Raw genomic sequence first — 71,001 nt, forward strand, 5'->3', positions numbered from 1 at the left:
CGTGGCGCATATTTAATTGAGACTGTTATTGAAAGAATTGCTCTGTCGAGGACATCGTATAGTGCTCTCTCAAGAGTTCGTACTTCATGGTGGGATTTTTTTGTTCTAAAATTCTCAACATCAGTCTGGTTGAAATCAATAAATTCCTGCCAACTCTGACAAAAGTGCAGAGTTGGGACAGTGTTTAATGTTTTTGAACAATCACACTCAGGCTCTTCCCTGTAGTTGGGAATGACGTGATGAGAAACTTTCCACTACTTTAAATGTTAAGGAATCTCTGAGAGTATTTAAAAACATTCAGCTGCAAATGTTCCATGGTTTGGGTGGTTTCTTGGAGTACAGCATGTTCTTCTTCAGATTTTCATCCAACCTAGATGCTTGTGTCCCAGACTTGTCTCCATGGTTCATTTGTGTCTCTATCATAAAGCACGCGAAGTGAGTGACACACGCATACGAGAGGCAGATCTTTGTGGAGTGTTTCATTTTAGGAGTGATCTGCTAAAGGCAGCTGAACACAAGCTGTTTGTCCATCACAAGACACAGAAAATCAACAGCTCTGCAGGCAGCCTTGATGCAGGAACACGATTTGGGAACAAGCACTTTGAAAATACTTAAGTTGTGTGTATCCAGCTGGGGTCTATGTAAAACTCCAGTATTTTCTTTGTCTCAACAGTATGTATCAACCTAAGTAGCTTTTGGACATTTGCTTAATGTCAGGCTCCTCCACCTCTTCCTAAGTTTTCTGTACGTTTCTGCCTGCTAACTGACAGAAAAGCAGCCTGGCACGTACTGGTATTTTAATTCAAGTGAACATTGCAAGGAGTTGGGGGGAGGGTCTGTGTTCTCTGTTTTGGTCTTGTGAGTCCAATAATTTCTTGTAACTTGGTAGTTCAGCAACATTAAGCGTTTTTTAATTCCGCTCACCGCAGTGCCAATAAAGCAGCGGGAGGTTTCCTGTGGAGGACCATTACTGTCGTCATCACGTAGGCGTCCTCGGCTCCCTTCTGCTGCCAGCATCCCGCGTGCTCAGGCCGGCTCTCAGAGATCCCAATCGCACCCAGACAGCGCGGTTTGCTTTGCAGTTTTATCCTACGTGACTTGGGCAACGTGCTAGGTTCTCACAAACTCCTGCACAGTTATTTCACCTTCAGGAAGCACATCAGGAGTGCTCAGAGGCGATCACTGCGACCTGCCATTTTTTGTTTTTTTCACCCATGACATTTATTATGATTAGGCTGTGTTTTGTGGTGCCCTCTGTGTGTAGACAGACCCTGCCCGTGCCTCGCAGCGCGGTGCTGTGGCGATGCCCACACACACCCTGAATCGGGGCAGGGTCACAGCGCCCCGCTCGGGGGGACCCCGGGGCTCTCTCAGCCCCCCACACCCCCGTGTCAGGCCGTGTGTCGGGGAGCGCCGTCCAAGCGCCCCTTGGCCGTTCTTTGTCCAGACACCGCCGACCCAAACCCGAGGCGTTTGAAGCGGCCGCCCCGCGGGGCCCCTCCCGCGGCGGGCCCGGCCTCCAGCTCCCGGCCTCCAACTCCCGGCAGCCGCCGGCGGCGGAAGCGCGGCCCCGCGGCAGCGCGGGGGATTCGGACTGGGGCCGGGGCAGGGCCGGGCCGGGCCGTGCCGCCATGGAGCTGCCGCTGCCCGAGGCGCCGTGGCCGGCGAGCCTCACCCCGCTGAAGGTGCGTGAGGCGGCGGCGGGGCAGGGCGGGCGGGATGGCGGCGGGCGGGAGGCCTCGGCAGGGCCCGGCCCGGGGCCGGCGGTGCCGTTGGTTGTCAGCGAGCCCTGAGCCCCGCGTCTCTTTTTGCAGGCGGTGGACGAGCTGCTGCGCTGCGGGATCTGCTTCGACTACTTCAGCATCGCCATGATCATCCCGCAGTGCTCGCACAACTGTGAGTACGGCACGGCTGTAAGGATGCAGCCCAGCAGCTGGCGGGAGCGGCCTCGTCCCCTCCGTGTCACCGCGCTGCTGCCTCCTGCCCCGTTACGCACAGAGCAGGGTGGCAGTGACGGGCACAAATCCTGGCGTTCTGACTGCCCTGAAGCTTGGCTTGGTGCTCAGCTGGCAGCTTCGGTCAAACAGGGCCGGCTAGGCACATGGATATGATGGGTGGTGTGGCCTTCATCTCTCCCAGCAGATCCAGGACTGGAGGATGATCCTGTGGGCCTTACGGGCTGGCAAAATGCTCTTGTGCCTTATCCAGATGACAAAAAGCTGTTGAAAAATATCCTCATCAAAATTTCTCTCCTTTAGCATGAAACAGACCGGTCGTCATACAGCTGTTTGTTATTTATGGGTGTGCAGTGCAGATGTTACTGATCCCATATGTCCTTTACAAAACGTGCAGCTCGCCTGCTTGCGGTGTTGCCAGCAAGGATGTTTCCCTTGTGGTATTGCAGAGGGGCAATTTGGGACAAAAGCTGTGAAGAAGCCACCAACTTCTCTACATTGGTTATTGCTGCAGCCGCCTTCTGACAATACAAACACTTCTTGTCTGCATTGATGCACTTAAATGCCACCTTTTCCTAAAGTCCCTCATATAAATATCTTTAATAAGATCATAAGGGCAGAGCAAACACAGAGCCATATGGCAGAGAGCATGAAGTGTTACGTGATAAAATTTCCCGTGCTGCTCTGCCTGCCTCAGGCTGATATCTGCTGGAACATGCTAGTAAAGTGGTGTGCTGCAAGTCAGCTTAGGGAAAGGCACACTGCCTTTTCTCTCATTAAAATAAATACTTATAATTGATTTGTTTGGAAACAGCAGCACTCCCCCTTCCTGATGTCAAGGAGAACAAGGTGGTCAGGCAGCAAAATTTACTTTAGCTTGACAAAGCTCTAGCTGTTGAAAATGGGCTATTTGTGGTGGGGAGCACTGGAAATGCTCTACAGCAACTGGTGTTACACCCTGCCTGTGACGCGGCTTGGTTCAAAGGCCTGTAATTCAAAAGAAAGATGGAAGTGCTCCCTCATTAGTCCTTTGGGGGAGCAGTGCAACGTGCTGCTGGGGACTGGCGAATGCGCCTCGTTTCCCCTTAGCAGTGGCACCAGGCTGAGGTTGTCTTGTCCTGCTTTAATGAAACAAAAATGCACTTCTGCTCTTGCCAGTGGGACTGAGATTACGTGTTGAAAGATGCTTGCATAAAGATCGCCATCTAGCAAACCTGTCCATATTTTATTCTGTGGAAAATGATGTATTTTCAGTATTGCTGTGTTGTGGAATATTCTTGCATATACTGAATAAAAAGGAAAATATAATAGCAAGCATGTGTTGAAAGGAGGCCTGTTTAAAAATGATGTTTTTTCTTTTTCTAGATTGTTCCCTTTGTATACGCAAGTTTTTGTCCTACAAAACTCAGTGTCCAACATGCTGTGTGGTAAGTGTTTTTTTCCTTTTTTGTTGTTGTTTCTTTTTTGACCAATCTTGGGATCTTTTCCCTTTGGACCATGCTAAATAATTAATTGTGGTCATATATTACCACCTTTCCTTTCAGTGAGCAGCTATTTAGGCAAATTGTGGTGCTCTTGTACCTGAAACTCTTCTATTTCAGAGATACATTTACGTCAGCATAGGCAGAAATACATGTAGCATCAAAACTCCAGTTTTGGCTCAGAACTGAGTATAAAATCTGTCACGAAACGTTTAGTATTGCCTCCTGATTTGTTAAAATAAGCCAGCATTTAAAATGTGAGCGCTGAAATTTAAGCACTTGCATTTTCCATGTTTGGGTGTCCTCACTTCCAGTTCCAAGACACCCTTAGAAGTGCCCACAGAGCACCTAGTGACGGAACGCACTGACTGGACGGTGTGGCTTTTTGGGGAGGAGAGAGCTATGTTTCACAGCCAGGATAGGAGGCGTTTTCTATGAAAATTAGGTTAAATGTGAGAAGCGCTAGTGACAGGTTTGGCCTGCTCTGCAGGTAGGTTATTATTACCATCTGACTTGAAGGCCTTTTCTGATTAAGAAGCACAGAATACAATTTATTCTAGGCCTTAATCTAGCTTTTCATCTTAAGCCAACTGGGTTTTATTGAATTCCTAAAAATGATAGGCTGCCTGAAAACAATGAATGGTGCTTCAAGAGTATTGGCAAAATAGAAGTAATTTTCTTTTTTGTTGCTAAAGCATGAAAAGACTAGACTTTTCAAGATTGGAACAGATCTATCTGTAACATTGTCAGTTCTTAAAACAAGTGCAGACTGATGTATTTTTCTGAGAGTACATTTTACCAATGCCTTCTTAAAAATCACAGGGATTGATGTGAGCAAGACTCATAAAATTTTTTTATGACAAAAGAATAGATAAAACCAGAGAGATAAAAATCAGAAATCATTTTAAAAGAATGAATCAAATGCGTAATGCCTCTCATAATTCATATTTTTATTCCATTTTCACTACCGAGATTAGCGTTTTCCTTCATCTGGTTTCATTCCTTGTTGCTGAAGGTTCCTTTCACATTCATGGGATCCCTGTTGTGTTTTCCAAAGTGGTTAGAACTGCACTACGATAAAGCATTGATGGACACTGGGCACACTGGATTTTGTTCTTTTAGCTTCATGCTTTATTTTTGTGTATTGGTGATCATGTTCCAGACTTACAGTGCTCTGGCAGTTATTTTAGAAGTTTTTCAGAAAAAACGTTTATGCTTTATGCATCTTTATTCACATAGCAATTTTGGTGGTTGAAGCATTGATTCACAAAACAAATTATTGGTCACTTGAACACTTTGTGGGTATTGCTGTTTTTACTGTATTTGATTGTTCCTTTTTTCCCCTTTTCTTTCTTTCTTCCTCTTTTTTTTCTTAATAGGCAGTCTCAGAATCTGACCTGAAAAATAACCGGACGTTAGACGAACTAGTAAAGAGCTTTAATTCTGCAAGGTATTGTGTAATTTTATGAATGCTTTTTCTGGTTTGGCAGTTTGAAGGGCAGATGTGACTGAATTTGTTTGTATTAATTCAGATTTTGTGCAATATTCAGTGTCTGCATTTGTGCTAGAAACTGAAATTGTGTTAGCAAAGAAAAGAAAAGATTCTAACATCTATATTCTAATAATAAAGGATTTGGTGAAGATGGCTTATTTTCCAAGACTTGAATGCTACAAGACTGTGTTAACTGTATGAGACACAAAAGATCTGACCATACAATGTGTTTTGAAAACACGTTAATTGTATAAATTGTATAGTGAAAAATCAAGTGAAGTGGTATAAAGATATTATCTTAAGATTTGTTGTCAGATTTTTTTTTTTTTGGTAGATCATCTTTACAATTCAGATTTAAGGCAGGTGACTGTATTTGGCAACTTTATTTATTTTAATTGTCATCCAAAATGATGTAAAGATCTGTGTGATCATCTTTGTGACATACTAACTAACGAAATCCATTCATCCTGATAACCAGCTGTACGCTTAAATTTTATTTTTGGCTTCCTTAGTTCCTTTGCTTAAGGCCAATGCCTCCTGAAATCTCTGGGAACTTTTTGTGGTGTTCTTTATTTTCTTTTTTAATTATAGTTATAGCATTTGCCAGTAAGACCCTTAAGATACATGCCTGAAAGTACTTGGTAGAAGAGTTGCAGCCTTGCAGTGATGGTTCAGATACTTGTAGTGACCTGCCACTTGCCAGTGGAGGTTTCCTGCCTCTCGTCACCAAGGCAGGAGTCCATGTGGGTGAGCAGAGTAAGGAGAAGTGTGAGGAGTGAGCAAAAAAAATCCAGCGTTGGAGAAATGTCAGATGAATGGTTGCACGTCTGGAAAATTCCTGCAGTTTTTCAGCTGAAGGTTACGGTCCTCTCGGGTGATGTGTGGAGTCTGTGTAAGCACATTTCACTTCTGTTTCAGGTTAGTTGCTTTGTTAGTTACAGTCTCTCCTGGCTTGTAGGAAGACAAGCAGATGCTGGGAGTTATCTTCTGTGGTGAAAATAACGGTAATAAAGATTTGCTTGGAAGAGCCTTCCTAAACGTGCATAGGAAATTCTGAACAGAATGATTTTGTCCAGTGATAGTGGTCAGCTTGCGAGGGAATTCTCTTGGTGAAGTCATTGGATAAGAAAAATGTACATGTTGAGGGACAACACGTGGGAATCTTCCTGGATTAGAGAAGTAATGGAATATTGTACTTTCACCGACGTTTCTGTTCATTTAATTTACCTTTGATCTCCTCATCCCTTCAGAAGACATTGACAACAAAATAAGCCTGACTTGGTAAATGCTTTCTGCAGTAGACATGACATTTCTTGTATGATCTTTGTTTTCTTTTGGTTAGGAGCAGCTCTGTGATTTGCTAAGCATTTTGCAGGTATTCCCATGGATATAGGAGACAAATACGCTATCATCTTTTTCTCTGAAATGAACCTGGAGCTTGAAATCAGAGGGATTCTTGGCTTCAGAAGTGATATGAAGCATAATTCATGCTATGGCTTTGTTTCTTAAGAGAGTTGCTATGTGATGAAGAACTAATCTTCTGTATGGCCACTATTAGATTTAATAGATTTTATTTGGAGAATTGAAATTCTGCAGTTCCAGTATTTTAGCTGTAGTGTTTCCTACTGATAAATGGGTTACTGTTATTTGGTAACATCTAATTTTGCAGGGAACGAGTAGTGCTGACTTGGATCCATTATGATAATGAATCTTAAACATTACATTTTTTTGACTGCTTTAATGGATCAGTATAAATCTTACCAGAGTAGTTTAATACCCGTTCCTTCTGTGACTTGGAGTTCAATCAATTTCTCAACATAATATCTGATCAATAAACCTAAAACTGTGACATTCCGTTCCTTATTGGAGTGGGAGGTGAGAGAGCTGAGGCTGGGCTCTTCTGGGTCTCGCTAAGAAAGGCCTAATGGCAAATGGCTAACTAAGGTAACTGCTTTAGCAAGACAGAAGAAGAGGAATATAGGCAGTGAATAAATCTTACATCGCTTCAGATGCTGGATGCTCTGTGTTTTTTCTTCTCTCAGCCTGATGCTGCATTTACTCAGCGAGTGGTCCTGAGCTAGGAGAATGCTCGACCGGACAGTGTTAAGTGATGAGTGTCGTTAAATCACAGGGGCGTTGCTGGTTTCTGCCCTAGAGATGTTGGTAGAAGATGAGCCTTCTGTCTCCCACCCTCTTCTTCCCCACCTTCTTTGTTTCTCTTCAGCCCTCCCCAAAACAAATCCAGACTCCAGGGTCTGATTTTTGAAGCGTGCGAAGCTCTCCAAGTCCATCCTGCCTTGACTTTGAGCCTCAGGTAAATTAGCGTTTATGAAAATCAGGCTTTAAATCTTTTCAGCATTTCAGAAAACGCAAATGCATTTCTGAAGTCAAGCCTGTAGGGAAAGAAAATGTTAATGTTGCTAGTACTTAGCAAAGTAAAAGCTGTGCTCCAAGGTCAGCGCGTGTGTGGGAATGGTAATCATTCTAAATAGACCTGAATGCTGATCCCATTTGTACTTATGCTCAACATTTAGCTTGTGCACGAGTGTTTGCAGAATGAGAGCCCTCACGGTAATTTGTGCTCAGTGAGAGTTGTCTTTGGAGTCCTTCCTGTGCAAGCCCGTGCAAGCTCTGATACTTCCAAGCGGCAGGGAGGGTGTCCGTGGCGTTCCTGGTGGCCCACTGGTGTTGTGTTCGCTGCGAGGTGGAGGAGCTGTTCCGAGCTGGCTTTAATCGGTCAGAACCTCCCGTGTTGTGTTCAGGAACATGTGGAGATACTGAGCAATGAATGTGTTAAGGGAGTGCATCGCTCTGACCAGTATAACCCGTAGGGTGTTCTAGTGGGTGCAGAGCAACCTTCGCTTGGTTTTCTCTCTGCTTGTGCTGTGGTTTGTGGGCAGAATCTGTCTTTGGTCAGGGTGCTGCTACTGGTGCAATCTTCCTTTAGGAACAGTGCTTTTATGTGCTGCACTGAGACCAGTCGCTTCCAAAACAGTAAGTGTAAAGACAAAGGGTTGTTTTAAAATTAATTCCATTGTCCTTTAATAATAAGACTATTCTGATAGAAATTGTCAGTTTCTGTATCACATAATTAGAAAATTTAGAAATTAGAATTATGCTTGCATGAGTAGAAAGCTAGTCATTGCTGGAAGAACAAGCTGTGCTTTTTTCCTACATAGGGAAGAAAAATATGTTTTCACTTTCAAAGTTATAACTTATTTTTTTTATTAGGGTTACTTGCAGCTAGTGAGTGAGAGGAATGAACACACCCACTCTGAATGCGCTTAGAGAGCAGGTACTGTCGGTTCTGAAACACTGATGGATGTCCAGGAGTAATGCAGAAGGAATTTCAAGGGGAGGACAGCCCTAGTGCTACTAAAGGACAATTTCTATGTGAGTTTTTCCTAGGCAGATTTGCAACCCTATCTCTTCCTCTGAATTTATTTGTCTCGAAGCATTGGATGCCCATCTACTTTCTCTGCTTTATAGCTTCTTTGGCAAGGGAGGAGTAAACTGCCCATAAAATGGGAACTGGGATCTTGATGGAAGAGGACGCTGAAAAATTCTGTGTGGGTCTTGCAGACTTGCAGAATAAAATTATCACTCTCTGCCAGGCATGCTTTAGCATGCATGCTAAAATGGGTATGCTTTTACAATTCTGCCTAAATAACAGGAATTCCCTGCTCTAACCCACACCGTCCGTTAAGGAGGATGGATGACAGAGAGGGATTTGTGTTGTGGTTACAACAGTGAATAGGACACACTAACAGCTCGGTTCATATTTCAGTCTTCAGAAGGTACTCATGCTCTTAAACCGAGGCTTGTCAGTTGTGACACATTTACTGATTCTTTGCCAGTACAGTAAAATTGTATCTGCTAAAACCTTCCCGAGCTGATAGCCTGTGTTAAATTCGTAAGAGCATATAGTAGATAATGAGGTAGAAGTAATCAGTAAAAACTGCATGCAGAATGCGAAGCGTTCTAAAAATTGTGTTGTGTTGTCCTGACATTTGCCAACCCAGTCAGTTTCTGGGTGAGCTGCATGATGTGGGGATGGCAGACAGTGGGCTTTGCTGGTAATCTTATGCATTCTCCCGAGTCTCCTGTCCTTTCCTCTGTCATGACAAATGAATCTCCAAATGTAATTGTTCTTGCCAAAGTTATGTGAACAGCACCTGTCAGAATTCATGTGAATAACAAGAAATTTGAGCAGTTCTGCCTTGGTGCTGAGGAAGGGGAGTGGAGGCTGGCAGGGTAAGGCCAGGCAGCCACCTGGGTGCTGGGTGTGCAGAGCCACTAGGTGTCATCCCGCGCCGAGGGACAGCCTCACAGCCAGCCTGCCTGTGGCTTTTCCCTACCATTTTGAATTTAAGGCTGGCATGGTCTGTATTTTCCCACCAGAAGAGGCATAGAGACTTACTGTGTTTTGGCAAATGAGTTATCGCACTCTTGGTGTTCTTTCCATTGATGCTGTACCAAAATCGGATCCCTTCGGAAGATTTCTTTAGGTCTTTATCCTTCACATCAAGGAGTAATTCCGTAAGATTATTCATACAGCAGTGGTGTAATTAAAGCAACCTTTATTATCGACTTATTGCTAGGATAGGTTTTGTGTTTTTTGTGTTGTTTTTCTGTTTCCTCTCTCTCTGTTTTATACCAGGCCACGTTGCATTGAGAGGGCTGCTGCAGACACTGACGTTTGCTTAGGAGATTTCTCAGTTCTGGCTGCCTCCATGCAAGCATTAACTCGCTGCACACGAAGCAAGGTGGTCTTTTACCTGGGTAGCCCATCCTGCAGCTTCCGAGCCGCTCTCCCCGAGTGCTGTCACTCGGCTGGCTCCCGAGCTGCCTGTGAAGCTGATCCTATGACAACAGTAGCTAGACCACTCTGTACTTGTGTCAGCTGGGGAATTAACCTCCCTAAAAGCTTCCAGTCCATATCTAGGCATGGGCAGACAGAACAACATAGTTGTGCTGCCACGCTTAATTGGGCTTGTTTGTACTGCAGAGAGTCAGCGTCTTGGGATGGCTGTGAATTGCTGCTGACAAACGTGGTCATTACATGCAGTAATCCAGGAAACTTCAACTCCAAGTCAGGCTTCTGAGTCCAGCTTGAATGTAACCACTGCAGAACGTTGTGTGCTGAGCTGATTCTGTTCAGTTATCAAAAACCTATCTTAAACTGGTAGAATTGTAGGGACACCCCGTGACTTTGTACCTGCTCAAAACATTTATATATACAGAAAACTATTAATTAGGTATTTTCAGACGTGATAAATCTTTACCTTAAAAGACTTAACAGTTTTCTAAGTAGTTACCTGAGGCTCAAACATCTTCAGCTGTAAAATCTGAAAGCACAGCTGTACTTCAGACTTAGTATGGCTTTTGTGCCATCGTGAAAGTGCAGCGAGAAACAGTGTAATGGCAGTGTGCATTCTGTAGGTGCATCACTCACAGTCTCTTACTTTTTTCTTTTTTTTCTTTTTTTTCCAGAAAATGAATAGTAAGTAGAGTTAGGTCAACTCTTATTTATTCTTTTTGAGTCAAAAACTTTGCAGGCTGAGAATGTAGACTTGTGTGTCTTAGGGGCAATCCCTTCTGTTCTGCAAACATTATGGGAACAGTGTGTTCTCACTGGGCTGCAACGCGCGGTTCGAGCTCCTTTCTCTTCAGCTCATTGCACTGGGTAAGCGTGGGGATGTCCTGAAACAGCTGATACCTGGTCAGGTGTCTCATGCCATATGTGTGGTGGAACAGGAAGGTGATATAGATATATACGGGGAAGTCATATGGTTTGGGGGCTTAGGCGGGGCACAGAAATGAAGCTCAACTCCCACAGCTGTTCCTTTCCAGGGGCTTTGACACCTCAGATGGAGTGAATTGTCAAAATCAAAGCGGTAAGGTCATGGCATTTCATTAGGGAGCAAGTACTATTGCCTCTTTTTTTTTTATTGAAGGACTTCTGATGGTGCAGTGGGCTGGGGCTTGGCGGGTGGTGGTGGTGAGAATGGCAGCAAGGCAGGAGGGAAGCTAGTAATGACCTGGGCAGCTGTGCTTGTGCTCAGCTTTGTGCTGTCTGTGCTTGGAGGCCTTGGCAGGTGCCTTGTGTGCAGGTTGCTGAGGGGGGATTGAGCAGGAAATTAGAGGGGATTAGGTTAACGATCGCACATGTGCTTTTGCTGGCTCTCTTTGGGTGGATGACATGAACTTCTTTGTGACCCTCGGGATGTGGAGGACTTGTCAAAGTGTCGGTGGGTAAGCACAGTGTATGTGGTTCGCATACTGTTGCTGTGGGTAGGGAAAGCCTTCCCTTCACCTGTGGTGATTCAGGAGTGAAAGTGAGCCCTGAGGTATGTGTGCAGTCTAGACGGCTGCAGCGCTATGCAGCCTGCGTGCCAGGAATGCGGGCTCTGGCTTCACTTGGCTTGGATTGATCCGTGTAAAATGCGTGGCAAAATAAACACAACTCTGCAAAAAAACCCGGGGGAAGTAGGAGTAAAAATGCCTTTGAGACCTTTTTCAGTTGTTTGAGTAGGACAACAGACTTTGTAATTCTTTGCATTAGCCCAAAGCTAGGAGCACTGACGAGACAGGCAGAACAAGCCTTCTCCTCCCGTGTTCCTACTGATAAAACTCGAGTGTATTTATTTGAAAAGAATCTTCTGTTTAACTGGCATCTTTACGTTTGCTAGCCCTGAGGAAGGCAGCGAGTGAGGTGGAGGAAAGCCACACATCCAGGAGCAGTCGGCGTGATGCTGGAGATGGAAGCAGGCTGTCTCGGTTCTCCCTGTACTTTAAATGAGAAAAGAGTGGAGACTGTGCCCTTTGGCTGTTCAGCACTGGAGTGTGTAACAAGGACTAGCTGAGGTTACCCAACACTCAGCCTCAAGAGCTGACAGCCGTGTGGTCAGTGGGATTCTGTTGGGCTGGGAGCTCTGCTCCTAGAGAGCATGGGAACACTCCCTGGTAGGCCCCGTGGCTTCAGGAGCCATGGTTAGCTGTGATCTTCAGGAAGGGGGGAAAACTTTGTTCTTTGTTGCAGTCCGTGTGATGTGTTGACACTCGTTTTGTTACGTTTGCAAAACGTTATTTATTTTGTTTGAAAGTAGGGAAAATATTTTTTTATATCCTGCTAAGCGTGGCAGTGCTGAACTGTGGGGCTCCTGGTTTGCGTGGGCGAGATGAGTCCCAAGTGCTGCATGTTAGCAACTGGACAGTGGGGAAGGAATGGAGGAAAACTCCAGCTGTTTTCCTTCTGTTTTCTTCTCAAAGGAGAAGCTAGCAATGCTGTTAGATGTAGCTAACTGCACGTTGTCTTTTGGATACTTCTAGGCAACAGCTGGTCCAGTTGGTCTTGGATACTCCACTGATTTCATCTCCATTGGCCTGTAGCAGGCGTTCAACTGGCAAAAGCCACGCTAGGACTCCTGCGTCTTGGCCAGTTTTAAAAGAAGAGGTGCCAGTGATTGACAGTTTCTTGAGAAAGGAAGATGTTTGCACCCTGACAAAGACAGATGGTCTGGCAGAAACAGATCGGAAGGTTTGCAAAACTGAGAAACAGCATAACCTCTGTAACAGCTCTGCAGAGGCTGGTGGCAAAGACAACGAAGTGGGATCACAAGAGAGTCCTGAATGCACCAAAAACCATGAGAAACCTTCTACGTCAGTGGTAAAAGTAGTCAACAAAGGTGAGGGGATTAATTTTTTTTTTGTTCTGCTCACTTCCCCAAGTCCGTAGCTGCAGCTGGCTGCGTGCATTAAAGTAGCATCAGTCTGTGGCATGCATCTCATTTCTACGTTGTCCTGATCTGCACTTAAAGCACGGGCGTGCTCAGATGCTTCCTGCTTTGCTGGACTGATTCGTTCAGATTACTGCTACACGCATATTCTTGATGAGGGAGTTTGGGCTGATGTCAAGTAATTAAATTGAGTTTGACTCTTATAGATTCCTTTGTATTGTGTAACAACTCTTTTAAAAACAAACAGAAAAGTTGCACAATAGATTTATTGAGTAAAAAGTGAAGTCATTTTCTCTTTTTCTTCAATTTGATGAGCAGGCAGACAACGTTGATAGTTGTTGTTCTCTTATATCCTCTGCAACCATAAGCAAGGTATTTTACAATTTGTTTGTTACTTGAGGGGTACACCCCCAATCAAAATGATCCTGGTTTCAGTTCTGTTAATGTTCCTATCCATACATTTTTCAGATGAAAGTAATCCACTTTATTCTCCTGTAATTGTAGATTAATTTATTGAAGCATGGAAATGTCCATTTATACTAATCAACTGCAGAGAAATGACAGTATCTTCTTAATTTTGACATCACAGCAGGCATCTTAATTAATTAAAAGTCTAATAAGATCATAGAATATCCTGTGTTGGAAGGGACCAGCTTGGAGTTGGTTGGAGTAAAATTTTGAGACTCAATAGTTCATGTTTATATATTCTTCTGTTTAACAATTTATTTGACTGAAGTTTGGGAGTTCATATTTATTCACTAGCTGGGTAGAATGTAATACTGCCAGAAGAGTGGCCATATGAAAATGGTATCAGCCTGGCCAGAAGGTACGTTTTCTGGTTTTATTAATCAGATTTGCTCACATTAGGAATTTCAAACTAATGTGAAATTTTAGCTCTCATTTATTCTTGAGCAACTGAAATTTTCACTTGCTGACCTTTTTATGACCTTATTAAATGCTCAGGTATGCATTACATTGAAATTCCTTCAACAAATGCAAAGTAGTTGGTCACAGAATATAAATGAGTGATTCAAAACGAGGCAGTGCTGAAGTTCTTCTAGTAACTATTAATTGTTGTGTTAAGAATTGAAGTGTAAAATTCCAATACAATACTTACGAGTAGTCTATTATTTTGTTAACTGTGCCAGTTAATTGTTGTAAGTCAGGGACTGTAAAGCAGAGTTACCAGATAGCTCTGAATTCACACATTTCAGTGTTTATACTAGGTTGTGTTTTGCTTCTTTTTAAAAATCCAGATTGATTGTCTTCATACTAATACAGACAATAATGGTTAGAGAATCTGTCTCAGGGTGTTCGTTTAAAGTTACCCTTTCGTTTTTTTTTAAAGAATGTACAGAATGCAATTGCAAAAGACAAATACTTCAAGTCTGTGTTTTGACTGTCATTACAGGTGGCCTTCACAAGTACTTCTTGCAAATATGATGCAAGAAGAATTCGGACATGGGTGGGGTCAGTTACAGGGCAGTTGTGAGTGAGTGAAAGTCACAAAATTGAGTTATAGGCACTTCACAAAGAAAGGGGAGTGGACTATGAAGCGTGGTCGGATCACAGAATTCCTGTGAGGTTAACTAACTCATGTGTTGATGTGAGCTCTGAGACCCACGGATTTGAAATATGGAAACACAATGTTAATATGAACAAATTTTGGCTATACTGCTCTATCAAAATACAACAACCTCTTAAATATAGGAGTGAAATACTGCAAAAATGAAAGGGATTATCACAGAACTAAGCGTATATTTATATTGGCAGTGTTAGGTTAATGATTGGACTTGATCTCAGTGGTCTTTTCCAACCTAAATGATTCTATGATTCTGTATTAGTCCTTAGGGTTCCTTGTAGCATGCATGTTCTAGATTTTTAGTACAGTTTTAATTCCCTTTGATTGCAGGGAGAAAGATGAGATGCATTCTGATATTACATAGAAAGGGGACTAACTTCTTGAGAGTGAAAATGAGTGCTAGAAATGAAGGTTCTGGACAAATGTGCCAAAACTTTTTTCAGAAACCTGGAATTCTGTGCTTGTATTTTACTACATCAACAGTTAGTTTTTCTTATGAAAATACCTGATTTTTGTTGTAATATACATGCTAGTAAAACCATTCTCCCTTGCTTTCAGTGGAGTGTCCTGTTTGTGGGGTTGCTATTCCAGATGAAAATATAAACAAACATCTAGATAGCTGCTTGACCAGAGAAGAGAAGAAGGACCGCCTTAGAAGGTAAGAAACACCTCAGAACTTTTTGTGTGCATATGGCTATTGTTCTGCACTGAAATAAGAAACATTAGTTGATGGGTTGTAATAATATAGTGGATTGTGCTTGTTTCTTGATTACCTGTAGCATATGCCAATGTAAAATCACTCTATTGCTCATCTGAGAGTTGTGTCTTTATTGAGGCCATTTTCATAGAAAGCTGAAAAAATCTCATAATCAACTTTGGGGTTGCAGTTTTAATGCTTTTAAAACTTCCCCAACTAATTTGTGTAGGACATGACAAGTATTTGTCTGGAAAGTCTTTGTGTTTCAGCAGTCTGAATGCAGCACACATCCTTCGGAAACCAGACTGAACATCAGCTTCATCCTAATGAAGATGAGCAATACTGAGTTTGCTGATGTGATTTGAAGCCCTTGCTGTCAATATTAAAAATGGAGCTGCAGTACTTGTTACTTGGGAAGTGGCGTTTGCACAGTTCCCTAAAGGAAATCAGACGAGACCTCTTGCTTTTTGTATGTTTGAAATGTTCTTTGTGCTAGATGAAAAAGTGCTCTGTCTTCCTAGAGCTATTGCTGTTGCATTAGTCAGACGTTGTGTGATGTGCCGTACGTCGCTCATGGCTGAAATCATTCCTTCAGCTATTCCTTACCCAAAGTGGGTGAAATGCCCTGTAAAAATGCAAGTCAGTATTTGTGTTCTTACTAGAAGTATTAATTAAAAAATGTTTGTTTCCTCTTCCTTTTGCAGTTCTACTCAGAAAAGGAAACCTATGCCTAAAGTTGTTTACAACTTGCTCTCTGATCGTGAGTTGAAGAAGAAACTAAAGGAACACGGACTGTCTGCCCATGGGACCCGGCAACAGCTCATTAAAAGACACCAGGAATTTGTGCACATGTATAATGCTCAGTGTGATTCTCTAAATCCCAAATCTGGTAAGTTAGAAATTCTAGGAATGTTTTTATCATCACAAACTTTTTGTATGCGTTTCTCTTTCTTTTAGCTCACAGGGTAGGAATAGGCTGGTTTAAATATTTGGAATGATTATAAGATCCTGATTTTTGAAATCATGAATTAACTTGCCAGCTCTGGGCTTGGCATGTAGGAGCAAGCGTATGAGAAAAGCAACCTTGCAATCAACACTATTTGATTTTTCATTTTGCTCCTCTAAACATTTTAAGAGCTTGAATAAGAACTAAAGAAAGGGCAAGTCTGTAAGTGACTTAGGTGCCAAGCACCACCACTTGGTTTGCACCATGACAATAAATATTGGTGTGTCTAAAAATTGTTTTCCAGGACTTTGGGAAATCTCTGTGATGAGAACCAGCGCATATAGTTAAGATTGCGTTTGATTTCAGCAAGTTTTGGTTTTATATTTAATTTTAGCAAGACTTAGCAGGGATAGGGTCTTAGCAAGTTTATGCCTGCAAGAACAGCACTTGTATCAAATTTCAATGTCAGCGATTTGTGCTGGTCTGGCAGTGCAGCTCAGTCCCCTCAGAGCCCCTTCCCGAGTGCCCCCAGAGGCAGGAGAAGACGAGTGGCTGCAGTAGGTGCTGGAGGTAGGCAGCCCCTGGCAGGCAGGCTGGCAGGAATCGAGCAGCCCTGACGCCAGTGAGGAATGGAACAGACTGCTCGGTGCTGCTGCTGCGGTGCTGGGCTCGGGGTGAAGGAAGGGAGGCACGACCTGGCTCGTGCTGCTGCTCCTGTGCAGCCGGCAGCCACGGGAGGTGGGCGCTGCCCTGGCTGGAGCCTCCTGCCTCTGCTGGAGATCAGCTCTGCCGCACGCCTGGCTCTGGCAGCCTCGTGATGTGCTGGGTGTTGCCCTTCTTGGAGTGATTCTTCACTTGATGCTCACGATGAAGCAGCAGGGAGCCCCTGTCTGTGTAGCTCATCCAAGCTAGCTAAATGAAGTTACACGGTGCGTTGCACTGTGCCTTAGCTAGGATCCGCTAACTAAGGCAAAGCTCTCATTGAGATCTGCCTCCGTACCTATTTATGAAGGGTGAATTATTAAACTAGCACTTAGGATGCAGACATGCATTTTTGATGGTAGCAGTGAACCTAAGGTCACTGTAAAATACAAAGCATAGATGCCAAATTCCTGGATTTTGCTTAAACCAGTTTTGAACAGGTTTTACTCCTTCGCAGCATAATCAGCTTCTTGTTCTCTGCCAGCTTTACTCTCTAGTGGAAGTGTTTGTTTTAATAAGCTGTGTAGCTACCTAGTAGCTCTGTGAAAATGATTAAGTGTAGAAATGTTTGTAAAAGTAAACGTCAAAATAAACCATGCAGACAGTGTTGTGTAATGTTTATATGCTTTTGAGGTGTCTGACCTAATGGTTTGGGTAGGCTGTAATTCATACTTAGTCAATGGGCTTTGAGTATAAGCCTGCAGACAGATTTTTGTTGCCTTGGAAGGTACTCCTTGGAGACAAAAATAAGATAAGCAGTATATTTCATCATTTTCTGCTTAAGGACAGATTATAAAATGGAAGCTTTTTATAAAGATGTGCCTGTATGCCACAGATAGTGTACAGTGTGGTAGAGAAAGATTCAAATATGATTTGAAAAGACTACACTTTGCTGTGACTTTGGTACAGAGGAAACGTGAGCACGAGGGCCGAGGAGCTGCAGGAGGCAGCTGCCAGAAGCGCTGCCCGGCGCTCGGCACTGGCAAATGTCCCGAGTGCTGGTGTGAAACCTGTCGGCTTGTATGTGCTTGGGATCTGAGCCCGAGTTTCACTGTTGGAAAGCTAAGGCGGGTTTGTCTCCGTGATTTAAGTTAACAGTAGTTTCATTTAGTGCTGGGAGCGCTCTAACAGCTCCTGTTTTAACGATCTGTTTCTTGTGTTTTCAAACAGTTGCAGAGATTGCTAAAGAGCTGGAAAAGAATGAGAAGATTCGGGTTCAGCTTGAAGTTAATAAAACTGGTGAAAGTGTAAGCTAATTATCCTCGTTCCCAAGTGGGGGGTGGATAGGAGAAATCGTAGCGTGGGCACTGAGCACGTTTGCCTGTCATGTTACTGTGGCAGCTCCCAGGTTCCCCAACCGTGTTGGACTTTGCATGTACCATCTTCTAATCACGACTTTCTCATATCGGTCTTTTGTCACGGGCAGTTCTTAGTGTACATATGATGTCCCTATGGCCAAACCACTTAAGTAAGACCTTTTTTTTTTTTTTTGATTACAATGAAGATTCTTGAGAAATGTTCCTCTTGGTCATATTGGAAGATTTTGACCCTCCTTGGTAGTGCGGGGAATATTTTGCTTCCTAGAATTCTCTAGGATTTATCTAACAAATTCCTTGTTTCCATATTAGCAATAGTGCCTGTTCTTTTCCCATGACATATGATACTTTTGTGACTTTTGGTGCACATTTATTGCACAGTATTAGGAAGTACTTTTTGGCCCACACACGCTGGATGTTACGTGGGGCAGTTTGGCTTCGTCTCGTTGTCTTTGTGAAAGCAAAGCAAGACAGCATGTATACGTACTTTAAATATATAGTACTTTATATATTTATATATTTGTATATTACTTTATATTACATCACTGCAGATGAGGTAGTAAGAACTAGTGGGCGGGGGAATGAATGGCTGAGCCTTCGTCCACTTAAGTCTGTAGTTTTAAAGTTTGCAGCTTTAGCAGCTTTTTCTCTTTGTAAATAAACATTCGTGTGCTTTCCGTAGAGCTTGACCTTTACAAAGGATCAGACAGAGGAAGAAATAGACAAGATCCACTCTGGATATCGTAAGTAATATGCAAGTTTCACTTCATTTTCCTCATTAAGTCATCTTTTTTTTCCCTCTGTGCTAAAACACACACATGGACACACACCTGTTTATTCCCCATGCCCCTCAGTTTAATAGATGGAAGCTGAAAGTTCTCTTATTTGGGCTGAAATTTCCTCTTTGAAACAGTCTCTGTTAAGAGAGAAAGCTCACTGTCAGGAGGGGGTAAAATTGAGGGGGAAGCCTCCTTGAGACACCTCCATTTATGCCCTTTCTGCTTACCTTCTGGTTCTCCTCCGTGTTCGCTGGATATAAAGAGCAGCAGTTTTCCTGTCAGCCTCCCTGGATGCACAATGCACAGTTGTGTGGTTTCTCTGGGAACCCGTGGGCAGCGTAAGGAGCAGAACTCTGGAAGGACTCCCTGAGACCCAAGCAGTGCCGGGCATGTTGCTGAGTCCTGTTGCTGCCCAGGCTGCTGAGGAGTTCTGTTTCAGTTTCCTGCTCGGTGTAAGAGTCTGTGTGATTCTTAAAACCCGGGTTTTGAAATACAGAAAAGCAGTTGTGACTGCAGGGAAAGCTGATTATACTTTGCTTGAGAGATTTCACCCTTGTTTGTGCTGGGCTTTGTGTTTTGCCTCTCTGTGGAACCATCTAACTGACTAACCATCTTTATTTGTGGTTATTTCAGAAGCAAAGATTCTTGTGAGATTTAGGTTGCAAGACTTGCATCCTGTTTTGGTAATTCATTGCTGAAATTGCTCATGTAAACTGATTTTTACAGGTGATTTGTGCGTTTGTACATCAGGGTTTAAATAGCTTTAATTCATTCGTAGCTCCCTAATGTTGTTATATTATTTGCAGTTTCTTTCCTGCTGTTACCCACTCGTTTCACTTCACCTGCACTGTGCTTGTACTCTCAAACATGGTGGTTAACCAAGGAACACTCAAACAATATTCAGTGAACATTAAGCTTCTCATCTTTTGGCCATGGAGGAGCAAAGCACTGAAAGGACAACTTGTTCTGATTATACTTAAGGGTGTATTTAAATCTGCAATATGGTCACATTTCCTGTGTTTCCTTGTGTTGCTTCAGGCATATAAATTATTCCATAATGCAGCTAGATTTAGTCTTGTTGATTTTAGTTGGTTTTCTGCAAAGGCTAAATAAGGACCTAAATCTTTAGCAAACTTTTCCCTTGCTTTTTGCTGCTCTTCCTGAGAATATTTTCTTTCTAACTGTACAAACTGTTTGTGGTTTTGAATATGAAACATTCTCCGCTAATTCCAAGTAACTGGTTAATAATTACTCTCTTGCTGTGCAGAAGTCTCTAGCACTGTAATGCAAAAAAACCAAACCCCAAACAAAAACCCCAACCCAGCCAGTAACAAAAACCAGACAACTCCCTATTCCTACCACAACAAACAAACAAAAAACCCCTACAAATCGATTAATTCCTCACCTAGGTATTTTTCCCTGTGAACCTTTGATAGCTCTCTAAAGACCAAACCCAAAGTTCAGTGACTTGGTCGACCCCCAGAGCAGAGCAAATGCCATGCAACTGACCATGCCCTGCTCATTCGGGTCGTATTGAACATGGTTTGGAAATTTATCACAATTAAGTGAATGAATTAGCCTCAGGAAGCTGAATTGAAAATCTAAAGTCTAAAATTATAAATTCATAGGAAGATGTGTTTTAAAAGTGGTAAAGCATGATGAACAAAGATGTAAATTTTAATTAATGTCAGCAAATTATTTCAAGTAAAAGCAATAGAGAAAATGTTAGCTTGAAAAAGAAGTTAAAATTAGAGGACGGTTAGAGGTTAAAAGAACCTTCATCAAATGCTTTTTTTGGTGTTGCCTTTTTGTTTTTCCTGAACTTCAAAAAGCTTTATTAGGCAATAAAGGGTGTTTTTTCCCCTTTTAATTTGCAACATGTATATCCTAAACCCCTAATTCACAGCTGAATTGCTGAATTAATTTAACTCTGACATGATTTCGGTGGAAAACAAAACAAAACAAAACAAAACAAACTACATCCTTTATTTGTGTGCATTTCCATATTTCCATACAAAACACACAACGGAGTGGAGCTATGGAACAGCCTTGCTGTAAAGCAAGGTAAGGCAGCTGGGATAAAACCCATTTTTTTCCTACCTTCATTACAATTTTCCAGGCTATTGTCAAATTGCAAATAACCCCGTGTTGTGTGTGTGTTTTTTTCTTTTTTTCTTTTTTTTCTTCTTCTTTTCCAATATATGAAGTGTTTTTGAAAGACCAATTAATATTTTGGCTTGATGAACCTGTGGTTGTTTTATATGCTAGATGGAAACTGCTTGAGCAACCGCCACGGTACGTGCCTGCAAGGTACAATTACCTGCAGTGTCCTGTGCAGCAGCTTCCTTCTGCTCCTTGGGAATTCAGCAGTAGGCAGTGGGATGTTTTCCATTCAACCCACTGTCAACCTCATTCTGCATTTTTCATGGGCAGGCCTTTATATCAAGGTGTTGTTTTTGGTTTTTTTTTTTTAATATATATATGTACACACACACAAAAAACAGATATATTTATTCAGAAAAATTATTCTGCTGCTCTTCCAGTGTATAAGTCATAATTTGCAGTGCGATTCGGATGCTTACTGACCTATGTCTTGTGTTTTAAATATTTTTAATTACATCTGCAATGGTTTGTTACTGAAGTACCTGTAGTTTTACAAAATGTGCGCGGCGTGTAGCTGCAGCACAGCTGCGATTTATGTTGTATTTAACAGTGCCTCGTATTGCCAGGATATTTCTTTTTTAACTTGAAAATCCTTGTAGTTACAGCATAGAACAAAGCGACAAAAAATAGTAATACTGGAAAAACTGAAGCACCAAAGGAATTACGTAATAAATGTCCAGGGCTTCAGCTACGAGCACCCAGGACAAGAACTTTTTATTACAAGGAGCTGTTGACCTTATGTGGTGTCTTCAGCTATGCAGAAAGGGAGTAAGTTTGAAACAGTACGTGGGAAAATCATTTAATTTTTTTCTTGTGTGGGGCAGAACTTGATATCATTCTGCTGTAGTGCTTTTCCCCTCCCGTGGGTGCAGCAGGGGACGCTGCAGGTCAGACGCAGCGCTGAGCGGGCGATGTCCTGTCCTTGAGGAGCTGCCCTGCCCCGTCCCTGTCCCTGTCCCCATCCCATCGCTGCCGGGAAGATGTGCCTGGCTGCAGGAGGCTGCAGGGCCCGCAGGGGAGCCAGACCCTGCCAAAAGGTCAAGGCGTGCTCCGTCCTCGAGCTGCTTGACGTTGCCCCTTACAGAGGACAGCAGAACAGCAGTCTCCTGGCGGGCTGTGCGTGCACTGCGAGCCCTCTGCTGGGGTGCTGGGGGGAGCAGGGTGGTTTCTCCTCGCCCCCAGAATCCTCAATTCCCATTCAGCGAGGAACTGGGAAGTGTTCCCTAGCGAGGCTGGGATTTTATAGTCAAAGCAGCTTTGACGTCTCCGTGGCTGGTGGCCTGGCCAGACTTTGGAGAGGCAGCAGGGAGCATGCAGCAGGGGCTGTGCTCTGCTCGCCTTCTCCTGCCTTGGAAGCAGCAGCTCTGCCACGAGGACGTTCACGATGTCCATCAGCCCCTTGTGCCTTTGCACAGGAAACATTTGCAGTGCTTTCTCTGTAGGCTAAAGGCTTTAGCCGAATTAATCTGTTTTTCTCAAAAGGACAGATCTGTTTCTGAGAGTGACTTTTTGTTGAAAGTCCTTCCAAATAAATTGATATTTGCTGTCTTCACTGTAATACATCGATATAAAACCGTGTATGGGCTGATAGACTTTCGTGCTATGCTAGCCGTGGGTAGCTGCAGACAGATATGCTGTTAGAGGAGAAGTTGGTGTATTCTGTCAGAAAAACGATGTGTTCTCCTCGTGCCTGGTGAGCATGAGGTAATCACATCGTCTGTCTGAGGAGACCGCGTATTTTCCCAGCCTCTGAGTAATCTAGATAGGAAACAACACTGCTCGGAGCAAATAGCATAGGATTACTTAAAACATGTTGAATGACCAAAAGGGCAAAGAACATGCCAAAGAGCAATTAGCTGTGATTAGAGGATCTCGATCAAAAAAAAACACACCATAATAACCATGATACAAAGTCTTCAGAAATTGCTTTACTGCAGAAGCAGGGGAAAAATCCAAAGCTACGATAAGCAGCTGACAGAGTAGCTGTGAGATTGCACTCGTTCTCTGCAGTAGGGAGGACAAACTCTACTATAAAGTGATAAAATACGAGGTGTGACAGCCGGGCTAGCAGCATGGGGGTAGAATCTTTCACTTGCTTTTGTTAGGTGATTGGGAAAAGTGCACTTCTGGGAGCATGGGGCTTTGCTTGGTCAGCAGGGTCGGTCACATACCGAACGGTCTCAAAAAGCAAAGAACTGGGATTTTGGATTTCATAAATTACAACTGGAAGGTAAATCAGCTTAGAATAAGAAATTTCAAAATTCCTACCTGGGCTTCCCTGCACGTTGGGGTTGGGCAGCGTGTTGCTTTCTGCTCACAGCTCGAAGGAATCCCCGTAATTACCCTCTGTAACGCTGCAGCGTGCGGCTCCAACCACAGTTCTGTTTGGGCCCGTTGCTTTTGAGAAGTGCTCTGTTGGAGAGTCCTGGCATACCTGTGATTTCCAGGGCCCTAAAAGAGAAATGTGATGAGGTTAAACTGGGAGATTTGTAGGAAGAATGGTCAAACAGGCTCAGTGTTGCGGTTAACTGAGGACACCCCTGTCAAGCAGCAAGGCCAGTCTGCCAGATCTGTGGGTACTGTGGGGAAGAAGAAGGCACCAAAATGTTGCTGTGTGGTTGGCATTTGTGTATTTAGTGCACGGCAAGCGCTGGAAATCCTTTGCCCTTCATTGCTCCTAGCAGTGACCTGGCATCGCAGTACCGAGCAGTTCCCCAGGCTGGTGCCAGCTCGGGGCACCTCGCACACCGTCTGCCCCCGCCGACTGGAAGAGCTGGGGAGGGAGCAGCCAGTTCCCGTGGCCACGTCCTGCATCCGGGCTGCACGCAGGGACACACGGAGCGCTGCCCATTTTGGAATAGATGCTTGTTGTCTCTTGGCAAAATGTTCTGAAATGGCAAGCATCAGTTACACAGGCCTCCGAGCATCCAAAGCTGATGGGCTGTTGCCCGTTTGGATTTGGTGAGTGACACAGAAGTGAAAAATCTGCTCTTAATTGCAAATGAATGCTCTGAGCAGCACAGACCCTTGTTCTGATTCAGGAGAGAGAGATCATGTGTGGATACAGTCCTGGTGCCCAAAAGGAGTTGAGTTCTTCATTGATATTAGAAGTTACTACAATGGTAACTGAAATACTTAATTTCAGGGAAAACAAACAAACAAAAACAGATACTAAGAAACAAACACAGTTCTACTGTGCAACAAAATAAGTTTTCATCTGTGCAAGTGTTCTGGACTACTGGGTAACCAAAAGCGTAAGCACTGATTTGGATTGGTAGTAGAATATGAAACTTTTTTGATGAAAGAAAAATGTTTTTAATTCAGTATTTTGTGTTTATTTCTATTCACAGCCTTTTCACTTCTTACGGTGTATGCTTCGGAAGTTCTGTGGCAATGACCAGTCAGCTCGTTGCATAGTAATGCACTATTGTCTTTCAGGAAAAAAGCACAGAAATGAATTTCAATTTTTAGTGGATCAAGTAAATAATCGGTGGAAGAAAAGTAAGAGGAAAATGGAGAGTGCTGAAATCAAAGAAGAACCAATTGTTAAAGAATTGGCAGCAGGCACAGGTTAGTAATGTTTTATGTAATCACGTAATCCTTCTCCACCACGTGCCCCTTGACCCATACTAATCAGTGGGTTTCCTGAAGAAATGTTCTTTCCTCCCATTGTTCTTCTCCCCAGTCCTTAAGGGAAACAGACAAACAAACAAACATAAAAATCAAACAGACCTTAGAAAGATTGACTGCCATTGAGTCGAATGTGATACTTAAACACAACCCATAATAAATTAGAATTGGATTTTAATGTGATGGTGCACGTGTGTGTTGTATTTTAGACGCATAATTTAAGTAGCAGTAAATGAGGTCTGGTTCTGATGCAAATCCACCAAAGTTGCTGATAGTGGGCATGTGGCAATTGGTACCTTTGGACTGAGGGTGCTCATGGACATTGCCTGCCCTCCTGCTTCATTACTGTGACAAGGAGCCAGTAACTGGGAACTGGGAAGGTGTTTGTGTGGACTGGGACAAGTGGGTTTTGTCTTCAGCCTGAAGGAGTAAAATACTTCAGCATCTTTTAGAATGTTTGAAGAGTACGTTGCTTCTCTCTCTTTTTTTTTTTTTTTTTTTTAAACTTGCTTCATTTTGTATTTATTCTCACTGTATCCTTTAATACAGTGAGAAGTGGGGATGCACAGCTGCAGTTACTCAGCTCTGCAGATGTGCTTTATGAGTTCGGAGCAGCATCCAGCGCATTTGTAATCTTCATTACCAACAGCACCGAAGAAATACCCCTGTGTGCTTTTATCTTGTTCCCTATAGGCTTTTTCAATCTCATTTGTTTTATGGTAGTGGGTGCTGCGGCAGTGTGCATTTATCTTAGAATGTGATTTAGAGCATTCCTCAGCCTCGTATTTGCGGAACTGTGCTGTGCTTCAAAGAGAATCCATTGGCCAGAGCTGGATGTGTTCTGCCTGTGTCCTTGGGAAAATGCAGCAGCTCGGTCTGCACTGGCCCTCACAAATCCCTGCCCTTCCTGAGTTGAACTGAATTAGTCTTTGGTATGTGTCTGTTTCCTGTGCTGTCACCTCTAGCAGAGCACTCAAGAATAAAAATAAATGAAAATACCAATAAAGTAGTATGAATTTTATCCTTATCATTTCATGCAGACCTTGATGCAACGCATAATCCTTTCCATATGAAGGGTAAAAGTTAAGGAATGTCAAGTTTATCTCATTTGACATAATTTACAGTGATGTCCCTCATCTGTAGCAGAGACAGAAGCAATGTGTGGTTAGATAATGGGATCACAGACCGAAATATTAATTTGTAGCTGTGGGTCTGTGGAGAGGATGGCTACTCTGAGTTTCTTGCAGCTTCCATGCAGCCTTTTTCTTTGTGCTCTGAAGTGTAAACTTTGAGAAGCTAAGGTAAAGGCACACAGCTTTTGCAAAGGAGTGCTCGGGTAGAAAATAACTAGATCAGTCCTATCACCCTGCAGCGTGTTGGCTGAAGTAGACAACAGCACCTCAGATAGTGCTGACAAATCTGCAAGATGTTTGTTATGCTTCCTGTGCACTAAGCTTTCAACAAGCTTTGAAATTACAGTTCCTAGGTCTATGCCAAATGTTTGCATGTGATTGACTCTTTGTAAACCACTTAAAAAAAACAAACAAAAAAATATTTAGGGGTGAAAGAACAAATGCCTACAACCCATTTCCTCCATCATCTTCGTTAACAGCAAATTCCTTTTTATTAAATTGGAAATGATAATAGTGGAAGAAATAAAACCAGCAGCGAGTTACTGGCTTGCAATTTGAAAGCATTACTACTGAGAACAGCTTCGTATGCATTCCTTCCCCGCTGTATTTCCTGTTCTCACGGAAGTACATGGTAGAATTGTACAGAATTAAAATGTATTTTTATTTTTTTTGTTCTAAACCTTTCTATCTCCCGTTGCTCTTCACTGTAGTATTGGTGGATGTAGCTTAAACCTTACGCAAACTCTTGCTCTATTCCGATGATGTTTTAATCATCCCTTCCTGATTTACCTGATTTTGATTTGCATCTTTAAACTTAAATAGTTGATTTCCAGCCTGTATTTTGTAACTATTAAACATGCAGGTTTTGCATTGCCTAAGGGAGGTACTGTAAGAATTTGATAAACGTTTTTGGTACATTTTGGGTATCATTACTGCCCAGGGTCTTTGCTATTTTTCACACGTTAATGCCAGTACTGTTACATCAGTTAGACAGCGGGCTTGCTGTTCTGACAATCTGCTGGTTTTCTACAGGCAGAAATTTGCCTGCTAATCAATACTCAGCATAAGGGAAAGGACAAACCCTAGCTGAATTCAAAGCTTGTTTAGCTTTTCCATATGGTAATTACAGCTCTGTGTGGCCTCTTCTGTCAAAAACAGTTTCTGCAGAGGTAAAAAGGTTGAAGTGGTTTGAGCAGCAGTGTAAGTTAGTTCCCAGAAGTCTTCTGCCCCCTCTCCTGGACTGCCTCAATAAGGATTATCAACGAGCTGAGTCTCAGTGTGGTTTTAATGCTCCTCGCAACTGTCTACTTAAATAACTCATTTGAAAATATTTGTGGGTAGGCCATAAGAGCAGCTTATCTTTTTGTATTGTGCTTTCTGGTCCATATTTATTCTCTATGTGGAGAGGTAGAAGGCATCTTTTGAGAGAACTCTTGTTCATCTTCTAATAGATAAAAACATTTGATACAAAAAAAATGAGAATGTTTTTACAGTTTGTTAGCTGTGTTGTCTAGAAATGCTTTTTCTTGTAAAGATAAATGAGAATGACAATTATATAGATTAACATTTAATCTTTCGTAGATGCATAAAGAAATAAATCACGTTTCTTTTGTTGAAAACAAGCTTAGTAACTTGGTCTGTAAAACTTCCAAGCTATCAAGCTGTCTTGTGCAATGGCTGAAGTGAACTGGTAGCAAGACCCAGAGAAAGGAGCTGTCTCATTAAGTGTCTGCTAATTTCTGAAACAGTTTCATCTTATGAAATGTGACAAATATCCTTACCCTTTAATTCTCTCTTTGTCTGCCTGTGAAACTCATAGCAATGGAATGTCTCTGTTGCAGTCTCTGGTTCTTAGAGGTTGCTTTTTGTTGTTGCTTTTTTGTTGCTGTTGGTGATGTGTTTTTTTTACTGTGGCAGGAAAAGAAATTAAAACCTTTGAAACAGAGTTTGGGGAAGTAAATAAGTGGGAATGAGGCATTGGTTTTCTAATATTTTTAAAACATTTGTTTTTCTTAAAATCTATCTCTAGACTGAAAAAAAATAATAATATTTTGCTTTGTCGTACTTTCCAATCTCTACTTTTTTTTTCTTGGTAGAAGAAGATCTTAAAGAGCATAACTCAACTGCCATCCTTGGAGAAGCCCAGATACTCAAAGCAGAAACTCCTGATGGGAAAAGCAGCGACCCCCATTCTGCAGAGGAAGGCCAGAGACCAGTCTCTCTTGCATTCTCACAGTCATCTGGATCAACAAGCAGGTTAGTGAGGAAGAGTTCATTCCTGCTGGTTTGTACTCAATTAATTCAAATATGGAAAAACTTTGTTATTGATGTTGGGCCCTGTATATTTATATTCTTCATCAGAGGGGTTCCTCAGCTGTGGTTACTGATTTACTCTTCTCTGTCTGCTCAGTTGCTTGAGGGATGCAGCTGAAACAGGAAACTATTTAGTGAATTCTGCATGTAATGGCCTGATAGAGGGCTGATAGTGCAAATGTTCCTTTTGGTACAGAAACAGCCAGCAAAATGTCTGTTGGATCAGGAGAATGTTTGGTGTTTCTTTTTTACTGCATCATCTTCCCTTCTGTTTAAGGATTTATTTGGAGAAGACCAAAAATTGATATAACTGAAGTCTTAATAGCTCTTTGAGCTGAACAGTGCTGTGAGAAATAGAATTGAAATGACCCACTACTGCGAGTCACTGGAAGAACATCACTGATCTTGAAGTCCTAGCATCCATTCACTTTCTTCATGTGTTTAATTTTGCTTACTGAAGTTTGCTTTATTCAAACAGGAAATGAAGGATCAAGAAATGCTTTATAAGCAATGTAAGGTTTTGTGGTTTTGGTAGCTCAGTGCTGATTTTATAGAAAAGACACTCAGCTGTTACTGCTGATAAGGTGTATGTAGGTTTTGAAGATAGACTTCATATCTGTTGAAGATATTTACTTCATAATTTGCTATCTAATACTTTACCAGTTGTCAGTGATGATTGTGATCAGTGCTTAAACAACCATTTGCAATACCTGGTGCTGTGATCCCAGTTTCTGGAGGAAAAGGGAAGAAATCACAGAAAAGAAATCTAGGATAACTGTTCTTTTGGTATGTGTCTAAAAGCAAGAGAGCTGTCGCCATTCCCTATGAAAGTGATCTCACTATCATACTGATAACAGAAGGGAGGGGAGGAGGCACCCTTTGCAGGTCTGCATTATTAGGAGGAGAAAGGTTGCTTATGTTTGGAAGTGGGAGATATTGAGAGGAAGTAGCTGAAGGTGAGGTAGCAGATTGACAGCTAAGCTAGGAGTAACATTTTCTCAATTTCCCATATATTACACCCATAGCATGTGCCTCTGCCTCCTTGTTCTGCAAATATGAAGAAGAATACAGTGGGTTGCTTCATCAGTGTTTATTCAAATAACAGTTTAGTTGTTGAAAGATTTAAAAGAAGCATTTTTTTTTAATTCATTTTGATTCACAAAGTGCTTTTAAAAGTCAGCAAGGGGACTAACGTTGCCTTTCAGCAAGGTAAATGTTAAAGAAAATGTGAATGAAAGCCTAGGAAGATACTGGGGGGAAAAAAACAAACAACTTGGTGATTACACCAGCTGTGTGTGAAGCAGCATGCCGGGCACTGGGCCCTTCACTTAGGGGGCAGAAGCTGGCCGTGATGCTTCGTTCCAGTGGCTGGTTTTACACGCTGAAACCTCAACTTCCCAATTTGCAGCTTGGGCTGTGGCTGTTCTGCTGCTGCCAGATGCCTCTGGGGAGGTGTGATGTGGCTGGAGCCTCACGTCTGGTCTGTGTGGTGGTGGTGGCCGGGAACCCAGGCAGAAGCTCTCTCGCAGGGCTCGTGCAAGGCCAGCTCCTGCAGGTTTGCACTGGATGTCACATTTGACAGGTGAACAGATGATAGATGGAGCTGCCTCATCTGCACTGTGCTGCTGGTACAGCTGCCCCAGAGTGCTGATTGTTGTTTTGGTTCCATAAAATAGCCGCCCTTAGCTTGTTTTTCATCCAAAATCTGAGTGAGATGTTCCTGTCCTTCACTGCTTTACTCAATTTATTTTTTTGAATGCAATCCAACCTTTTGGCATGAAGGACCTTGGAAAATCTGGAATTTTAATCTGACAGAGTGAGAGAGTTTTTCTTTTATTAGCTCATCCAAGGAGTCATTAAATCTGTTTCAGTGCCAGTTTGGTGTATGAAGGACATCCTGACTGACCTTCCCTGCAGCCTTTGACATTACGGTTAAGTTCTCGTTCTTCACCTTTCTCTGTTGGCAGACGTGTTTTTATTATCCTAAAGTCTGGATGAAAGAGTGTCTAAGAGACTGTAGGAAAGCTTGCTAAAGGATATTAGCATGTAGCAGCTACTAATGGTTTGAACGTACTTTCATGAAACAAGTTGGCAGACTTCCTTGGAAAGTGCATTTGTTTGCGTTATGTCTGGCTCGGGACAAGGTTGTTTATTCCTTCTTTTTATGTATTCACTCTTTCCAAGTGAAGTATTTCCATAGATTTCTTGAACCAAACACAGGATCCCACAGTTGTAAAGACTGGTGGGTATGCATCACAGATATTTGGACCTTCTTTAAAAAACTAAACCAAACAAAAACCAAACCAACCAACCAAACAAACAAAACAAACCCAAAAACATGCTTAATAGCTCCCTGTGGCTTTCTCTTAAATTCAGCTCCTGTGGAACAGGACCAGAATTACCAGAGTCTGCACAGAATTGTTTTTTCACAATCTCTGTGGGATTTTTTCTTTGCTCTCCTACTTTGTACGTATCCCCTAGTTTGTATGAGTGGTGCATTTTTATTTATTTTTATTTCAATTTAGGGCAGTTTGCTTAACCTTAAAAGCTAGCTACTGCACTGCTCAAGAAGTTCACCAAAGAAGTTCAGAAGTTTTCAGAAGTTTTTTTTCTATTATATTCTGTATTTTTGTCACTCTCTGGCTGCCATGGGGTTAATGCTTTAAGTTTAATGTAAATAAATGGAGCACAGATTAAAAAAAAAAAAAAAGAAAAAAAAATGAATGGTTTAGATTTGGGGGGTGTTCAGTACCATTGTGCTATTGTACCAAGAAATGGTTTTCTGAGGCTTACATTTTATTTCTGATAATAAGAGGATATCCTTTGACAAGGGTGAACTTTTTTCACATTGAAATGTCAAAACTTGAAATATATTTGGAAGTCCAAATCTGTGTGCTGCACTTTTATGGAGAGAGCACTTCTAAACGGAGGGCTGATACTATGATGGATTAAAAGAAAATTAGGATTTTGGGTGGTGTATAGAACGAAACAGAACAGCCTTAAATCAGAGAGCTGACAGGCTTGTTTTATGAGACATGCTGCAAGTAAATTAATGATTCTTGTATTCAGTTGTTTATAAGAACTCCTGCCTCTTTTCAATCTGATATAAATATTTGAATTTCTGCATTGTACAGCTAAGGGAGTAGTTGGTCAATATTACAAATGAATGCGTTTTATAGTAATCGCTACCGTGCAGGTATTATCCAGAAGTCGTTCCTTTGACTGAGGAAATGGAAACTTTGCATCTGCTGGAAAAAAGGGGCAGGCTACAGCAGCGATCCGGACAGGTTTGGTCTTGGCATAAATGGATGGTCACCGCAAATTAGCAAAATGCTCATAACAAATAAGCAGCAAAACAAAACCTTGACCTCTAGAAGATTTTTTTTAACAGCTATGAAGTTGTATATAAAGCTTTCACGGAACTTCAGTGCTCCATATAAATAGTCCCACTGCGTTCTTTTACTTTCCGGGACTGAAGCCAAGTTTTATGCAACTGTTTAAACAACAGGAGAATTGAAGAGAGGCTAGGTAGGACAATGATAAGGCAGTTAATGAGCCATATAGAGGAAACGTTCTATTAAAAGGATTTTATAAAATTGGGATAATACTCAGTCATTAAAAATATTACTTCTCTTTAAAACTTTGGTGTTAGAAGAAAATGTCAGTTCCTGATGACTGGAGTGGAGGACTTGCAGCAGCTGACAATTCGTCTTGGTGGCCTCGTCCGAACGGTATCACGTCGTACGGTGAAACACGGGGATTTGATTCTGAAGCCCAGGCTGAGCAGTGCTGTGTCTGTAGCTTGTATAAATCTCTCTGCCTTTGGGATACACAGAGCCGCTGCAGCTTCTGCCAGGCGAGATTCTTGCCCAAGCAAGGGGCCTCATTTGCAGTAAGTGTGGCTTTCTGGCACTGAGCTGAGAAGCTGCCCATCAGGATCTAAGACCTGCATTTAGCTGGTCGCTTACTCCTGGCTTTAGGCGCTTTGCAGAGCGTGAGCTTCAGCTCAGCAGCTGGAGCAGACGTACCGAGGGAGCTGTGCTTCAGCTGCCGGCAGTCGGGAGGTCCCTGCATGGCAGCACCCTCTGGAAACCTCTCGGTAGGCACCGGCTTGGCGGGGTGCTGACAGGGCAGGACAGCTGAAAAAGCTCTGTGGGTTCCTGCCCTGGCAGCTGACTCAGCCTGGCTTTAAAGAAGGCATCGTCCTGAGCCCTGGGCTGCCCATCCCTGGCACATGAAGGCAGTACATGAAATCTGTTTTCATCGGGGGAAGAGCTGTCTTTCTCAGTTCTTGGTACAATTTTGACTTAATAAATCTTGTGCTGCTTTGGCTCAGAGAAGATGAACAGAACAATGTTAGATGGGAGCAGTTCATCTTTGATTTTTTTTGGCCTCAAATACGAGGCCATTGTGGAAGGATGATGATACTTCTCTGCTATGTTGTTAATTCATACCTTTCTTCCAAAAACTGTGAGCTATAACATATGGGCAGAGAGCAGCGAGGCCTGGCAGAGTCCCGGAGAAGTCATTTCAAACAGCAAGAGCCGATGGCCTCGGGGGAAAGTCACGGCATGCGGCGTGTGTCCAGGGACATCAGGCTGTAGTCACAAGTCTGTGGCCAGACTGGTAAGAGTGATCCAGCAGATCTCTTCCCTTTCTGATGACAAAGCCTCAAAGACATGCTCTCGAGCTGCGGAGGAGGCTGTTGACAGCCAAGATAGCCTGGAAAAAGTCAAGGAAAACACTGGCACAGCGGAACCCATGGAAGGTTTTGTATAGGTGAGGACCCTCTGTGGGGAAGGAGTCCTGGGAAGGTCCAAGGCTGGCAAACCTCCAAAGACAGGGAGATGAAGCAGAGCTCGGTGGTGCCTGCAGTGTGTGATCTGAAGAGGAGGTACAGGCAAGCCAGGGAAGAGCGTGGTAAGCAGCTGCCCCGGGATGTTACACAAGACTCACGGCCCCTCCAGCAGCAAGCTAATGCTGCTTATTGCAGGCAGCCTAAACTCTTGGAAGGGGAGGTGGAAGCAGGATAGAAAGGTTGAGAAAAACTTTTCCTCGCTGCTTGTGGCTGGATATTCACCTTCAAATGACATTGGTAAATGAAAGATCCTGCAGTTCATGCTAGCATAAAAAAAAAGAAAAGGCAAAAAAAAAAAAAAAAAAAGCACCGTGCACGTGCCAGAGCTAAGTACATAATGCACAGCAAGATGGACTGATTAAAGGACACTGGCTGTTCACCATGCAGCCAAGAAGGAACTTAATCTGCCATAAAATAAACAATTCAAAGAGACATTTGCTCCTTTCATTTTTAGAACGAGACATGTTATTCACACTTACGTCAGCTTTCTTCTCCCTATTTTAAGGTGGTGTGCTTATATTAAATTTTTTTAAAAGGGGGGGAGGGAGAAGAGTAAAATCCAAATGATGGTCTAGAAAGGAATAGTTTGCTTGTGGCTGTGTATAAGTGCCCAGAAGAAACTAACCTGGGGCTGAGGAAATGCTTGTGATTGGAGTCATGATCTGCACTTTTTTTCCAACCTGTAGACATGAATGAGTCTCAGAAATGAAACCTCTTCCCACCCTGTCACCATGGTTGTCAGCCTTTTAGATCTTGAGCAGTTATGTTTCTGAACGCTAATGGTTTTGCTGTGTAAATTTAATATCGATGGTCAATATTCTTTTGGGGTAAATATTCAGTATTTCAATAAATAGTTCAAAAATGGCTTTTGATTTTTTTCAAGTGTACTGCATATTTAAGAATTTTTTAATTAGCAAACCAGTTCTGTCTGCATGGGGGAAAAAAGGTGTATAATAACTTCAACTCAAAATCAAGAGATTGCTTGGTCTTTTTTAAAGAAATTGCTGTTTAGCAGACTAGATACAGAGAATTATTTCAGCGAGTGACTGCCTTGAACGTGGAATTGTTTGAAGAAATCCGGAAACAAAGGACATTTTAGCCATAGCTGAGAGGTTCATAGCCCTGCAGCTTGGTTTTGTACAGCGATGTGCCTGTATCCTCAGTCTGTCAGCACAAGAACAGTAAGAGTTGGTTCACTGGGAGGCTCCGATGGCTCTTGCATCGATCGCCCATTTTTATATACACGCACATTCTGAGGTGGCAGGTAATTCCAGTACATTTTGTGCTCAGTTTTCAAATAGTTTGGTAGGCATGAACTGTGAAATACAAACGCAAATTATGAGCTTGCATTATTGTTCTGAGTGGTAGCCAAATCTTTTCACTTTTATTGTTTTGCTGTGACAAACATAGTGATAAATGATAAGAAGAGTATATTTTTCAAGGCAAGAAAGTACATGATGTTCAGGCATCAAACCTGTTCTTTTTCTATTTTAGGGGACTAAACACACAAAAATATCCCTCTACCTCTATTTTTAATGTAACCGGAGCTTGAAGACAGGATTCAGAAGTGTAACTCATTCCTTGGGCAGCCAGTTTGTGTACCAAAAATGAGTTTTTGACAGAATTAAATTTTTAAGAGTAAAAAAACCCACTAGATTTCAAAACTTTTTCCACCCACCATTGTTTTTACAATGTGCTTTACCATGATCTTCCTTTGAGTGTCTCAAATTAGATTTAGGGATGAAATAAGAACTGCTGTGTCCCAGGGCTCCCTGGCCTTCTCCCCAAGCACTTGTACATGGGGCTGGGATTTGGGCTGCACTTGCTCCTCTTCAGGTATTGTAAGCGGTGGGATTGTTTCATCTCTGCATTAATTTTGATTGGTCCCTATATACACAGTTACTGCTTTTAATTTTAGGTGGCTTTATTTCCCAATTGAAACTGCTCTGTTGAGTAACGCTCGTAATTAGATAGATTTATTCAGCAGTTCATAAAAGTTCCTAGGGAACCACAGACAAGTTTCTAAAATTGCACACACAACTTTAAAATCCATTTTGTTTCAAAATAACGTTCTCCATATGGCACCAGAGCTTTGTGTATATTTTCGGATTTTTTTTTCCTTTTTATCTTTATGACTAAATGTCTATGTATTAAGGGTGTCTGCTAGGCTCCGCCGGTGGTGTTTTTCTCCCATGCAGCCCCATCAGTGCTCAGCAGTTATTGCCGCAGTAACTGCTCATGGCTCATCTGGCGGATCTGGCTTCGGAGGGGGAATGGGCAGCAGGAGGAGACACATGGGTAGTGGAGGAAGAAAACCCTGCCAGCATGTAGGAGTTGCACACCATTTATCCGTTTCCTGAAAGAAAGCCGCAGGAGCACAGGGATGGTGTGTGGAGATTGAGGATTTGGGGCTGGTTTTCTTACTGTGTTTTAAACAAACACAAACACTGTTATCTGTGTATAGAGTTATTGCACTGGGGCTGTATTTTCACAATATTTGTCTGCTGGCTTCTAGCAAATAGGATTTTTTTTTTTGAAACTTTTAAAGCAAACCCAAGAGAACTGGTGTCCAGTTGCTGTCCAGTTTCATGGTTTACACTAAAATCTCCCGTTTGTGTAACATAGTTTGTCATGTAATTTCTGATACAAAGTCTAGACTGTCTGAGTTGCCATGCACCTTCTTGAAAGATTTCCAGAAAACCTTTTCCAACTTGTTGGTTGATTTCCCCAATCCTGTGATTTGACAAATATTTGGAAACTTCACAGCAGTTTGTAGCATGTAACCTGAGCACACAGTAAAAGGTATTTATAAATAAACAACCAGAATATTTTGTTCACTTAATTCAGATTTTATTGAAATACTACACTTCCTAGTTTTTTTTTTTATTTTAATATTAAGCATGTGATGTCTGACTTCACTGAACTCATACTTGCAGTTAATTAAATATGTACAGATCTGTGCATCTGTGTGTGTTTGTGTGCATACACACACACACAAAGGTAAGAAACGATATCATGCACCATCATTGCCTGGTGCATGGATGGAAGCAACCGTGTCACGTAGTCCTCTGAGGAAATGTGTTAGCCCAGCTCCTTCGGGAGCTGACGTAAAGCCGTAGTTTCTCTAATTGGAGCAGGAAGTAAGCCAGCTACTCTTTATGATTCCAGATGGTTGTTTAGACTCTCTTCCAGTGAGTGTTGTATAACTCCTCACTACTGGAAAAGCTCTAAAAATGCATTTAAATTTTATATAGGCCTAAGTGTTTATAGCAACAAATTAACCGTAAAGACTTAACGCATTTATATGCATGATCTTACACAAGCAGTCTGAGATGACGCTTTTGTCTCTTGGTACTGCGACAGTTTGAATTCCTACAGAATGAATAGTTTTGTCTGGAGACCTTTGGTGTAGGTGCTGCTAGAATAATTCACTTGTTTTATGTTTCCTTCCAGCTCCAGTTCAGATATTTTGAGAGATCTGGAAGAGGCTGAGATTTATTCAGTGTCATCTGACAGGTGAGTAGAAATAGATGGGTGGAAAAGTCCGTAAGGCTGATTTCCAGCCTCTTCCAGTTTGTGGAATCCTATGTTTTCAACAGAAGAGGCAAATGCCACTAAAAAGTCAGGTTCATGGAGAATCTCCACAGTTATGTAGTTTGTACAGAGGATTTGAATTGCAGGAAAGTACTGTATGGATGTTCCAGGTCCCTAGCTGAAAATCATTGTTCTAAGGTGTATTTGAGTATGAGTATGTCCTTTTTTTTAAAAAAAAAAATAAAAAATGATTTTTGTAGAAAACTGAAAGAACCCAATCTTTTATTATATTTAAAACTATATTGTTGTCAGTCTTACCTACATCTCTTTGTCAGTTGAATATCCTAGAATTGTAAGATGTATTTTGATTTACTTCTGTTTGAAGAGAGAAGAACATGTTCTTGTTTTAAAATCTTAATATCTTATTTCTCAAAAACAAAAATCCCCTTCTGTTAGTGGTAATATGTAAAATTTGGGTCTAGCTGTACAAAGAAATACTGAGAAACTACCAAAGATTCCTGAAGTGACCCAATGAAATATATGAAGATGAAGAGGAAGTATATGGATAGATGGGTGGTGGGGTGAGTGAAGGGATAATGAATTTTGTAGTAATGTAGTGTTAGATCAACTGCGAAGTTTGGTAGTTTTTGTACAAAGGACCAGGAATGAAGACTGATGCAGGCTGCAGAAGTAGTACTGTTTACCCTTGCAGTTGAAGTTGGCTTGAACTGGAATCTCTCTCTGAATATCACATCCACTTCGGTACTTGATCTTAGGAGAGCAATGAGAACTGTATCACATTTAATTCTTAGTCTGCTTTTTAAAGAGTATTTATAACACAAATTTCTCTATTCACTATGTACATATGTGGTCAGTAGATCATGACATCTCTAAAAATTCATGGTTAATGACATAAGTAATATTTGAAACTCAAAACGTGTGTTTAGACATCTGATGGATATTAAGGAGCATTAATGGAAGCACTGACAAAGCCTTGATTACAGCAGTGCCAGAGGTGAATGCTGAAGTGCATCAGTGGGAAAGCAGAAAGTAATCGTTAAGGCTTTCATGCAGAGACAGGCAGCGCTTTGGGAAAGTGAGTGGTGTTTGCTGGAAGGACACTTACAAGCTTACTGCATTTTGTAGTACCTGCAAGTAGCTCACTGAAGATGGGCAGTGGAGTATAAAATACTCGGCTGTGTGTATTGTAGGTGCTAGGCGTAGTTCCCCTGGTGATGGTCACCTTGGTGGTGTCGCCATTTGTCAAGATGACAACTGGCAAAACTGTTTTCTGCAATACTGCATAATGTGCCACTGCTTAAGAGTTTGGCATTTGTTGCTCCTTGCATGGTTTAGAAAAACGGTTCGTAGTGGATGAAGAAATGGGAATATCAAATATGGAAACTGTTCCTTAATGGGGTGTTTCTATTCAGCAGTGTTGGATGTTAACATCAGTTACGATATGCACCCACAGCAAAAATCATTTGTCACTTGGATAATTTTCTTCACCCCAAAAACTTCCCAATCACTTGTTGTTTTCATTTAATTGAGTCATAATGAAGTTTGGCCAAGCTGGTAAGTGCAGACCAATGTTAAGTAAAGCAGATCTACAAATTTCATTAAAGCTGTTGTTTTTTCTCTTCACTGCAGAATGGGATCTTGCGGGCAGCAGAGTGGTACAGTAGGCGCATGGTCAAATGAGAGCTTCGCTCTGGCAAGCTTAATATGTGAAGGCATAGGCCAGCATACCAAAGAACATTCAGATGGTTTATTTCATAAGCAGCACAGATTTTTATTCTTTTGAAGTTGAGTTGTGCCAGAAAAATAATCTCTCTTTATTTTTGTAAGAGTAAATAATTGGATATTTGCAAAACAAACGATACGGAAATTTCAGCTTCTGGCATTGTATTTTAATGTACTTTTGAACGTAAGATAATTAACATTCTGCTTTGGAAAAATGTAGGCACCAAAGCTAGAAATGGGCTGAAATTAAAACAGTAAACCTAGCCTTTCACTAAATGAGATTTCTGCTGCATTCTCTGTTCTAAATAAATTGTTCTTGCAATGGCAGCTGTACTTTGCAAACAAACAAAACAAACAAACAAACACACACAAAAATCACGCAACCACAAAAACCCACAATCCTTCTAATTCCCCCCCAAACAAACAACTGAACCCCCCAAAAAATCAAGAAGGTGTTCTTTGTAAAGTGGCAGGATCGGTAGTCTGAGCGTTGTTTGCCTTGGCTGTGTGTTACGTTCTCGTGGAGCCTTCCAGCCACTTGGCCTGCTGGCTTCGAGTTGCATTGCTGTTCTGCACCTGGAGAACAGTAACATTTGCAAAGGATGAAGATTATTGGAACTAAGATTTTTTTTTTCATGCAGAATAAAAGCCAGTGGCTAAGGGCCAACTTGAATTTCTGTATGGGAATGCCTTTTCATTAACCATTTGAAATCTCTTGCTGAGCTTGACAGGTATAGTGCGTTTGGTCTAGGTCTGTTCTCGGCTTAGGTTCATGTGCAAATTGTGTGCTGAGGAGAATACTTTCAAATAGTCCCGTATTCACAGACTTTGCAGCCTGTAATACCTGTAAATCCCAAATGACATTTGGTATTAGGGGATGACCGCTGAAAATCAGAAAATGTAACTGTGTGCAGCCCCAGAGAATCTCACTTTGGAGGTAAGCACCACGTTGATGACAGGCCTGGCTGTGGAGCTTGCTGAGGCTTCTGTCATGGTAAGACCAAGGAGAGGAACCTATCACTATTTAAAATGCAAATCCTTATCATTGCTCTTAGTTTAGCATACAAAAGGACAAGCTAATATTGCTCCACAGCGTGATGTTAGAAGCAGGATTGCTTTGTTAACTGAAACAGAGGGAATTGTTTTCCTTATGTAGATGATTTGGTTTTGTCACTACTCTTAAAAATAGTATCTAGTCATGGCATGTTTGGATCTCGGTTGATGTCTGCAGCTTCAGTTTCTGAAAGAAACCTCATCTGCAAAAGTTGGTTGGACTGTAACCGTGTCTCTAGCTGTAGTGCATCTTCTCAGGTGGCGAGATGTGTTCAGACAGGGGAAGTTCTGATCCTCTGGGTGTTGTGCATTTTTCAGTGGATACAGTGATTTCCTGAGCATCTTAATTTACTTGATAGATCTAATAAAGAAGCAATAAGCATTCAATATTCTGCACTTAAAATAAATTGTGTATTTTATGAAGCTCTTAATGAAAATTGAGACATTACATAAATTCCCTAGAGACTTCTTTGATTTCCACTAATTGTCTTATTTTGACACAAAGAGATTAGAAGGTAATACTCAAAAAATAAACCCAAGTATTATTGTATGATGTACTTGCTATGTAGTTGTGGAAGTGCACAGATGGAGCAGATTAGGGATATTTTAGTGGCAATTTGGAGCATATTTTTAGCAAAACTTCATCCCATTCCTGAAACTTATTTACGCACAATTTCAGTGTTCTGAGCTTTCAAAACTTTTTTTTCCCCTTGCTTTTCTCATTCTCTGTTCTGAAAGAAATCCACTTGCTGTGAAATAGTGCTGTAGGGACTACATATGTTCACATCACTCTATCTGATGAAATTGAGGCAGTGTTTCAGGTTCCAGTAACCTCTTGGTGACCACTTAATGAAAGTCTTACAGTTCCATGATGTGCATGTCAAGTAAGTAGAGCATGACTGCTGGCTGAACTGCAGGTTTCGGTTGGCTCTGTGGGCAGGACCAAACCTGAATGCCTAAAAATTGAAAGGTTTTGTAGTGACTTTACCATTCACAGCTCACCTATAGCTGTTCGTGAGAGCTTTTAATGAAATTCCAGAGGTGAAGCCTAGTGGGTATATTTCCTATATGACCGTGTTGCCTGGAGAAATACAAGTAAACAAATACATAAAAGGACAACCAGTCATTACTTGTTCTTTGTGCTTTGTTACAATGAAAGATCCCTGTCTACCTCAGAAATGTGCCACGGTGTTCTGAGAAACAAATTTACTTCATCCCTAAGGTAAGGATGGCAGCTTCTTTTTTTTTTTTTTTTTTCTTCTCTTCCCTCTCAAGTGTGGGATGCTAGAAGTGTCAGAGTTGGGGATAAATGACTGTGTAGTATCTTGTCAGGGTAGTTTTGTCCCTGACCAAGCCAACAACATTATTACAAAATGAACCAAAAAACACGGGCAGGGATCTGACTTTCCAAAGGATTAAAATCTGCACATTTCTGCAGAAGGCCAAGCACATTTGTTTTGTCTTTTTAATATTGGTGGCGCTGTGCCATGGGACAAGCAGATCAAAGCCTCAGAGTACAAAAATGTTCTTATCCTAATGAAAATGAATGTAAACCAAAGCTGGATCTATTTTAAATCCCCTTAAGAAACCAGTCTTTTGTCCTTGTACAAGGAGATGTGCTTGGTACCTGCCTCCCGCTCCCCCAGCTGTACAGATGTACCTGAGCTGGTGCCTGTTTCTCCCACGACCCACAGCTTTTACTGCTCTGTGCTGCTGGTGACAATGGTTTTGCAGAATTCTTGGTAGACAAGTGGCTTCAAGTTCAAGCTTAGAAACAGTGGAAGGTTTTAATCCTTCAGATACAAATTAAGTTCCTGATCCTAAGCAAGCATCTTTGTTCAGGTAAGTGTTAATAGCTGAGGCACAGGGAATTGAATCACATGTGACCTACTCCTGGAGACAGCTGTGTAGCTGAATACCCTGTTGGCTTCAGTGTTTTGCTGGCATCTAGGATTATACAAATGCTGAAGACTTTGCAGGTTCATGGCATGGTAAGCATTTCATTTCCATGTAAGTTAATTCCTCATCTGGTTAAATGCTATTTTTTTTTTCCTGATGTTTGCATTCAATCTCAAATTCAAAGAAAAGTAGAAAATACAAGATTTTCTTATAAAACAAGATCTGGATTTAAGTGACGTCTGTAAGGTCATCTGTAAAGTGGTTGAAGTACTTCTAAACATAGGCATGAGCACTGCTGTAAAAAAAAAAAAGTATGTAAACGAAAATAAAAATCAGTTGTCTTCTTGTGTGTGTGTGTGTGTGTGTGTGTGCCAGGCACAACTGGGCCCTTGTGAGGGCTGTGTTGTGTAGTGTTGTGGAAGGCAGCAGGGAACAGCTTGGCTTGTTGTAGGGCTGCGCTCTCAAGTGCACACACAATCAGTGAAGAAAATGGAAAACAATACCGAGGGGCTCGGAGGGTAATAGTGAAGAGCAAATTAGATGAGCAATCCTATTAGAAAATAAAATTGCTTGGCTGTCTGTGCTGCCATGTTGCTTGTCAGGAATGCTCCATAACAGAGCAGGGAGGGAATTAGCTAATCAGCTCGTTTGTGATCTGGAATACTGCGTTTATTTCTGGCCAGGCAGCGAGAGATCTTGGGAAACTGCTGGGCTCTGCAGAAGGAGCAGCAAACACAGGAACTGGTGGAGGTTAGAAGCAAGTATAAAAATCTGTAATCTGGGAAAAAAATCTTGCTAGATAACTAAAAAGAACTGAAGTTGTTTAAAAAAAAATCATAGCATTTACATTTAGTCCTGCTCCTAAATGTTCTTTTGCTGTATTGATCATATATTTATATTTTAAATAATGTATTGAATGTCAGGAATTATTTAGCAGTTTTCTGTCAAACTCTAGAGAGGGTGTTTCAAGCTAGACCTCAACAATTCGTTAGTAAATCAGCGATACAGTTCTTTCCAAACTTCTCCAATGTGCCAGTGGTATCTGATAAGATGATCTCAAATTAAAAAAAAAAAAAAAAAAAAAAAAAAAAATGAGAACCTTTCCTTTTTTCACTGCCCTGTACGTGTGCATTATCTCTGCTCATATATAGCCAAAAAATGTCTTTGGGCAACTGCAGCAACTACTTCCAGGGAGGGGAGCATTGTTTAATACGCTTTTAGCTTTGTTTAATGCAATTAGGTTTTGGAAGGAAGTTCCTTAGGCTGTGCCGTGGGGCTGGTGTCCCCAGAGCAGGTGCTGTGCCGGGGCAGGAGCTAGCTGCTCGCTGCCAGATGCGCAGGGCTGAGGCTGTTGGGTACCAAAAGCGTGGCTGCAGTGCTCCAGCTGGCTACGGCTGTCCTAGCGAAGTGCCCCAGGATGGGAAAAGCAAACGTGCTTACTGGGTGGTGGATCAACAGCTTGCCTGCCTCAGTGCAGCTCTGCGCCCCTCATCCATTAGTGGCCAAAGCCGTGTGCTCTGCAGGGTGGCTGGCGTGTCACTGCCATGGGGTTGCTCTCCCTGCAGTGCTTCTGCGGTGTCATTCATCAGGGGCTCGGCAGTGAGCTCAGCCACACAGCTTAATGCTCCTTCGCTCTGTCCTGCGTCTGCAGGGTTGGACGGAGAGGCCAGTGCTCCCTCACCTAGTGCTGCCGACACGGCCCGCGTGCCACACACCAGTTGGTGTGAGCCATACAGAGAGCACCGGCTCCCTTGGGTTGGTTGAACATAGCTAAATCAGAGCTTTGTTAAAAGGAAAAAAAAATGGCACTCTTAAAACATCCGTGCATCACTTTATGAATACTTCCATCAGCCTGTGTGTTTTCGGTTGGCATGGGGCTGCTCTTGGCAGCGCACCGCTGTAATGAGATGTTTCAGAGGGCTCGGTCCTTGCATTTGCATTGAATTTAATTAATGGAAAACTCTGAACTATGGCAGAGAAAAAACTCATTATGTATGGCACATACATAATGAGTTTTTGCTGATACCTGATTTCACCAAGTTTTAAAACCTCAGCTGCTTCTGGGTTAAAATGAGTGATCCTTTCCTCTGAATGGGTGCAGGGGATCAAAACTGGGGAATGGAGGGGAAAGCTGAGAGGGGAGCGCTGTCGGCTTCTGTCCTGATGCATTACAGAAATCATCTGTAAGGTTTGCAGTCTCGAGGACTGGCTGGGGCTGCGCAGGGTGATACGTGTGTGTAATCCCTGCCTCCTGAGCTGTGGGTCTGCCTGCACTCCTGGCTGCACCTCGGTGCCAGGATGCCAACTGATCTTCCTGGAGGTGGGTATTGATCTCTGAGACAAGAGCTCTGTTCCCATCTCGATGCTGAACTGAGCTGTGAAATGCAAGTCGTTCCTGCTCCGCTGTGCTAGCATGTGTCTGGCTGCAGTCAGCAGGGACACAGACTTTGGCGTTTGACAGTTTTCCATTGTTATTTCCAGTTGTGAATGTACTCATCCTAGCAAATGGTTTAAAAAATAAATAAGATTGTGTTTACAAGGAATGTTTAATTAGTAATAGCTATTGATGGACGAGAGGTATCTTTCATGTCAACACCACACGGAGTTTCAAGCTCTGAGGCTGGCTGATGGAAATTTGCTGCTTAATTTAAATATGGCTAGTTTTTATTGTTTAAATTAACTCTGTGACTAAAAAGAAAACACTTCTTTGAGTTTCCAGTGGAAAATTCTTTGTCCATAATGAGAAGAACCTCTGGCGAGGGGAGCCTGTTTAAAGATGGGAGTCCTGCAGGCTTTCCTTGTTGGGGAGCCATCGCCATCCCACTCGTCCTTTCCCTCGGTGGCTGTGTTTCAGGTAGATCTTACTGATACAACAACCTCATGGCTTCACCAGAGGCTCTTCTCTTTTATGGATAAAGCACTTGCAACGCTGCTGCTGCTCTGTCCTGCTCCAGTGCGGGCTGGTGATGGAGGAGAGGTGAGGAGTGCTCTGTGCATCCTGTCCTGCTGCTGGCGGGTCACGTCACTGCACCCAGTGCCCGTGGACATGGGGCAAAACAGTGCCAGGAGAGTGTTCAGGGGACTGGAGAGTGCGTGGGTGCTGTCATCCTCGAACAGAGTGGTATTTGTGTTCATCACACGCAGTAACAGCCCCGGGTTGTGTGTGCCTACGTGCTGCTTGCAGTGCTTTAACACAGCCTTCAGTACCTGCCATGCTTAGAGCATCTCAACACCAAAACCTTTTTTTTTTTTTTTCTTTTCTTTCAGCAGCCGTCTTCTGGATTTGAGAGTTAACAAAAGGAAGTCGTGTCAGCCCAGACTGCCAGGAAAAGATCAGCTGCTTCCCAAGAGTAAGCGGAAGAAGAGCTAGTGTTGCAGGGCTGCGGAGCTCAACAGTGCAGAAGAATTAAGACTGAGAAATAAACCTTATTTTTTTCCTGTTTCCAGTGTATCTAGGTACTTAATAGTAAGCACTGAGTTTTTGCATAACTGCCATTCAAACTGCCTTAAAATAACCAGACGAGCGCGCTGACATTTTTTGTTAGCAGCACTGTGTGCAATTTAACTTCAGCCCTGGGATAACGTCCTGGGCTCCTGCTCAAGATGCTCGGAGAGCTTTCCGCAGCCAGAGGAGAGGATCTGTGCTTGGCCCTGTTCCTGCTCGCATTGAGCAGCGGCTTGCTCTGCCCTGCTGCAGGTACCTGCGGGGCAGCGCCTCGCTCGGGGTCGCCACGTGCTGGTGCTGCTGTGTTCCAGCGTGGACAGGAGGGACACGCGGGGGGACAGTCCCCAGCTCTGCCCCAGAGTGGGGTACTTTGAGGCTCTGGCTGCACATGACTGTATGAAAATCCTTGCTCTCTTAAAATAAGAGGGCATGTCGGAGGAGTAATAGATTTTTTTGATTCGGTGTAATTTGATTTTTGTAAGTGGAATAAACTGGTAACTCAAACCATTTCTGTTCTACAGGAATACGCAGGTTTTGAATATGCCCTTGTAAATATGTTCATTCCTAAATGCCATTATTTCAGTTCAGTGTCCTTATATTTGATACCTGTCAATTTCTTCCAAGTATTCTAGCTTTAGAATAAATATTAGCCTTAAAAGGTGTTACTTTTCTTAGAAGATGATAGAGCTTTGTAATGAAATAAAGCAATACGAATTAAAGTCAACCTGAACAGCAGAGCAGGTTCTTGACGACTTTGCATGGTTTGTATTCTGCTTACAAGCTGTAGTTTTAAAAATGGTGTTACTGAACTCTAAAGCTTTGGTGGTAGCCTTTCATCATGAGCTTTGTAGAGAAAGCACTAAATCTGTGTAAGATTGAGGTTCGTGTGTCTTTGGACTTCAGACTATGGCTGCAATTGGGACTATGCATTTTGCTTTCAGAAATATTCTTCCCCAGGCTGTGAAGCAGGCATATTGTTGTTTATACCTTCTGTGTTCTTTGATGCTGTAATTCACTGTCATACACAAAATAGCCTCAGAAAGCTCAGTAATACTAGAACATAAAACATGAGATTGGCTTTAAGGAGGGATGTGAATACACCCCTAACACGGTGTACAGAGCTGTGCTTTTTGGCCTTACGTTTGCTCAGTGCACACCAGCTGTGGCTGTGTGCAGCTCTGAATCTGAGGCGATGTAAGTGCGGTGCAGTTTGGGACGAGTCACAAAAACCTCCTGTGTGTTAACACAGGTGCAGGAGCAGGCGTTTGGGATACTGAATCTCCTTCTTGGTTTTAAATCCCAATCACACATTCAGACAGCGTGGGCTGTAAGGCTGAGAGCCCTTAATGATGCTTATTCATTATGGGATGGCCATCTTGCTGAGGTCAGCCTGAAAATTGTAGTCTTGCTGCTGTGTGCAGCACGAGGTCCTTAGCTCTGCTGAATCAGCAGGGAAAATGAAGGTCCTGCAGTCCTTAGCTGAGGGGAGCTTTCCTTTTCAATAACTGTACTTGTATCAATAGCAGATACTTCATGTTTTGCTTTGAAACCACATGCCACTTGTAGAGTTAAATCTGAAGTTTAATGGCAATAAATACTGATGTGAGATGAAAACGTATTTCCATGTCCAGTAAGGATAAATACTCTAATTCATTAAGTGCTAGAAAGTACTTAGAAAATCGATACAGAAAGCGGATAAGCCATGTAAGTACATGCACTTGCCTTTTCATTGCTGATAGGGAGCACTGTGAGGCCTTGGGAGCTTTCCCCTGGGGTGGCCGGGGGCTGGCAAGAGATGGCCCAACTGGTTGTAACTGGGACAGAAAAAGGTGAGAAACTGGATAGGCCAGGAGCGAGCTGTGTCAACCCAATGGAAAGAAATTTGAAAGGAAAAGAAAAGGGAACTGCCGTCCCAGGTTGTGTTAAAAACTACGGAGTGATGCACAAACTGCCCTGTACAGGTGAGTTAAAACCCACAGAGCGATGCAGAAGCTGCCCCGTACAGGTGAGGCACGTTGCTGCCGGGCACAGTGTCCCCCACGTGGTGTGAGGTCCTGGTCCCCGGCCCTTCACTTCTGCCATTGGGGCCAAGCAGGCAGCGTTCGGGTCTCAGCCAGCTGCTGTGAGTCCCGTCTGCAAGGCAGTGAGCTGGGGATCTGCTCCTTCTGCTGATCTCCTAATTTCCCTAAGCAAAGTACAAGCATACACAAGAATGGCAGAGCTGCAAGCGGTGCCCTCCTTTAGGGGAGAAGGTCCAAGTGAGCGGGTTCTGATCTCGGGGGGATTTTTCCCCCCTCGTTGCTGCTCTGTCTGCTCCCTCAGAGGCAGAGCTGGGTTGGCACCCTGGGCTACCCTCAAACAGGGCTGCTGCTGCCGCAGCCCTCCAGCTCTGGGCACTTGGTCCCGTTGGTTAAATCATCGCAGCGATACGTTTAGGTGAATTCAGACAACTTCTCATCCCAGCTGCCAGTTGGTGGGAAGTGTTTACTCTTCCCCTTAATCCCCCGCCATCAGACATACTTTATGGAAAGCGTAATTTTGGAAGATTGCATTGTTTGCTAGGCTCAGCCCGGTTTGGGGCGCAGCGGGACGAGCTGCTGCTGAGTACATCGTGTTCCAAGCAGAAGCTCTCGGGAGCTCCCTCGCCCGTCCATCGCAGACGCCTCTGACTCACGTGAACCCCGCGAGGTCTCAGCCGACAGCTCGCTGTGCTCGGAGCTGGCATTTCTTCCTAGCAGCGTGGCTGGGCTCCTCCAACAGAAAACTCCCCCTTGGATGGGTGCTGCACCTCGGTGCCAAAGGCTGGGGTGGGCAAGGTCCCCGGGGCGAGGTCACCCAGCCTGAGGTCCCCGCAGGTGGGGGCTTAGCCGCAGCTCCGCACCGCGCCAGGGCATCGGGGCTGCTCTCTGCACGTGCTTCAAGGGATCCCACCCCAAATCTCTTTTTTAGGGTGTCTCCATGTGCAGGATGTGGGCTTGAGTCATCATGGAAAATCTCCGTGTCCTTCATGGTGCCCCAGTTCGATCACTGATCGTTTGAAAGCTGCAGCTCCCAACAATTAGTACCGTGTCAGCTGCAAAGCTGCTAATGGGAAAACTGCACAAAATTGTGTGAAGGCAGAAACATGGAGAAAGCTAGGCTGCAAGGCAAAGTGTCAGGAAGTTTTTAAGAAGGGAAATCAAATTTTCAGACCGTAGGAAGAAAGAGGTAGTTCAGGCAAGTTTGCTGTTGCATAACTACCGGGGCCTCTGCCTCCAGCGCGGCGCGCTCGGTTCGCTGTAAGCACAATAAAGCTGTCATTTCTACCCGAGTAACGCTATGTGTGTGCACATATGAGCACGATACCCAAAAAGGCCCCGAGGAGCCTTCTCTTTGGAGCTGGAGTGTGAGATTAAATGAGCTCCTAACTGACAATTGTTTTCCTAATTTTACCTTATGATTTCTATTTGCTGCCAACCGTGTTTGCGTGCATGCTGGCTTTGGATGAACATCTGTGCAAAGCTCATTTGCTCCATAATTGTAAATCATTTGTGCAGCTCTTCATTAAACCAGATGCAGAATTTGAGGCTTTTGCCTGGGTTTTTGGGTTGAACTGGAATTTTGTGTTCGCACACACAGATACGGCTGTGATGAGCTGAGCTCCTGACAGCGCCGGGTGCCTTACTCAGGAGGCGTTCGTTTCTGCAGGCAGCAAAAGAGAACTTTGAGATGCAAGTTAATAAAATATTATGGGGTTCAATACTTACTCTTTTTTGATGATATAAGGTTAAATATATATCCTCAATAAACAAAATGCACTTGTTTAAACTAGTAATTTAACAAGGAATTTAGAAATTGGAGTGGCTGGAAGCTTTTTTGCATCGTCCTTCCTGCAGGAGAGTCCTGCAGCAGGAAACCCTGTGTGCGTGCAGGGCTGGGGCAGGAGGCCCATCACAGCGCCGGGCTGTGCCCACCGGCTGCTGTGGCCTTTGTCACTGGGGAAGAGGCTGCGTGAGCCAGAAGGAAATGCATGAGGTGGTGCGTATTTTCCTAGGGATATATTTAAGCTTGAAGATGGAAACAGGCTTCAGAAACCTGCTGGGAGAAGCTGTGGTGCCTTAACGTTTAGTGTTGGAAGGGTCCAGCATGAAAGTCACAGGGAAGAGACTCGATAGCTCCAAAAGTCCCCACTGAGCACGTGCTCAGCAATTGCTTTTTCCTTGGGAGTGCTGGTTTCTGCTGGAGGGAGAGGAGCCTCCCCGACAGGCTTCTGAAGGGGAGCCGCTGTCAGCAAATGAGCCATTTGCAAACGTGTTTTAAATCATCGGTTTGATATTTTCTGCAGGCAGCTGGAGACCACTTCTGCAGTGCCAATAGTCAGACTGTGCATCTTCAAGCAAACTGGTAGCATTGCCATTTTCACCAACTCTTGAGTGCTGCTTCCTTTTTGCATCCGCTCTGCCCTGCCGTTTGTTTGAAGGATGAAGGTTTAACAGCCCCTACCCTGAGCCTTCATTGCTGTGCTGTGTTAAAAGCCAAAAGGGAGGGAAGGAATCACAGGACTGGGACACGTAATTGTTTTCTTCTCTCTAGCTGTTGTTGATCCGCTGCTCACGGATCTTCTCTGGATGTGTTCTGCCAATTTCTCCGTAGCAAGTCCCCTCTGAAGCCTCAGCCTTATGCAACGCCGGCTCGGCATCCCCTGGGAGCCGCGCTGCACGCACGGCGTGCTGCCTGTCCCTGCTTGGCTGCAGGCTCGGGGCCACGGGCAGCTCCAGCACCGTCCTGCGCCCTGGTGCCGCTCCGTGCGCTGGGCAGCCCCGCGTGGCCCCTCGGCAGGGTGCGACCTTCATCAGCCCTGCTCCTGCAGCGTGCCCCCATGGGATCTGTGTGAAGATATTTACCTTCTTACGTAGTCGAGTGTTGGGAAGGTCAGCTTTGGATGGAAAGCAAATGAGTTCTGCCAGCGTCCCTGAGGCCTTCTCCTACCGGCAGGTGCTGGGCAAGGCACGGAACTTCTCCGTGCCACAGCTCACGCAGCTGTGAGCCGGTTTAACCCCGCCTGTGTGTTGGAGCTGAGGTGTCAAGCTTCACACGATGGCAGCTTGGAGGGTCTGTGAGAGCAGAGTATTTGAGAACATTTGGCAAACACCCCTGCAGCCAGGGAACCGTGCGTGGTGGAAGAGCTCTTGGAAGCGGAGCCCCAGCGGGGTGGGAGCTGGGTGCAGCGGGGGCACGGGGCCTGCAGGGCCCTGGGGAGCACCGTGCAAGGGAGGGATGGAGGCAGCCCTGGTGTGCCCGTGGGCGGCAGCAGGGCAGCACAGGGCCCCAGGGAGGTGCCAGGGACCCCTCCCTGCCTCCCCCTGACCCCCGCAGCGCTTCGTGTGACGGGGCCGTGCCCCAAAGGGCTGTGCTGCACGCTGCCGGGTTCAGATCCCCGTCCTCCTGCTCTGCCGAGACACACCCGTGCCAGACAGATTTGGCGTGACCCAAGTGTAATGACAGGATGTGCTATTCCTGTTCCTTTTGGAGTTCTTCGGGACAAAAAGCCAACTTTCCCACAGATTTGTGCAGAAAGCATTCGAACGGCTTCCAATATGTCTGGTGGGTCAAACTGTGCAGAAACAAACTGCCGGTGTAATTCAGTGTAATACAACTGGGAGCAATTCACCCTGGTGGTTTTATTTCTTTAGCTCATTTTTTGTTGTTGAAAGCATCATTATGCAAAGGCGTTAGTTTTGCTCTTGCCTTGTTTCTGAACCGGCAGCAGATGCTGTGATTGAGCTAACCAGCAAAGAATTCTCTCGCCTTATTCAGCTGAGAGCAGGCACCGCGATGATTCATGTGCTACGGGAGCTGTTATTCCTCTCTCCAAGTTAAATAGATATTTGTTATTTTGCTGATCTTTGGACCAAAGGAGGTGCTACGAAAGATGGTAATTCATTAATTTATAAAGGAATTTTGATCTTAATAGTGGAATCATCTGCTGCTGCAAACCGTGCTGGTGCTGCAGAGGGAGGCGGTTTGGGCCGACCCGAAGTGCCAGCTTGGGTTACAAAACTCCCCACCAGGTACTTGTACCTCTGGCTCATCTTCAGCGATGGCAAAGCTGAAACGTTTCCCACGTGCGTTGCTTTATCCCGGCTGAGCAGCTGGCTCTGTGGAGAGAGGCAGCTGTGGCGTGAGAGCACATAAAGCCAGGAGCCTCTCGAGTGGTCAGAGGGGAACTGGGAAATGGGAGAAGTTTTGGGTAGGAAGTAGCCAGCTGAGCTGTCCGTGACCAGCAGGCTGATGTCCCACGCTTGTCTGACAGGTGCTGAGCTCTTAGGTGACTCTGTGTTAGGCTCTCATTACCAAATATAAAGAAGAGATTTTATCAGAATTTATTAAAACCATTCGGTTGGAGAACACACCTGTGACTTGGCACTGAGCAGTATTTTAAGGCTGTTAAGTCAGATCTCAACAGCACAAATGACTGAACACTCCAATTTTGCTTCTCATTTTAAAGCAAGATTTCCAGTTAATGCTTTCAGCCTTTATCACAAGGCCATAAGCAGCTGGCCATTAGTGATTGTTGGTTAGCAAAGGTTTAAATCAGCAGAATAGTCTTCTGCTGATGCATAGGCATTGCTTTCCTTGATCCTCTTCTCTCCATGCCATGCACCCGAGTGCTGTGCTGCTGAAGCTGGGGGTGGTTGCAAGCGCCCCCGGCCGGTCCCGCTGCTGTCAAGTGCTACCAAGGCTCAGTTGTTAAACAGCTTGCTAAGACGTGCGAGTGTGTGTGTGTGCTTTTATGGAGAATGTGAGCGATGGGAGGAATAAATACAGCCGAAGGGAGGTCAGTACAAGTCAGGGTTATCTGGTGTAAAGGTGCACTTTGTGCCTCTGCTTTGAGTCTGCAGCCCAAAGGCACTGGAACAAGGGCATCGCGTGGCCTCTGCGAGCTTCTCCTCGCCAGGTAAGATCCACACGGGTGCAAGAAGAGGCAGGTGGCCGTGGCCGTCTGCCTGCAGGGAGCTGTGTCGCTGCCTGCCCCTTGTACCTGTGGGCCGGGTGGTGGCACAAAGCTGGGTGCCTGCCCGGAGAGCCACAGCACCCCGTGGTGTCTCCAGGGGCTGGTGGGTGCTTCGCAAGCCATTTCACAGCCCAGACATGTTAGGAATAGAATATTTTGTTTTGCTTTGTTTCTGGGGGTTTCAATTGCTGGTGTGAGCTGCGTAGGAAGCCCTTCTTTATAGTGTGACGGAGAGCGCTGCAGCAATAAAATAACTTCCTTAAAAATAACATTTCCCCCGCACGGCAGCAGAACTGTGCAGCCACCCCCTCCGCAGCTGCTGGCATCCCTAGCTGAGTGCTAAATCTTTACAAAAGCCTTTTAAAATCTTTTTCAAATAATTGCCTTATTAAATACTCATACCTCCTGATTACAGCCGAGCAAATAATTCACAATGACTATTTTCTGGAGGGAGCTTTAACCACGCTTTCTCTCACAGAACTTCCACTACCACCTCATAAGTAACTAGCAGTTATTTATTGCTCATGTTGGCTCACTGGATTTTTAAATGCTATATTAGCTTTTGCTCCGACAACCAGTCCTTAGACAGGTCCTTGAAACCAATTCATTGCGATATTGAGATCTGAGCTCTGAGAGAGGCACTTCTGCCTGGAAGTACTGTCCACAGCGACATCACTGTTTGCCTTCTGCAAGCACTTGTTTGCTCTCCATTACCGGCACCTGCTCTTATCCCTCCTCTGCTCTCCAGAAACAAGAGTGCAAGACCCTGATTTGATCTCAGCTGATGGCGTTTCAGTGGAGCCCGAAATGTAGAAGGGCTGCTGAAGGGAACCACCTGCACGATTTCCCATCCCTGCTGCTGTGGGTGTGCGTTGGTAAGGGGCGAGCAGGAAGAGCCAGAGATGCCTCCACTGCGGCTGTGAGATAGCATCTGCTCTGCAGGAGGCAAAGCACACGAAAAACCACGTCCTAGCACTTTCAAGGGTCTGTGTTTTAGAGGGCCGGTGGGGCCCCGTGACTAACGGTGATAATTGCTGCTTTTAAACGCCCGGCGACCTCCGAGTCACTGAATAGCTGCAGCAGGTTTCGCTGTCAGGGCAGGGCCATTTACAGCACAAATTACTGAAAATTACAGAAAAAAAAAAAAAAGTCCATTTCTCAGTAGCTGGACATCGATCAGTGGATGCCCCAGCGGGCTGTTTGCACCACAAACGACTGAAGCCCCCCGCAGCTGCCGGGGCTCTCAGCAGCACTCGGCCATGCACCACACCGGGGCTGTGGGGTGGGCGAGCACCGGGGGGGGGGCTCGGTGCCAGACCCCAGCCAAAGCAGGGAGGGGAGCAGCAGGGCTGCTTGTGAGGAGCTGGGATTCCTACACCTGCTGCTCACAGAACTGCTGCTCTCACCAGCGCCTGAGCAACAGGATCACCATACCCAGCAGGGATTTTGGAGTATTTTGGGGTGACTTTTATTCTGTTTAGTGCTGCTGGAAAAATGATTGACTGCTTTTTTTTTTTTTTTTTTTTTTTTTTTGGTGCCATTCATACCGACAGCTGAGAGAGGGGTATTTATTTCAGTGAAGCTCTTAATGACTGGAAAGGAAATGACTTGCAAGTAATTATAAATAGCTGCAAAGCTGAATGCATGCACAGATTCACTCGCTGCTGAGACACAGCAGTTTTTCTCATGAAATTCTGCCTTGCTCCTCAGACAGATTCCTGAAGACACCTCGCTGGCCGGGCAGTGCGGTGCCCAGGCACGGTGTCAGCTCGGGGCGCGACGGCCCCAGAGGCTCAGGCGGCCTTGCAGGGCCCACGGGGGACCTGTGAGCACAGCCACGGCTGCCTTTATGCAAGCAGCTTGGGCCTGGCCGTGTTTTGGCTTCAAGGGAAACCCAAGGGCAAGGCTGATGTTGGCTGGAGCAGCGTTGGGGCCTGGGTGTTTGTGGGGACGGCTGCCACAAAGGAAATAATTTATTAGTAAAAGCGCTCGTAAACCAGCCCCATTTACAAAGCAACAGGCTTTGTTTTCAGCCGAGGAGCAGCAGTGTAGCAATGACTCATTGATGCTTGGTGGTAGAAGCGAGCCATCGAGAGCTCATAAAATCATCACCAAGAGGTTTAGTGGTGTCATGGTGCTGGGTGCCGCAGTGCTGGGTGCCGTGGTGCTGGGTGCCGTGGTGCTGTGTGCCATGCTGCAGCTTCCCAGTGTGTCCCAGAGCCACCAGCCCCATGGCCTGGCTGCTGCCCGTGTGGCCCATGGGTGGGCTGCTCCTGGGGACTGGTACAGACCCCACTGCCCAGCAGGAAACACTGCAGAAATGAGGAGAAGTGAGGAGCCTTTTTTGTTTGCACTGCCTCAGTTTCTCTGTAGGAAACTGGAGCTCCCAAGGAGTGACTGACCCTGCAAATTGAACTAAATCAAACCCATCTTCCTTTGGCGTAGCATTTTGGGTGGCTGCTGCAGAGCAGCAAGAGCTGCACCCTGAGACCTCTGGAGGCTCGGCTGAGCCCGTCCTGTCCTCACTGCTCTCCAGGGAAGAGAGCAGGAAGCAAGGCGTGAGCGGCCAGTCTTTCTGGGAAGTCGTGGTTCCTGTTACCAAACCCCAGCCCTCTGTAGCCTGGGATAATCCAAGGCATCTGTGCAGGCGAATGCGAGAAGCCCGTCCCTCCCCCTGCAGTCTAAGCCCGCTCCTCCATAACCTGTACTTTCTGTTTTGGGATGGTAAACAGAGGACATGCATGAGAACTGAGATTTTTTTTTTTTCCAAAATATTTTTTTAGAAAATCTAATTTATAGAAACTTAAACAAGGCTGTCTGAATAGCTTTCACAGACTTACATGAGGCTTTAGCATGACGGTGAAATTAGAAAAATATTTTTGAATGTGTTCATAGAGCCAGCCTAGCTTTGGGGTAATCTTTGGGTCTATGAAATAAAAACAGATAATAAGAAATAGTCTCCTTTTTGAAAAGGATAATATCAAATTGTATTTAGCTTAATATTTAAATTAACTAACATTCATAAACATCAAGATTCCTTGCTTTTAATTCATAGGCTCATAAAATAAATACTTAAGCAAAGGAATTCTGGATGAGAAACTTGGAATGTGGGAACTGTCTTTTCCTGAATTTGTGCAATCTGAGCACTCAGCATATGAAGGTACAAAGTACGTTTGATTATTAAGATTACTTTGTATGCCATGATGTACAGCATTGCTCCCTTAAACTCACCCCAGCAGCTGTGTGTATGGAAGGGAGATGTCTTGCCAATGCTGCTGTTTCTCTTTCATTGCTAAATGTGTGCAGGCGCTGGGGAACATTCTTTTGTTTCAGGGGTTACTAAAACCCATTTTATTAACTCAAGAATATGACTTGGTGAGTGAATAAATGCACCCACAAACTAGGCTGAAAGTACCCAGAAACCTGGTTTCCAAGAGAGATACTGAAGTTATTTTGAAGACCAGATAACTTGCGAAGTTGTCTGAATGTCCAAAATTGTGACATCTTCAAAATTTGTGTGTATATATATATATGTATGTATGTATATTTTAACAACATTTTGCATTTGATTCAGTGTTTTTCCTTCCACCATACAGCTTCTTTTCCTTTAGCTTTGCCAAAACAGCTTGCTAGCTGTTTTTTAAGGGCAATGTTGATATCCTACTTGTAGGGTAAGGCCCAGAGAGGAACAAACTCGCCAAGCAGCCATCCATTGTGGTAGGGCAATTAGCAGGATGGTGCTTGGCTCTTCCTGAGAAATCTGGAGCGTTTTCCCATAACCTCCTGGACTGGAATGGTGGCTGTTGTGATGAGCATGGGAAGCGTGGATGCCAGCAGTGATTGGTACTGTCGTTATCAGGAGATGGTCTGAAGTGCTCCCACTGAGCTCTGGCCATGTCCCACCTCGTGTGAGCACAAGGCACTGCTGGCACCCTGGGTGCCACGTCCCAGCCCCAGCTGGCGGTGCCGCTGCGTGGACACACCACGGTGTGCACACAGACCAGGTTGGCAGCAGGCAGATACCCCGGCTGGAATTTGGCACACATGGCTGGGTTCATGGCTGTAAGAAGGGCCGTGGGAACCACAGAGATAGCCACAGCAGGTCAGGACCTTCCTCTGCTCCTTCTGAAAGAACAAGGAACTGAGAAAATTAAAGGCAGCCTCAGGGAGCGCGATGTAAGCAGCTGCTCTCTTTATTGCAAGGACAAGTGTCTTATGTGACACATGAGAGCAAATGTAGGAGTGAAACGAATGAAGGGAAGCAAAATGAAACAGATGAAAACCCAACTAAATGGAGAAGTGTGCAATGAAAAGGAACTGAAATGGGTGAAAAGAGGAGCAAGATGGCTATGAGGAGCAGAAGAGGACCAAGAAGAGCAGAGACCCTGTAAGCAGACTTGAACCAGGCTGTAAGTACCCATAGAGGTGAGCAAGGCAGACTCCAGGGGCTGACTACCCAAATTATTATTGTGGTTTCAGTAATTTTTACATGTATCTGTTTGATGTGGTGTCAGTGCAGTGCGGGAGGTATGGGATTAGGAAGTATTTGGGATATTTTGTAGTATGGGTGCACATCTGCGCAAATACATTTCATACAGGTTACATCCCAATTGGGGCACGCTTCTTAATTCTTTGTTTTATGGAAGCATTTAAGAGAACAGCTTCTAGTTGGATGCAGTCAGTCATGTGAACCCAGCACGGAAATAAAGCTCCAGAAAACGTGTTTGATAGCAACTAGAAGGCATGGAGTCGGGTGGTGTCTCTGTACATTGCAGGACATTAACTTGTTCCTCTGCTACCAGAGGAGGGAAATGCACAGGCTTAACCTTCCTTTCAAATGTACTCTGCTATGGTTGGGCCTAATGGAAACTCCAGAATATTTGGTTTTCAGCCATGCTCCTCATCCTGAGCTACACTGCGGATAGAATAATAAGCAGCATTTAATCTGAGCACGTAGAGCAGAGATTCACCAGGCCTGCGGTTTGCTGTTCTGGGCAGATCCTGGTATTTTGGCTCTAAAGGGACAAAATGGAGGACTACTGTGGGAATTGGCCATAAAACTGGTGGAGTATTTGTGATCTCAGACCCCAGATATTGCACCTTGAGGACTCCAGTCACGGGGCTTGGGCAGCACGAGCTCTGCAGAAGCTGCTCGGAGGGCGACGGTTTCACCTTGCTCTTTGCCCATGGCCAGGCCACGGTGCTGCTGCCAAAGCCCTGGCCAGCAGCACTGCCCCACGCCATGCGGTGGGCGCAGGCACAGCTTCACCCTGAGCTGGCACCAGGGGTGGAGCAGACTGCAGAAAACGGGGTCCCTGCCTGGCCGGCAGCAGCAGCGGACTTGCCTCAGTTCCCTGCCCGGTGCCTGCGGCCTGGGCCTGGTGGCTGTGCGCAGGCCCTGCAGCCCGGCAGGGCCCGGCACCTTGGTGCCCCGCTGTCCTCTCGGGGTTGCCTCTGCTCTCCCAGTGCTTTTCATCAGGTTCCGCAGCTCTTATCCTGGGTATTTACGGGCTGCCCTTCTGCCTGGGTTGCAGCTAGGGACGCTTCCTTCCAGTGCTAAAATAAATGTCTCAGCTTGTAAATAGGAGAGTCCTCTGTGGGTTGTTTTTCCATCGCTAGATAACCCAGAGCCTGACAGAGAGAATTGCCTGGGCGAGGGGCGAATCTTCCCATGCAGACACACCAGAGACTCGTTAAGTGTGCAGTGACTTCCAGCTCTTTTTTCACGCCCCCCCCCAGGGAAATGCTGAATGGCAATGATGTGGTGACCTTTAAATCTCTCCGCGAGCCTAGCATTAAGACAAAGATGTGAACTCAGGCTTCAGCACTCAGGGTTAAGAAGAAAACAAGTTCAGCCTTGCAATTAGTGGTGTGTGTCTGTCTGTTGTCCACCAGCTTTCTGTCCCATAAACAGAAAGTGTCAGTTACTCTGGGAGGTGTTGGGACACTTACGGTCTCTCACCATTAGTTATGTTCTTTCCTTGCAGTTTGTATGTGGGTGCCTGGTAGTTGCTGTCTTTGGAATGATTTTTTGGTCTTTTTGGCAGCTGAAGTAACTCGGAGGCTCAGCAGGATGCCAGGAAGATGAGCTCAGGAAGCACGGTCACTGGCAATGCCACTTCCCTGTGTGAAGCTGAAGGGATAAAGCCCAGATACATCTCAAAGGAGCAGGGAATTCTGCATCTCCAACAGCGTTGTTCCTGGCTTATAAATGCTGATGATTTATCTGAAGCACAGCTTCTGAGCGGTGCTACTCTAAATAAACACAGAAGTCCCACTGCAGCATGTTTGATAGGAGCACAGAGCTACCCAAAGCAAAACCATTCTGCATTCCAGGAACGTTTCCCAGAAGAACAAATTATTTCTCTGTGGTGTAGGTATGTCGGGTAGGTGACTCATATATTGCCTCTGCTTTGAACAAAACTGTGGGTTTATATCCAACTAATAAATTCCACTATCTCCCGTCTGTAAACTGCTGCATCAAAACACCCAAGCACCAGAATTGTAACATTTCCATTGGTTTGGTTTTTGCAGACTGGGGCAGGAGCCATTTAATCTTCTTCTCTGCAGGCCTGTATGTCCAGCCCCTGCAGCCTTGAGAGGGATGTGATCCCCACAGCCTTATCTTTTTGTTCATAAAATTAGTGTTTTGCGACTACTTGAATCATCATTTTCACCCTCACCATGGCAATAACAATCCTGCTTGCTGCCGGATCACAGACTGTGCTTTTGTCCCTCTCTAACCTCCTCCTTCTCTTTGTGCTCAGGATGCTCTTTTGCCTCCAGTGGTGTCTGCAGCTGGCTGCTCTGTCCCCCTGGGGCTTGGGCCAGCAGCTGCCCTGGTGCCCTGCAGCTCATGCGTCTGGCTTGGGCGTTTCGGTGGGCACAGGACCCAGAGATGCTGGAAGGCTCTGGTGGGGCTTTGGGCTCTGCGGTCCCTGCTCATGGTGCCAGGCGCTGCCACCAGGATGGGTGCAGCGGTGTCCCAGGAGGAGGCGCGAGAAGAGAACACAGCTGACAGTTGATGGAGGAGGGAAAAGCGGGCAGTCAAAAAGGCAAGTGGTGAGCTCCAGGCACCATCCCCACACATCCCAATGTTACTTTGGTTTCCTTGGGGTGGGGAAACCTCGAGCACACGGTGAGAAACCTGTGCTTGTTGGGAAAAGGCTGTCCCCGTAACCTGCCCCAGTACTACTAGGGCATACGCATGTGTGAAAACCGCAGTCATTATCAAAATGTTGAATTTCCCATGAAACTTTTCATGGCACGTTTAATGGGCTATGTGGAGCCCGTGGGACCCCTGAAAGCTTGATGGATGCTGGTGACTCAGGTCCCCAGAAGCGTCTTGTCCGAGCTTGAACAAAGTCTCATATAAACCTTGCAAAAGGGTTTTATAAAGGACAAACTTCACTTCTACTGCCCAAAGATATAGTTAGGAGCACAAAGAGGAATTTTTCAATTACGTGAGTCAGATTCTCCCTCTTGAATGTCTGCTCAATTAAAGAACTCGGTGACGAATAACATGTACATGCTGTGGAAATGGCAGCTTTTATAGCATCCTGAGCCATTCAGCAAGAGAAATGATCTCCCTTGCCGTTTTCAAACCATGTTGCTGTTGTTTTATGGCCTTTTTGTAGCAGCAAGTTTGGGCTTAGACTCCCATTTGCAAATTTTCATTTTGCTTCTTCGTGTTAGGGTTACCTCAGGTCTGGACAGTGTTCTGCACAGGCATCTAATTGGTACTCTTAGGGTTACGTGTACGCAGAGTGACATGCCATGAAATCTTGTACTCCCCCTTGTTATTTTCCATCTAAAAAGACTTGATCCTGTTATTTTCTCACTTTTTTGCTGTTTGGGACCCTGTTAGTCCACAGCCACGGAGCCCCTGCTGCCGCCCTGCCTGAGCGGAGCCTTCCCAGGCAGGGGCTGTGGGATGCTCCAAGCCTGCCGTGCTCTGAGGCAGCTCGCCTAGGGAACACCAGGGTCCCGAAGAGACCGGAGGCAGTGGGTGAAGGAGGGAGGAAGCACAAATCCTCGTGAGGTTGGCAGAAGTGGGGAGAAAGATCGCGATTTCAGGTGCATGCAGGTAATGTTTTATCGCCATGTGGTAAAAGATAGTAAAGCAATAGTGAAGGCAGTGCCAGCTGAATGCGGAAAATAAGGAGCCATTTTAATTCTGTAAAGCCCTCAGATGCTTCTTGTGGAGCTAAAAGACAAACGCTGTGCTGGCGGACGGGCTGCGGGGGCACGGCCTTCCTGGGGGCCGTGAGCACACCGAGCCGTCACAGGGCAGGGGGCACTGTGTATGTGAAAATAAGGCCAAAGCATTTTGAAGTTTCTGGGGTTTTTGTTTGTTTGGTTTTGAGTAAACTCATGTAATTCCATTAAGGCAGAATTGAATTGCCCTGACTTCTGCCAGCAGAGATCTGGCTGATTGTGTTCCCTGGTGAAATGAGGGAAAATGAAACTAATCTGACCATTAGGAATAATTACTCAAAAAGAAAAATGACCGGGGTGATAATTACTGCAGAATGGATGGGGTTTGTGCACAGGCATCCTGTACCTTTTGAACTTCTAAGGCACTGTGCTCCAGACCCAGCAAAACCCGAGACTATTTTCAAGTGTCGTGGTGGAATAAAACAGCCCTTTTCCCCTTTTTGTTCCCAAGCCCAGTGAGCAGGGTGCTGACAGCGGTCCCACCGCCTGCTCCGTGCCCGGGGCCGGACGGGGCTGTGCTCTCCCCATCCTGCCTCCACGGCACCGTGTCAGCGGCTCTGTGCACGTTGTCCCCACTTTGTGCTTTTGTTCTTTGTTACTAACCCTGTGGGCTGGTTCCACTGGTGTGCTTGGGTGGGTATAATGCCTAACATATCACATCATGCACAGAAGAACCTGGCACTCGTTCAGGCCCTGCAGGAAGAGGGGCCAGGTTCTCACCGTGCTCGGTGACGTGTCCCCTGCATGGCCTTCGGGATGCGGCTCCTGGCCATGGGAAGGGGTCCCTGCATGCTTCCTCGGCACGCTGGACGCTTGTTAAAATAACACACTCAGATTCTGGACTGAAAGTGCTGCGTTCATTCAGGATGGTCATTATTGATAACTGGCGTTGGTTCATCGGCCTGGCGTTCTGCATGTCTGCCAACCGCATTCCCAGCAAACCAGCGTGTGATTAAAATGTTCTTTTGTCTTTCTGAAGGTCACAGTTCCTGTCCTGTCCCAAACAAGCCCTGCCCTTCTGGGTGCATGGATTTGTAAGTAGCTGAACAATGAACTCTGGACCAGCCTTGGGAAGTCTCCTCTTGACCCGGTTCCTCCTATTGCAGTTGGGAGGAGCGGTACCAGGAGTGCACAGTGTGAGAACTCAGTGGGGCAGTGACGTTGGTCAGGGCTGGGGTTTGGGGCCTTCTGGCTGGCGGTGAGAAGCCGAAGGCTCCCAGTTGAGTTCCTGTGGTTGAGTGAGATCCCGTGGGCATTCCTTGCATGTGCCCTTAGTGCCCGTGTCAGGCACTTAGCTGAGAGGATGATGCACATGGGATGCGTGGCAGGGCAAGGCCACGTGCCTGGACTCATTTGGGGTTTGGTGGCCTGTTGGGGAGCCTGAGCATTCAGAAGACATCCCTCTGGCCAGACCCCCCCAAGGACATTCACCCACCTCTGCAGAGCACCGCTGCTGCCTCCCATGCACAGCCCCGTGCCAGCCCTGCAGTGGAGCAAGGTTCTCTGCGTTGGGCCGTCAGCAGCCGCAGGAGTTGCTGCTGTCCCATGGAAGCAGTTTTCTGTCCCATGGAAGCAGTTTTCTCTGCACGAAGTTCTCCCATACTGCCAGGGCTACCTCATGAAACCTGGGCCTGCAGGCTTCAGGTTCTGGCACATTTGTGAACCTGCACTGTGCTGAGATGTTACCAATTCCTAGCCATGCATCAGCTGGTAAACTCTTAAACCTTTTGCCTTGGGGAACAAAAACTTTGCACAAGGTTTTCTCCAGGTGGTGGCAGACAAGCCAGGTTGCTGCTGCTTGGTGGACCTTGGAAGACATCGGTATGCAGGGATGAGGAAGTCATCAATCCCACAACATCTTTGATCAGTGAACTGGTGTGGCTGCAGATAATTACAGTTTCATTGAAAACAAGCTAAAGAGCCCTGCTACCACAATAATTGGAGTGTTAAGATAATGAAGCAATTACTCGGTGTAATAGAATAGAGACAGAACAGCTATGGCACATTAAATACAGACATAAATCAAACTCTTTTGCTGACGGTCTATTGAGGTTCATTTGTTACATCACTTATTGTTGAAGTCACCATTTATAGTGTAAAATAGTTATCTTTGCTGAAGGAAGAGGGTTTGTGCAATGAATATGTATGTTTTATCTATAACATACCTGTTGTAAGCGTGTTCACTGACATGCTTAGAGATCTCTGCATTTCAGAAACTGCTTTGGGATCTCTCCAGGCTGCATGTGGGTCCCAGGCTCTGCAGTTGTTACTCAACCCAGCTGCTGGGTGCCTTTTGGAACAGAGGTGTACCTGTTCCACATGTTGCCCCGTGCTCAGCCCTGGCTGGCGATGGAGAGACGCTGCAAGGGACCGTGGGCAGCCGCCGAGGGGTCGGTGCCTGCTGGAGGTGTGTGGCACGTGGCATGGGGACAGGCACGTTGCAGAGACCCGCTGAGCTGTGTGACAAGTGAGCAGGACATGTGGAGATAAGTGGAAAATTGGCGTGCGTCCTGAAGCAGGCTTTTTTCCTCCCCTTTAGGAGTTGTGAGTCAGCACCAAAGGCAGGTGGTTTTGTTTGCACATGCGAAAAACCTGACTGTGGTGTTTGCAAATGTGAAGCAGTGCTGGGGGTGCAGGTGGAGGCTGTGGGGAGCAGATAGCTCTGAAATAACAGAGGCTTGGGGAAAATGTGGCTCTGTTGTGTGATGTCTCTTGCTCCAGCCTGGGAGGAGCAGGGTGCCACTGTGGGGGAACATGGCTTGTGTGGCTGATGTGGCTGTGGTGCCATCCCTAGCCACAGGCACAGCCCTCGTGGCTGGTGTCTGCTGGCCCCTGCGGCCAGGAACCGCTCCTAGCTGCCTGCTGCTGTTCTCTCACCAGCCCTAATTTCACAGGAATTGGATAACGTAAGGGAAAAACCAACAAGCCTGAAGGAGACACCGTGTGCTCAGCACACTGCTCCCCTGGGCAGCTGCAGACCCCCAGAGCCATGTCCAGGGCATCTGGGGGACAAGGAGGGACTTGCAAACCACGGGGTGTGGGACAGGAGTCACAGCAAAGAGGAGCAAAGGCAACTGCTAGAAGTTGTTGTGCTCAGCAAAACCGGCACGCGGGCTGGAGCCTGAGCAGCACCGCCTGAGCTGCGCCTTTGGCTTGCACTTAGCCCGAAGGGGGTGGTAAAGGCAGAGCAAACACAATCATGCTTCTGAAGTGAGTAATCATCAGATAGATAGGTTAATTCTTTCTCTTCTCTCTGGCGTCTTTCCATGGTGTTGGTTTTTCACAGCATCGCTCATGTTTTATGGCCACCCCGATACCTCCCTGGTGCTGGTGGCTGCAGCGTCCCCGCGCTGCTGCAGACCCTCCCCAGGCCTCCCTGCAGCTGCTGGGGGCAAAAGCCAACGCCAAGGAATCACAGACACAACAAAATGTGCCCCTTCCTCTGGGCTGTAACTGGGAGCCATGCAAAAAGTCAGAACTTCACAGGAACGAAGCAGAAGTTGTGCCTGACGGGGCACAGGGGCCTGCTCGTTCCCACTGAATGTCACTCTCTGAAATGCAGTTCCCACGTGGTTATTAAACAGCATTAGAGGGTGAAGGCTAATTAGTTTGTTTGTGCTGCAGATGATGGGGAGTTCCTATCAGACAGTTTTTCTGCAGGCAGGGGGTTTTTGGAGACACGAGGAATGTCACCAGCGAGCACACCCATTGCTGTTCTGTCAGGCGCCTCCGAGTGCCAGGGCCTGGGGAAATGCAGATGCCGCAGCCGATCCACTTCAGTGCTTAACGGAGGTTATTCCAATATTGCTTTTGGCCTCCAGCGGTGTCAGAGATTTGGAGGCAAAAATAAGGAATTTGCTTCTGTTTCACCACGGCTGGCTCTTTTTTCCAGAGCGGACCATATGCTCGCAATGCAGCGGATGTGCCGAAATCGCGTTGCCTTCCAAAGGGTCTGAGTTTGAGACAGAACCGCCCTGACAGGCAGATTTTTCCTGTCTTTGTTTTGATGTTCTATGTCAGAAATAATATAATAGCAGCTGCGCTTTGTAGATGCTTTGGAGTCTGAACAAGATGACAAATTGTGTAATTTTCTGAAAATTGGTATAGGATCAGGTGATTTGAAAATTTTCCATCTCAACTTTTATCACTGGAAAAACTCCCTTTTCCAGTTAATGAAAACTTTTACAGTAAGTATTTGCTTTCATCAGCTAATGCTGACTTTTTTTTTTTTTTTTTTAAATGACTTTTCAGCTCTAATGTCTGGTTGAATTTTTTACATTTTGGTGGTTCTCATTTTTTAAGACGAAGAGGTAATATTCTCTCTGGCAGAAGCGTATTTACTCGCCAACGTTGTAATGGGCCTTTCAAGGAAGCAAATCACCCCTCCAGTTTGTCGCACTGCAATTTAGGTCAAAGCAAGGCACCTTCCTGCTCCGGGCTGGCAGAGCTGCGGCTTCGGGCTCTGAGCACAGCCTCGGCTCCTGCTGTGGGTTCCCTCTCGGGCAGACCGAGGAAGGAGGGTGCAGCGTGACCCCTGGGGTTACGTGTGGCTGTGTAGGGTGCTTCAGCTCCTTTCCCTCAGTTTCTCTAGCACATCGCTCTCTCTGGCTGCATTTTCATAATTACAACCTGAGGCAGCAAATATGTTTCTCAAACATTTGGTTGAACTCATTACAGTTTGGAAAATGCTGCTGCTGCTTCTTTTAGATTGCTTTTATTTTCATTTTTCTGTTTAAAAACCTCTCCGTCAGGGTTGGTGAGTGTGCTCTTGCAGTCTTGTCTGGAGGGGTTGCAGTCTCTGGCCGCAGACAGATTTTTCCCCAGGTGTTAAATCAGCAAGGCAAAGCTCTGGGCTGGCCCTGCTGCCCCCGCCTAGGGCAGCCTGGAGCACGGTGCCGGCAGCTGCCGTGCTTCTGAGCCCCTGGGCTGAGGGCTGGAGGGGCAGCACATGAGCTACCATCCTCCAGAAGACAGTGATTAGTAGCAGGTGATACTGTGCTTTCTTCACCAGTAGGTCATGCACCCAGTCCTGCAATAACTCATAATCATTCAAGAGGAAAGCTCCCTCCCTGCAGCCCGCGGTGTGCTCTGCCCTGCGATGGGTGCAGGTGCTTGCTTTGTTCCTGCTCTCCCCTCCTGGGCTGTGTCCTCTGGCAGGGTGGGCAGCACATTAGTCATGCAGCAGAGGCTTTGTGCTCAGAGCAATATCATGTGTAGGAAGCTGGTTGAGCTAAAAGGGAAATTTTAGATGCTGGCAGCAAAGGCGACGTCCCCGCACAGCGCCTGGAATTCAGCGCGTCTCTGGCAGATGAAACTCGCCTCCGCTGGCTGCTGCCTGCCTCACCGGGGGGCACCCAGTGCTGCACCTGCAGCTCGTCCGTGGTCAGGGTGCAACATTAATCCTAATCATGCAATCTGCCCTGAAATTCAGAGAGGCTTCTAATCACATTTAGCTTAACCTTTTAAAACTGGCACCTGATTTCTGGCTGTGGCCTCACCTGGTCTGCAGTATTTGATTCATGGCTAGAAAATGGAGTAATGGGGCAGGTGAAGCTGTACGTGCAGGAAGGCAGAGCAAAAACTTTCCATCCCTAAGCAGGGAGGGGAACTGGAGAAAAAGGCAGTAGCTGAGCAGTTTGGAGGCTCTGCATTCAGGATTTAACCACCCATGGTCTTTGTGTGTCTGGTTCATCTCATTGTTATGGGATGCTTGCCTTTGGCTGTATGTATTGGACAGTTAATTTCATGCATACGAAGTAGCTTGATGGAATCTCAATTAAACATCTTTGTAAGTCCTTTTGCACTAAAAATGACAGCCAAAAACCCCTCTTTTTGGACTCTTCACCAGCTTTGGAGCAGACAGGTCATGGGCACATCTCTCCTGGGCAGTGGAGGCAGAGATGCTGTGAGGATGTTGGCAGCAAAGAGTGCATAGGTCCTGGTCCCCCAAAACTGACTGTGATCCTAGTGGGTCCTGGTGGATAAGTACAGGCAACATCATGCCAGGGCCAGCATGAGGAAGGGAGGGAATTCAGCTGTGCTGTGCTAGGGGCTGGTAGGGCCCAAGGGTGCACAGGACCCTTACAAGATGGGGCTCTGCTGTTCAGGGCTGGCTGATGCGCCAGCCCCCACTCCTTCCATCACCCGGGTGGGTCTGAAAATATCCTGGTCACATTGTGGGCTCAACGAGCGAGTTGTATCTGCATGTGGTTAGCAGGAACCTTGTTTTTAGGTTGACATCTGAGTCACGTCTCTTTTTATAGCCCGATGGTTGTGTTACTGTGATTGCAACTTCCAACCCAAACCCAGCGCCTGCTTGGGTTAACAATCCTCGTCATGCGGAGCAGAAGGGAACATATTTTGTTCGTTTCCCAGAAAAGCGAGCGTCTCCTGGGGACGCTCTGCGCACTGGTTTGCTGTCCCCACCGGGGGCCCCGAGCAGCCCTTGCAGCCACCGGCCCTGTGCCTGCTGGCAGCCCCGTGCTGCCCATGGGGCTTGGCTGGGCAGGGGCTGGCGCCGTGCCGCTGGTTGTGCCGCTGCAGGTGAGAGCAGGTGAGTGAGGCAAGGCAGCAAGGACGGCGTGCAGCACTGCCGTGTCTTCTAGCGTGCTAGCCCCAGCCCTTCTGAAGTTTGGGAGGATCTGACTGGGGCTTCCATTGGGTCTCGGCGGCCCTACCACCCCCATGGGCAGCTCTGTGATGATACTCGTGGTCGGGGGCTGCTGGTGAAGCCATGCAGAGAGCGGTAGTAACGTACCTGTGCCATGAAAAGAACTCAAAGGTTTCCATCAGACGCGCTGGGGACTGTCATGCAGCTCTCCCCCGGGTTTTCCTGTTGCCATTCAAGCTCCTGGTTCCCTGTGGTTCGTGGTTTATTGGCCGTGCCTCCTCGCTCGTGCTCTGGAAAGCCTTTGGCAGGAAACTGCAATGCGTTGTGCTGCAGTTTGCACTTAAGTGACAATTAATTAGCCTTGATTATGGGTGACAAATCACAGCTTGGTTTTCTGATTGCTCATTAATTCCTACTTGTGTTTGCTTAGTTTTCATTCATGCCTACTGAGAAACCTTTGGCTGCTGGTTCCTTTGGGGAGGAAGGGGCCAGATTCAGCTGAGGACAACCCTACTGCTGCTGCTGGTGAAAGGGGCCCGATGTAAAGGCCTGATATGTCGAGAGGCATAAGGAATAGTCAGTGTAAAAACATATTTTACTTCATTTCCTTTCAGTTTGCATAGCTGAAAGTTGCTGTACGTATACAAGGACCTCTGTTTAGGGTTTTTTAGGAAAATTCTGCCGTCTTGCACTCCATCGTGTTGACTTTTAAAGCAATGGCCATGCTGATAATACCCAACTTGAGGAATTACACAAAGAAAAACCCACGTGCAAAACAGAGCGAGGACATCGTGATTACACAGCTTCCCCTGCTACAGGGACCACTGTGGTCGGATCCCCCCAAAGGATGCTGTGCTGGGGGTGCCGGCCCTCGGGCTGGTGGCAGGGGCTGTCCATCAGCATCTGCAGCTCGTTGGAGGTCTCACCACGTAAAGAGCGAGCTCAGAGCCAGCACGAGCACTGACCGAGTGCTCCCCTGGGGCTGCTCTGTGCGTGGCGGCAGGAGGCGATGGGCTTTCCCTGGACACCCACTGCACGGAGCCTGGCAGAGCTTACCGCAGGCAGGACAGCGGGGACAGACAGGCAGGCAGCATCTGCCCTGGAAAACGTTTTCGTCTTTCACACAATAATAAGCTTTATTACCAAACTGAATGGCACAGCAAAGCCCTCCTTGATAGGAGAACAGATATTCTGGAATTTGAATGCCTTGTCCAGGTTAAAAGGGATTTAAAGTAAATCAGCACCACTGGCCTTTGGGCAAGCTCAAAGCCAGCCATTTTCTGCTCAAAAGCAAGTCAGTAATCCTGTGGTTTTCCCACTGGTACACGCCTCTGCCCTGCAGCTCGCCGAGCAGAGGAGCTGTCAGCAGCACTCGGCAGGAAAGGACCAGAATTCAGAGATCCCAACAAATTGGTGAATTGGCTCCAAATCAGCCACCTGGAATTAAATAAAGAGGAAGGCAATTTACTAACTTCAGGGAGGAGAATGTAAACACATTACTGCAAATGGGGGATAATTGGTGATGCAGAAAAGTTCATATAAATGTAGCTGGGCTTCATTTTCAGAGCGGAGCCTGCTGCCCTGTGTAATTACCTGACCCCAGTGCTGCCTTCCTAGAGCTGGGGCTGTGTGGCAGTGTGTGAGTGTGAGTGATGGGTGTGTATAAACACACACAGGTACACCCGTGTGGACATTTCTAGATGCTTGTGTGCACACCCACATCTGCATATGTATGCTGAGTTTTCTTGAGGACTGCAGTTCTTATCAATCTGCAGAGACTTTGTTAAGTAGCGATGAGCAGCAAGGTTTATTCAGTTTCCTGTATATATGTATGTGTCTGTGTGTGTGTGCAGGTATATTAATTACATAACTTACATAGGAATATATATTAAGTATGCATATATATATATTTCATTTTTGTTGTGATTCCTCTAGCTTTGCCACAACAAGGCAAGACATGCTCAAATACGTGAGCACCTCATTTTTACGGACAAAAGCATTCTCCTGTAGCTGCTCGTGTGCAGGAACTCAGGCCTGCAGTACGGGGCCAATGCTTGCACATCAGGTATTTGGTGTTACAGCAATGATTCATACCGATGTGTAGGGAAATATTTAGCTAATATATCCAAAGTGCAGGGAGCTGATGCTCAGGAATATGTTTTGTGCTTTCATTTTGCAGGTCCCATAAAGCTTGCTGTTGCTACATTTTTTAATTTATTTTATTATTATTATTTTTTGATTGCTGTTCATCAGCACCTGACATGCTTTGTCCTTTTCCTCTGCTTTATATTGTTTCTGAATTTTGGGCCATGTTTTTCAGATTTCATTTTTTGTTCAGTAATTTGGGATAAGAGAGGACTTGATTTGGTACAGAAATTATTGTCTGAAGCATGTTTATTCTGCACACATGAAAACTAAATCTTCTTGTGGTGATATAAGTACATCCTCACTGTGACAACAGCTCAGGTGGCAAATAGCAAACTGGAAAAATAAAAGAAAACCAGTTGTTCCAGCCAGTTCAGGGCAACTGAAATAAGTAGCATGAAGTTATACAGAAACGTAGTAAAAGAAATAGCCTTTCTGGATCATGGGCCAGTCTGCCTCGTAGGGCCAGAGAGATCCAGAACCTCCTCTAGTTTGAGTAGCTTTAAGCTTGCTGATTTGAATGGAGCACTGATAACTTATCTTGGTGGGGATTTGGGCCCTAGGGCAGGAGCTGGCACCCTTCTGCATTTTTGGCATCAAGTGAAAAATGAGGAGTGCATCTTCAGGGGCTCTGCTGGCAATTCTTACTTGCAGTGCTGCGTTATTAACAGTAATGGTTATTGGCTTAATTGGCAGTGGTACTGGTGTACTGCCAGCAACACTCAGGCTCTCTTTCAAGACGTCTACCAAAGCTGAGCGAGCATTACTTGGGCGTCTGCACTGCCATAAGCTGCAGGCCACAGGAGCAAAGGCTGACAGCCTTCAAAAAGGAGAGGAGAGGCTTTCTTTGAAGGAAATGGTTTGGCTCCCATGAACCTTACAATGACTTGATGGAAAAGGATGTTAGCACTGAGTTCTCGGAGTGGTTAAGACTCAGTGTTCCTAGATAAACAAAAGGAAGGGAAAAGAAGAAACGCTCTTGATACACTGCATGAACTCATACAAATTCTCTTTTTCTACTGAGAATGCTTTCTAAAGCTCGAGACTGCAACTTTTGTCTGTGTGCAAGCCAGCTTTTCTGGCCTTTTTTTTTTTTTTTTTTCCTCCAAGCAATGCTTTGATGATATAGTTTCCAAAACAAAATAACAACTATCAGAACAGCTCTTATGCAGAGCCCTAACAACAGCCAGTTTGTGCGTTAGTGGAGCAGGAATGCTTGAAATGACAGTGGGCTTCAACTGTATTTTTCCATGAGTTTATTTACTATTATCAATCTGGGACTATTATTTTTTTTTTTTTCTTCTTCAGCTAATGAAAAGCAATACCATGTCCTAGAGCATGCTTTAGGCAGTCAGATGATGTCACTGGTGGTATGACACAGTATGTCAAGCTGTCAGCATTTCACTTGCATATTCAAATGTATAGCGCTGTGCAATGTTGCTGTTAATTACTGAACTCATTAATATAATGGATTTTGAAAAAGTTTTCTGGACCAAATAATTTTGTGCATCACTTGTATTTCCATGTTTCATCTCCAAAGACTTGTTAACCTAGGAGTTCTGGTACATTTTACAATATTTATTCTCAGTATGTATTCCTCTGAAAATCGGTGTAGGAAGTGGAGAGCTGCATAGGAATTTTAAATCACACTTAAAGATTTATTCATGTACACATCTATGAAAGACAGGAAAACGCTCTTCTTTTCTCTGTCCTTAGAATATTTCCCAACCTTATCTAAAGACTGTGACATTCAGCAGCTTTTCTTTTTTTTTTTTTTTTTATTGAAGCCATGATCTGCCTTTTCCAGAGAGGTGTGTGCGTGGGACTGCACATCTCTGTATTTTTAGGGAATTTACCAAAGTTGGCCTTCTTGCAGACTGAGTGCAGGGGGCAAGGGCAAGGACTGGGAAGAAATTCTAGGATAAAGATAATTTCCCATGCAAGAGCAGCCAGATAACATATCCCAACTTTCTAGCTTGCACTGCCTGCTGTGGGCTGCATCCATACATGAGTTCATGAGTAACTCCATCTGCAAACCGGTGGCCTGGACTTGAAGTTTTGCCAGACCTCTTGTGTCATGGGGACTGTAAAGTTGGGATTCAAGATAGCTATTGGAAAAACATCTATTTCAGATGCAGCAGTAAACCAAATTGAAATTAAATTTAGCTTTGTGTAGCTTTTGCGCTTTTGCTTATTCCAAAGCATGTATTTTTAAAATAAAAAATGTTTCCAGCTCTGGGGCATCATAGAAATTTCTAATCTGGAAGGAGCTGGGGGTGACTCAGAAAACCCTTTGATTCTCTCAAGATTCTTTGCCTCAGAATCGTGTTTGTTTGTTTTTTACTTGCTGGGAGGCTGAAGTTGCCGGGAGCTTTGCCTGGATAGGGGCTGGGGAGCCGCGAGGGGCCGTGAGCATCTCCTGCTCTGTACCCGTTGGGGTGTGTGGTCCATACTGGTGCTGCTGTCCTGGGCTGCGCCGGCAGACCCTGTCGGCAAATCACCTATATGTGCTGGTTTATGCCTCGTACAGACATCTTTATTGGCTCAAATTAGCATTTATAGGCACAATAAAATG

At 45.1% G+C, this 71,001-nt stretch overlaps 1 protein-coding gene across 2 annotated transcripts; it reads left to right on the top strand.

The window, feature by feature from the left end:
• Positions 1-1,562: 1,562 nt before the first annotated feature.
• On the top strand, positions 1,563-45,184 carry RAD18 (RAD18 E3 ubiquitin protein ligase). 2 transcript variants are annotated; one of them, XM_082768537.1, is made up of 13 exons: positions 1,563-1,685; positions 1,815-1,896; positions 3,321-3,382; positions 4,816-4,886; positions 12,261-12,616; positions 14,808-14,907; positions 15,651-15,835; positions 17,765-17,841; positions 18,593-18,653; positions 24,291-24,422; positions 27,712-27,871; positions 36,240-36,302; positions 44,283-45,184. In XM_082768537.1, the coding sequence occupies exons 1-13, from the start codon at positions 1,632-1,634 to the stop codon at positions 44,383-44,385; spliced, it is 1,506 nt and encodes a 501-aa protein (XP_082624663.1). In that variant the 5' UTR covers positions 1,563-1,631; the 3' UTR covers positions 44,386-45,184. The 2 variants fall into 2 exon arrangements, with proteins under 2 accessions (XP_082624663.1, XP_082624664.1); XM_082768538.1 differs by having other exon boundaries at positions 44,286-45,184.
• The last annotated feature ends 25,817 nt before the right edge of the window (positions 45,185-71,001 follow it).

This window comes from Aythya marila (assembly GCF_965140915.1).
Source record: "Aythya marila genome assembly, chromosome: 10".
NCBI lineage: Eukaryota > Metazoa > Chordata > Aves > Anseriformes > Anatidae > Aythya > Aythya marila.

Coding starts and splice junctions, on each gene's coding strand:
- RAD18 (XM_082768537.1), top strand. CDS start 1,632: ATGGAGCTGCCGCTGCCCGAGGCGCCGTGGCCGGCGAGCCTCACCCCG. Junction 3,383..4,815: donor AGTGTCCAACATGCTGTGTG/GTAAGTGTTTTT, acceptor TTTTCTTAATAG/GCAGTCTCAGAATCTGACCT. Junction 14,908..15,650: donor AAGAAGGACCGCCTTAGAAG/GTAAGAAACACC, acceptor TTCCTTTTGCAG/TTCTACTCAGAAAAGGAAAC.